Source organism: Podarcis bocagei (genome assembly GCF_964188305.1).
Source record: "Podarcis bocagei genome assembly, chromosome: 2".
In the NCBI taxonomy this organism is placed as follows: Eukaryota; Metazoa; Chordata; class Lepidosauria; order Squamata; family Lacertidae; genus Podarcis; species Podarcis bocagei.
Window position 1 is genome coordinate 66,500,739 of NC_138126.1, and position 72,089 is coordinate 66,572,827.

Here is a 72,089-nt window from a genome sequence, read left to right on the forward strand (position 1 = left end):
ACTAGCACAGCAGCCCCTCTGGAAGTTATAACAAAATTGGGGGGGGGGGACAATATCCCCTCCTGTTATTGCCTGTTTTGTGAGAAATGGCTAGTATTGCAAATACTCTAACCATGTAAGTCCCCTCACTCCATGTTTTGTGGCTATGAATTCATGCCTCTTTAGAAATTATGCTGCAACATGTATTGATTATCCCTCGTGGGCAGGTTTTAAAATAGCTTGCCACTCATAACTTTAAATACTTCAGCTTCTGTATCTGAGGCATGCTGCGTTCTTCCATAAATCCAGCCCTAGATGATATAATGGCAGCAGTTAGATGCTTAGCACCTTTCAAAATCTGACCTAAAATTTCAATGCCTGAGAGCAGAATCCTTTTGAATATTTAGTCTTTGATCTGTTTGGCCTAAGACAGACAACACAATCTGCCCCCTTTCCTAATCAAAAATATTAATGTAGAAGAAGTAGAACACAAACCTACATTTTGATGCCACTCATATATCGGGTTGCTTACATTTTAGCAGCCTAGCCTTTTATAGCAGCTTGGCATTAATCAAGTAGTCGAAGCTTTCCCCATAAGTTCACGCCAGGAAAAACTTCACATGCTAAATTTCTTTGGATTAGGCTACTAATTAAAAGCACAGGAACAGGGTTCTCTTTTTTTAAGATAGTCCGGACTGTTATCAAAAGGTATGATGTGATGAAGATGTAGGAAAAGTAGCATGAGACCACTGAATGAATTCTGAACATCCAGTACATTTAGCTCACATTTAAAGCCCATGGTTTCCACCAAAGATTCATGGGAACTGTACAGAGCTACTGCTCTCAGCATGCTTAATAAACTGAACTACCCAGGATTCTTTGATGGAAGTCATGGACTTTAAATGTATGTTCAGTATGTATGGGGTGGATGAATAAGTCAACAATTTCAAACTGTTTATAGTTGTGGTTGCCAACTTTTTTAATAGCTCAGGTTCTTGTACCTTTAACAGCAGCCTTTCAGGCAGGGTGTCCAGATGCAATACAGGACAGGGCTCCTGTACCTTTAATAATTTTGTTCTGAAGGCTAGAATTGCCTATTCTTACAATGCAGGTGAACAAGCCAGCTTTTTTTGCCTTCCAGGATATGTGTTTGTCAAGGCTGAGTAGGTGTATGATAAGTCTAGCCAGGATGGTTCTTTATTTTAGTTTGTGTTTATTCTAAACTGCTGGTTTATTTGATTAGTCAGTGTAGGGTATATTGCTTTTCTTATTCCAAATATATTTTTGCTGCTATAAAGGATTAGCACTGAGAGCCAGCGTGGTGTAGTGGTTAAGAGTGGTAGACTCGTAATCTGGGGAACCGGGTTCGCGTCTCCGCTCCTCCACATGCAGCTGCTGGGTGACCTTGGGCTAGTCACACTTCTCTGAAGTCTCTCAGCCTCACTCACCTCACAGAGTGTTTGTTGTGGGGGAGGAAGGGAAAGGAGAATGTTAGCCGCTTTGAGACTCCTTCGGGTAGTGAAAGGCGGGGTATCAAATCCAAACTCTTCTTCTTCTTCTTCTTCTTCTTCTTCTTCTTCTTCTTCTTCAGAAGGAACTCTGATTTCCAAGTCTAGTGCCCAGATTGCTGGTCATTGAGACTGTTGGGGAATGAGTTTTTTCCTTTCTCATGCTAGCTGCAGGCACAGAAATCTGTGCTTAGGCACGTGTGAACATCTGGGCTTTCTCAGGGAGCTACGATTCTGTTCTTTAATTCCCACTGGCTGGTAAAGGCAGTGGGTGGGGTGGGGTCCAGATGGCATTGCATCCAGGAAGGTCTTTAATTGATTTAGGGGCTCTCATCCTGTAACTTAGCATGGAGACAAAATGATGGGGGAAATATCTGCAGGTTAATTTCTGAGTATCCGGCTGCTGTCAAAAGCATAGCTTTGATAAAGGTACCATATTTCCATGCACAACTGGATGCAAATCAAAAGAAAGAAGAAAGCCTGCATCCATCTACATCAAAAGCAAAGAGCTCTGTTAAAGGGCACAGTGGGTTTTCTGCACCCCTGGTATGATAGCCATATGGAAATAAGGATACCACACAGATAAAAGAGCATCCCACAAGTGATTTCCATTTCACATCTTCATCCATGATCCAGATCGCCAGTAATAGAATAAAATTCACTGCAGGCTCCAATGCAAGTCTGGGTGGCAGCGAGGAATATGCTTTACTACACCATAAAATTTAAAAAATGTCATATCCAGTCAATTGGTTATGATTCCAACTTAAATGGCTTTAATATACGGTTCTTACAGGGCCCATCAGAGTCTAGGAAAAGTTGCCAGGAATTTATGCAAATCAGCCTCGTGTCAAAGAATGGAGGCCAAGCTGACAGGCTGCACTTTCCTTGAAATAAGCTCCATTAAACACAATTTACTTACTTCAGAGTAAACATGTATAAGATTCCATCATACAGATCCAGTTACAGACTAGCTTTTCCTTCTATGTGATGCTTGCTGTTGGCTGACACATCAAATACTGACCTGTTACTGACCTCTTGAGTTAAAAGATTGGTGTTTGTGCAAACTGAAGTCACTGGTTCCACTGAAGTGCTATAGAGACAATATCTAAAGAAAGTGAACCCAAAATGTTTCCCTCTCAATCTGCTGTTATCAGAAGCTGATAAAGTACCCCAGTTAAAAGCCTTCAGAGGCACTGAGCAACTGGTGCTTCAATAAGATCACAATTCTCAGATTAAGTTAGGGGTTTTGCCCCAACGTGTATCGTGTTGCATAAGCAATGTGTTCATAGTATGTGCCCAAGCTGTGTTGCAGCTTAATTTTGCAGGTGCTTTACATTTTAGGCCCCACCCATCCATGCAAGTTAAATGGTTCTTCTGTCAATTATCCAGGTGATGTCTCTTTCCCACCACTAGATTGGGGGGGGGGGTTGGGTCTTTCCATGAGATTTGTAGCAAGGTTTCATTGCCACAAGCACAATACAATTTGAGACATATTCTCTAGTGTGTATCAGTGGAGACAGGTGTTCTTTGGGAAATGGTAGCACAAATGGCATGGAGACCAACAGTAGGTTGGCCACAAACTTGACATGAGCCAACAGTGTGATGCGGCAGCTAAAAAAGCCAATGCAATTCTGGGCTGCATCAATAGGAGTATAGCATCTAGATCAAGGGAAGTAATAGTGCCACTGTATTCTGCTCTGGTCAGACCTCACCTGGAGTACTGTGTCCAGTTCTGGGCACCACAGTTCAAGAAGGACACTGACAAACTGGAATGTGTCCAGAGGAGGGCAACCAAAATGGTCAAAGGCCTGGAAACGATGCCTTATGAGGAACGGCTAAGGGAGCTGGGCATGTTGAGCCTGGAGAAGAGGAGGCTAAGGGGTGATATGATAGCCATGTTCAAATATATAAAAGGATGTCATATAGAGGAGGGAGAAAGGTTGTTTTCTGCGGACACGGAGCAATGGATCCAAACTACAAGAAAGAAGATTCCACCTAAACATTAGGAAGAACTTCCTGACAGTAAGATCTGTTCGACAGTGGAATTTGCTGCCAAGGAGTGTGGTGGAGTCTCCTTCTTTGGAGTTCTTTAAGCAGAGGCTTGACAACCATATGTCAGGAGTGCTCTGATGGTGTTTCCTGCTTGGCAGGGGGTTGGACTCGATGGCCCTTGTGGTCTCTTCCAACTCTATGATTCTATGATTCTAGGTGGCGCCAGAGCAAACAACTGTTAGAGCCAGAACCAACTCATTCTGGTTTTGTCCCCATTCTCCTCCCTGCTGAGTTCTTTGAGGGCAACACTGAGACTAAGGAGGAGGAGGCTGACAGCCAGTGCCACTTTAGTTGTAATAAGACAGACAAGTGGGGGGAGCTGTGAGCAGACTGAACTTTTGCCATAATTGAGCAGCCTCCACTGGCATGTATACATGTATTCAGTGTACTCTTCTGAATTGCAAACAATATCAACTTACAAAGTAACCTTCTCATTCCTACAGTTCAATCTATAGTTCTCACTCATGCAATCCTTTTTAGGCCTCTTCATTTCTTACAGAAAAGTTTTCTTCCTTGTAATGCAGGATACGTCAGCCATGAGAGCTGCTCTTCTATTCTAGGCATGTTCCAACGAAGACAGGGGACAAAAATTACTTCCCCTTCTTTGGAGGATAATTTAAACGACGTAACACAGCTAATTAAATGTCTGCTGCTGTTATCTTTATTCAGATCTTTTTGCAACATGGAAGGCTGAGAGATGGGTTTGTGGAAGCTTGTAGCTAGATTGCTTTCTTTGGTTCCCTGTGGCCTTTCAGCAGTGATGTTCATCTAATAACAACCACCTTTTGCACTGCTAGACTGCGGGCTGTTAATTTTGTGTCGGTAATGGTAAATCACTAACTAGATGGGCACCTTTCTGCTTGATGAAGTAATGGGGGGAGTAGAAACAATACTTCTCAATTAAGTTTGTCAAGAAAGTAATCCTGTCTTCGCTTACTTTGGAGTCCCATTCAACTCAGTGGGACTGATGGAAGGAAACATATATAGGATCAGGCTGGAAGTGCTTTAATCAATACATTTGCAATCTCATATATAGAACTTGAAAGCAGAAATGAATACCTAATCAATTCCTGCTGCATCAGAAGCAAACATGACAGAGATTTTCTTGGTCAGCAGACAAGCAAATGGCTTTGGCCCTGTATACATGAAAGAGAGTCTCCAGGCCCTTTGTTCAGCCCAGATACTGAGGTCCAGCTCCAAGGGCCTTTCTGGTGGTTCCCTCACCGTGAGGTGAAGTTACAGGGGTTGGCCCTCAAAAGCTAGTGACATGTAGGTGTAGTAATCTAGGGACGCAGGTGGTGCTGTGGTCTAAACCACTGAGCCTCTTGGGCTTGCCGATCTGAAGGTCAGCGGTTCAAATCCCCATGATGGGATGAGCTTCCGTTGCTCTGTCCCAGCTCCTGCCAACCTAGCAGTTCAACAGCATGCCAGTGCAAGTAGATGAACAGGTACCACTTCGGCAAGAAGGTAAATGGCGTTTCCCTGCATTCTGTTTTCCTTCACAGTGTTCCATTGTGCCAGAAACGGTTTACTCATGCTGGCCACATGACCTGGAAAACTGTCTGTGGACAAATGCCAGCAGAGGCGTAGGAAGGTACCCGGTGGTACCCGGTGAGGAAAATTTCTTGTCACACCCCCCCCCCACACACATTTATATTTATTTATTTATTTATTTGCCTGCAAAAATGGTTTTACATTATTTCATATTTTCTTACAAAGGAATGTGGATTCTGGGCCTTTGATAACAAGTAGGCGACTATGGACAGATACTTAAATCTACAGGATGGGTTGTGTTTTCGCTTGTGTTATTTTATTTATATTTATTGTTTATTTATTTAATAAAAATTATTTTAAAAAACCTGAAAAGTGATTTACCAAAACAAAAAAACACCACAGCAGTAAAATCAAGAAAAATTAACAAACCTACTTTAAAACATACAAAATCTAAAATATTAAGATTAAAATTACTTCAATTTCCTAAGCCTCTAGGTATGCTTGCCTAAAGAATGTTTTTAGCAGGTGCCCGATAAGAGTCTAGCAAAGGCATGTGCTTTGTTGCAATAGGCAGGGAGTTCCAAAATGCAGGTGCTGTCACAGTAAACAATGCAGTACAGATATTATGTGGAACCTGTAGTAGTGCTTGAAACTACTGAAGCGGAGGTTTTATTTATTGTGATTTCACCATGCTCTGTATTATCTAATCTACTCGGCCTAGTCTCATTTTCTTCACATAGGCTGACTTTCCAGGACCCAGGAAGCCCAGTGGAGAGTAGGGCAGTAGGGCGGTTCATAAAAAACTTTTCTTTTTAAAAAAATATGCCTGCTCGAAAGGTCTTATCTTACTAAACTGGGGATTACCGGTATATAGCTATAGCTGAAATTTCATGCGTATCAGTTAATATCTTGACCCTGCTCCACTGAATTGAAATTTCAGCCTTCACAACATATGAAAAGTGCCAAGTAAACAGCTATTTTTGTGGAGGAGGGTCACAGATATTAAGTGATATGCATGAAATTTCATATATAGCTATACTGTATAATCTCTAGTGTAGTAAGATAAGACCTTTATAGCAGGCATTTTCAAAAAAAAGTTTTTTTACGAACCGCCCTAGTAGGGCAGTAATTGTTCCTTGATAATTTGTCACCCCCATCCATGATGGCACCTGGAGTGTCCCACGTCCTGCCCCCCCCCCTTTCCTAAGCCCCTGAATGCCGCCTCCCTCGGCCTGAATGCGAGATGAGCACTGCAGCCCCATAGTTGTATTTGACTGGACTTAACCATCCAGGGGTCCTTTACCTTTACCTAGTTATCTATATCTATTCAATATGGTATTGCCATTTTCCTTGTATTTCCCCCCTCCTAAAATAGTTGATGGGCTAGAAGCAGGAATACACAAACAAAACCCATCAAAATTATTGGCTACTTTTGGCCTCTGACCACGCTAATATGCATTCATTATTCACAGGAAAGTTTTTCTCTGTTAGCTTTGGCATCTACTGCTAACCCGTCAAGTGGCAGCTGCAGGCAGGTGTTGTTCAAAATCCTCTGACACACTGATGTGCCAGGCTGCATTATTTCCCCCGACACACTTCAATGTGCTTGCGTTACATGTCAGTGGTCACCTTTGTTGTTCAATATTGATGTGTCTCTTTGAGGACATGTCGATGCATCTGTTGATACAAGTGGCTTAGCCATTTCACCTCCCAAAAGCCTCTCTGTATGATGAACGGTGACCTGAAACACTGAAAGAAAGGCTCAGGTTCTCCCCGCTTCCTGATCTACAGGAGGAGGAACAAAACAAATAGACAATTCAGGTAAATGTCACATTTCTGTCGCCGGCTGAATTGTTGCTGTCAGGGCACATCGTTCAGTAGTTAACAGATCTGATGATACCGGCCTGAAGTAAACTCTCCACTTCAGAATTGCTCAGCCGTGCTGAGCTTTCTACAGGAACTTAAAGGGGTTTTAAGAAATGGACAACAGGATTTGTAGCTGAAGTGTCATGACCTAATCTGGGACACACCATACAAACACAGATAACAACCCACAGAGATGCTATACCCCCAAGGGATTGTGGGCTTCCCTATACATGAGAGCCACTTTACACTTCAGACAGTGATGACAGTGTGTATTTTGCAGTAAATAGAGACATAGACCACACACACGATCTGCCTCTATAACAAAGTTTCCTCCACCAAACAGTTAGGGCTTCACAGGCATAATAGCCATGCATTCAAGCAGAATATCATATTTACACCTTTTGTGCATATTACGCACAAAACAGATATTTCACATTTCAGTATTAATCTCTTTTTAGGAGTTTATATCCTAAAGAAAGATGTAACCCTGAAGTGTGAAATGTCTGTTTCACATGAAATATTTCTTTAGAAGGAAAAACTGTTTAGCAAACCTTGATTAAAATTTATTAGGGACAGCGGGGATTAATGTTATTAAGGGATTTGTTGTTTGCCAATTGTATTATGACCTGACCTGCAACATACATTCTGGATTTGTAAAAATGTGGGTCAGAATGCAGTTGGATTCTGCACTTCTCAGAATTTTGTGATGGAGTTTGTGACTCCAAAATGTACAGAAATGCATGTGAGATGCATATTTTTAAATGAAGTATGTTTAGAAATACATACTTAAACTATATTTAGAAATGTGTATGTTATTAAAAAAAATAATTCAAAAATACATTGTTGTACAGTTTGGGGAAAGACCTGAAGACCTATGTTTTTAAATTGGCCTTCAGGTATGATGTTTATTAGCTGGGTGATGGTTTGGTTGAATTATGATTTTTTTCAGTTCTTTGTTTATTTTTAAGTGGAATTTTGTTGAGTTGTATATTTATTTTGGATTTTTTTGCATTACTCTTTTAATCTTTTGTTATTTTTATTGTACACCAATTTGGATGGGCAATTTGCCCAGAAAGGTGGCCCAAAATAATATTTTAAATATATATATATATATGAATGTTTTTTGTGGGGATATTTTTAAAAAGTGTAAATTAATACAGAAATGGAAGGGAGTAAACATGTTAATATGACTAGGTTTGCTGTTTGTTTTTCAGTGTTCACACTTGGTACATGAAAGAGCTGATGAATTGCCAAGATCCTATTGCAAGTTTCTGTTGGAGAAGTTGCAGCCACCTCTGGCTGATGAGATGCTGTGCATGCTATGGGAAGCTTCTGAATCCTTCGCTGATCTGCTAAAATAGGAGTGGGCAAATTTTAGGCTTAGCCTTGTGAAGTCTTCTTTATTCTTTCTAGAACCCTGACATCCACCTACTGGAATTAGGTGAAAAATAGTGTCTCAAGAAGACATGTTTTTCGAATGAGGAGCAGAATACTTTAGAGCACATGCTCAGCACAGTCAAAACAAACAAACAAAAGACCCCTTCTTGTTTTCTCCCAAGCATTCTTTGTTTCAGAAGCCTAATTTAGGATAGGGGAAAACTATTTTTAGATAGTACTTTGTTAGACAGTTGTGAGTCAGAAACCCCTGCTGACCTATTGCAAACCTCTCTGAGATTTAGTTAGTCAGTCAGTCAGTCAGTCAGTTAGTTAGTTAGTTAGTTAGTTAGTTAGTTAGTTTAACGCCCTTCATCTGTAGTTCTCAGAGTGTTTCGCAGTATAAAAATACAAAATAAAAACACAAAGTACATAATAAAAACAAGATCAAGAACATTACCAACCCATAAACCCCACCACACACTCATATGCATTAAAATGCATATATATATATATTAGAAAGGTGGGGTACACATTTTTATATAAATAAATGAATTGTGCTGTTCATACTAGTAAATCAGGAGTTGCAGCACTCAGCTGGAGACTGGGACTTGGCATAATCTCTGCAGTGTCAAAATGGACTTGGCTTAGAGGTTTCTCCAGCCTATGTGTTATGGGAAAGGACTGTTAACCATTTCAAAACATGGGCAGAACTGGTGGGTAAATCTGGCTAGCTAATCTACAACTGTCCACCACCTGCTTATCTGTTTTCCGATTGTTCTCTTCCTTTACCATTTCCCTCAAATAAAGGATCCAGGTCACTGAATCTGTTCTAAACTGTATAGTACTGTGCACTGTAGGTAGGAGATAATCACCTTCCAGAACATCCGGTTATCACTGCCTACCACTGAGGTTTCTGGGTGGAGACTTGTGCCAGTCTTGATAAGAGCCCAGTTCTTGTTGCTATCACAGTTATCAACAGAGGAGTTATGGAAGACACGACAAAAGAAAACAACTCCCAACAACTTTTCTGACTGTTGTGGCTGATGCTTCCTTTGCACTTAGCTGTCAGGGACTAAAGACATATTCTAGCGAGCTGCAGTTTACCTATGCAGAAGAGCTGTCACTGATAGCTCAGAGGGACTAATTATGAAAACATGGTTATAGTGGATTAGTCACTCTGTCAATCAGAGAGACATGCATCTGGTAACAAAAAGGCAACAGGTGAAAATGCCACAGGATTGGAGAATTAAGTGCTATGGGTTAAGTACCTTGCTTATCTACTGGGAAGGAAAGGCATGGTTGTTCAGGGGAGGATAAGGCAGCGTATATAATAAGGAACTAGTAATTGTCTCTGTCAGAGAAAGAGTGAAACATATTTCTCTATCTGCTTCTTATGAATACCATAAGCAGAGCTACACAGAATAAAGAAGGAAGCCAGGACAAGACTTGCACACTATTAGTACACCATCAGTCCAAATGGTAACTGCTAGGAGTGGGCACCAGTTCTCTGTGTACCCTAAATAATTAGGAGAATGTGGGTTGTTTGGGATAGTGTTTCATGTTACCAAGTTGAATCATGGCATTAACAAGGTGCATCTAGACAGATCAGGAAGTGCCAACCACCCATGTTGTGAGCCCCGTAGAAACCTCTTGGCAGGGCTGGTCACGGGGAGGAAATTTCAGGTGAGAATGTGGAGTTGGACCTTGCAGAAGGACCCTGTGGTTTGGGAAGCACTGATCTGGAGGCTGGAGAGGATCCAAGTGGGTTGTCAGGAGTCCTGCCTCAGTGTCACTGGATGACTTTAAGGTGGCGGTAGAGTTGTGTGGCGCAACTCCAAGACTGCCTCTCATCAGTGAAGTTATCCCCACCCCTGGGGAGGAACCTGAGACCAGATTAGATAATGAGCCAGCCATCTCATCTTCATTGCCAAGGACATGGCAATGACTGCACCAGCATGAAGAGTCAGCTACTCGCCAGACTGCTCACTTGCCATGCCTTGGGATTTCAACCATGTGAATAATTATGCCCAACCTGCTCTTCAAAAGGGGAGCTCAGGGTGCAATGTCTTAGCTTGTGCCTAGCCATGCACTTTAAAACTCTGCTATGAACTTCTGAACCATGTAACCTGTAACTGCATCTACGTTTGGGCATTGGAGTGAATTTTGAAATAAAGCCTTCGGCAGTGGCGGATCTTGGCATCTCAAATTTCAGTGGTGATCTGTGTGACGCCAAACTCTGCTGCCCCCCCATATCTTGCCTTCCATTGCATGTCATAGTTGTGGTGTCTGCTGCGGTGCCTCATAAGCTTCACACCTGCTGTGACTGCACTGGCCATGCTCCCATACACCTGCCTTTGTCTTTTGCAGTAGTTGAGCTGAAATTATAATACTGCATCCATGAGTGGGAGCCAGGACACGTGTTGCTCAGTTTTTCCATACAGTGAAATGTTGTTGTTTTCTTTCCCTTTTTTTGGAAAATGAAACCAAACTCACTAGGGTAGCACACAGAAGGAGGGCTGTAGAAGAAAGGGGGTTCTTTTGTTTTGACAGGTCCAGACTTAATCACAGTTTATTATTTCCCCAGTGCACTCTTGTCACAGTGATGTGGCGTATGGTGTGAAAAGGAGACACCACTTGCTATTTTCTTCTGAGTTTTGGCTGTGAACAGGGCATAAGCAGCATAGTTAGATTACTGGGGTGGCCTGCTTTTTTCTTGAAATGGAACCTAAAGAAAACTTGGAATGGAACATTTAACTCCATCCCTCGTATAAACAGCATTCACATTAGCAGCCTGGAGAGGAATTTGTAATTATGGCACACTTCCGTTATATGCTGAAAAGAAAGAAGAATGTTCAAGGACTTGTAATCATTGACTCTTCAATATTTGGCACTGCAGTAAGACTGCTGGCATGCAGAGAACCTTTGCTCGTGTGATACAGCATATTCATGTTGCCGGAAAGTAAAGATTTGTCAATACTTTAGGATTGATTTTATTTTTCAGTATTGCCAAATGGGCTACAAATGACTAAAATAGATTCAATAAAGTCATTTAGAATGAGATGACCAATGTGCTGAGTGCATCTGCAATTGTTGCTGATGAGCAGTTTAAATGACTGAATAAATCATTCATAAATGCAGCAGTGTTAAGTGTTGAGTAGCCTGTATTACATTGGCATTCATATACTGGAATGGAGAAAACATGGGTTGTTCCAAGATGAATTGGAGAAAGCACCTCATTCAGTCTAAAATCTTCTCCAGCACGTAATTAATAAGGAGCAGAAAGGTCTCACCATCATAGGCGCCGACTCCATGGGGCTTGAGGGGGCCCGAGCCCCCTCAAAAATTCGTTTGGGGGGGCTCAGCCCCCCCAATAATCTCGGGCGGCGGTGGGCGCGTCCGCGGCTTTTATAGGGCGCCCGGCGCACACCAGCTCGATAACGGGCACCGGCGCGGCGGGGGGCGCCGGGCCGGGGGAGGGGGGCGGCCGGCCTGTCTCCTTGGCAACCCCATTGAGCAGCGCCGGCTCCCCCGGGAGGGCCATCCCCCCGCGCCGCCGATCGCCAACACCGCCGACGCTGTGGCTGCCCGAGCCCGAGCCCGAGCCCGAGCCCGCCAGTCAGTCAGGCAGGAAGGAGAAATGGGGAGGGAGACGAGGGAGGAAAATTGCGCGCAGGGTGAAGAAAGGAGAAGGGCGAACGAGACGAGCTTCCAACCCCAAAAAGGGCTGGAAGACTGGGAGGATGCAGGATCGGGAAAGAAAGCGACGCCTTCCCCGCCCGCGACGTCGCCCGCTTGTCATTGGCAGCGCAGCGGGCGCCCAGAGGGGCTGGGCACCGGCGCAGGGCCGCTCCGCACCCGCGGAGGACAGCTGCGCGGCTAGCAAGGTGTGCCGCGTAGAGCGCGGCCCTTGTGTGGCCCGGTGGCCAGGCAAGCTCGGGCGGGGACCCCCATGCGAATCTAAGACGGGAGAAGAGGGCAGAGCAAAGGGGGTCCCTTCCCCAACCTCCGGCTCTGAGACTTCCCTGCGCCCCAGAAAAGCGAAAGGATTTTCTCTCTTTTTTATATATATAAATATTTTATTAAGTTTTCAAATACAAAGTTAGAAACATACACTGAAGAAAAAAGTAAAAGAACAAGAAAAAGAAAAAAAGAAAAAGAAGAAAAGAAAACCAACCATTCAACACATTTTTTATATAACTAACTGGACTTCCTCGCATCTCCCTTACCCTGCATTCTTTATAATAAAGATATCAGCAAATTATTACCTTGTTTCGTACCTTATTTTGTACTTTTCAAATACTATACCTCTAAATTTAACATACTTTTCATCAGTTACTTATATCTTAAATTAAACATAGTATTACCTTAGATTTTGACCTTTTCTTACTTAAAATATAATTTCCTGTTTCCCAAATCTAATTGCTGAAGCTATAGTTTCCGAATCGTGTAAATTTTTAACATTCATACAACTTATATTGTTTTTGTAAATAGTCCTTAATTTTTTTCCAGTCCTCTTCCGTTGTTTCTTCTCCCAAATCTCGGATTCTGCCAGTCATTTCAGCCAGTTCCATGTAGTCCATCAATTGCATCTGCCACTCTTCCAGTGTGGGCAAATCTTGTGTCTTCCAATATTTTGCGATAAGTATTCTTGCTGCTGTAGTTGCATACATAAAGAAAGTTCTATCCTTCTTTAACACTTTCTGGCCAACAATGCCCAAGAGGAAGGCCTCTGGTTTCTTGGGAAAGGTATACTTAAATACCTTTTTTAACTCATTATAGATCATTTCCCAGAAGGTCTTCACTTTTGGACAAGTCCACCAGAGGTGAAAGAATGTCCCTTCAGCCTCCTTACATTTCCAACATTTATTATCAGACAGGTGATATATTTTTGCAAGCTTGACTGGGGTCATGTACCACCTATAAATCATTTTCATAATATTTTCCTTCAAGGCATTACATGCCGTGAATTTCATTCCGGTGGTCCATAACCTTTCCCAGTCCTCAAACATGATGTTATACCCAATATCCTGAGCCCATTTTATCATGGCTGATTTGACTGTCTCATCCTGAGTGATTTTCTCTTCAACCTGCCCTCCATCCTCTTGCAGAAAACTCTTTGCCTGCCCTGCCCGTATCTCGTTTTTGCTTTTTAATTCCACACACGCACCCTTCGGACTTCGTGGCAATCGGGCGCGCGGGTGCGTTTCCTAAGAGAGTGAGGACCCCCGCCTCCTCCCCACCTGCTCCCTCGCCAGCCAGCCAGCCGCGCGCCCTAGCCGGAGAGCCCCGGCCGTCCCCGTCGCGCAATCGGCTGGATCTCCCTTCAGCAGGCCGTGCTCACAACTCGGCCCAGGGACCCCCAGCAGCGGATCTCCGGCTCAGCTGAAGAATCCGGCAACAAGCTCCCTCCTCCCCAATCGCTCCGCCGAAATACGCTCCAAAACCCCCCAGATAGGCCGCCGGCCGCCAAGTCTAGTGGCGCCCTGAGCGAGGGTCTCTCCCCAACACCGCCACCTCGAACTGCGTTCTCCCGGCTACCCGAGCGAACCAGCGGCAGGACCCCGGTATGGGCCCCCCCAATATTTTTTATAAGTCGGCGCCCCTGCTCACCATTCCAAATATTTTATATAACGACAGAAAGCTGTACCTTTGGTACAGTGCAATGGTACAGTGTGAAGGGTAGGGAGGACTGCAGCATCTGTCAAGTCCACTGTATAAGATAGTACCACTCTAGTGCACTATAAAGTACACTGTACTATGCTATGCTGTAGTTTTGTCTGTGGTCAACTAAGCAGCAGGCGGCAATGCATCATGGGATATGCAGTCAACAGTGCAGGCCTCTGTGGATAGTGTCATTATATAATTTAGTCACTAAGTGGTGCTGGACCTAATTGTATATTGGTGGAATTTAAAGTGCCCTGTTGCTATTCCATTGCTGTTTAAGAAAAACAATGAAGTTCTTGTTTAGCCTCCTGACTACAGATGCCAGCCTACTTATGCATCCTGATTCCATCTGAGAGTGCAATAACTCTTCTGTCTGTGGTACTTTTGGCACCCAGGCTCCCTCACGGTACACAAAAACGCTATACCAATTCATGCAAAGTAGCCCAGATAATCAGTAAAAAATCAAGAAACCATGAAGCAGTGTTGCTATTCATGCTGGTCCCCCAATAATTGGATTTAGTCATCGGATACTATTCAATAACTCTTATCACAGTTGTGAGCACACTTGGTTGGAAATATATCCCATTGATTCACATCATCAAAGGGCAATTTGTGGAGTTAGGATTGTCTTCTCTCACATCATACTTGAAGATCTGCTAAAGAAGCTTTGTTCATGCCCTCATTTTCAGGTGTCTGAATAGTTGTGGCAAGATCTAGGCACTTTTCAGTCTGGAACTCCCCTCCTAAGAAAATGTCTGTGACTGATTTCTTTCATTTTTTTTTTTTTTTTTTAATAAAATTTTTATTGGTTTTACGAAATTTTTAAAAAACAAACAAACACTTAAGAAAACAAACATACACGTATAATTTCATAACATATTTTCATAAACCTCTTTTCTAAGACTTCCCCATACCCCCCCTTTCTGCATCCCAATGTCCATAATTTTATAGCAACTCCCAATTGTTACTTTCCAACCTTAATCATCTTAGTCATCTCTATATTCTAACCTTATGTCACTGTATCCCTTTGTTCCTAAGAACCAAAACACTCTAACATTCATTAAGTTTATAATAGTCCTTAAGATATCTTTTGAATTTTCTCCATTCTTCTTCCGTTGTCTCTTTTCCTTGATCACGGATTCTGCCTGTCATCTCTGCCAATGTCATATAGTCCATCACTTTCATCTGCCATTCTTCCAGAGTGGGTAGATCTTGTGTCTTCCAATACTTTGCGATGAGTATTCTTGCTGCTGTTGTAGCGTACATGAAAAAAGCTCTGTCCTTCTTTGGCACCAATTGGCCGACAATGCCCAAGAGAAAGGCCTCTGGTTTTTTAGGAAAAGTACATTTAAGTACCTTTTTCATTTCATTATAAATCATTTCCCAGAAAGCCTTAATCTTCGGGCATGTCCACCAAAGGTGGTAGAAGGTACCTTCAGTCTCTTTGCATTTCCAACATTTGTTATCGGGCAAATGATAAATTTTTGCCAGCTTGACTGGGGTCATGTACCACCTGTATACCATTTTCATAATGTTTTCCTTTAAGGCATTACATGCCGTAAATTTGATACCGGTGTTCCATAACCATTCCCAGTCGTCTGACATAATGTTATGACCAACATCCTGTGCCCACTTAATCATGGCTGATTTGACTGTTTCCTCCTCTGTATTCCACTTCAGCAACAAGTTATACATTCTAGATAAATTCTTAGTGGTAGGTTCTAGCAATTCGGTTTCTAATTTTGATTTTTCCACCTGGAAGCCGACTTTCCTGTCCTGTTTAAAAAATTCCATTATTTGACGGTATTGAAACCAATTTTCCACTTTATGTTTCAATTTTTCCTGGCTTTGTAATTTAAACTTATCTCCATCCTGTTCTAAGATTTCCCAATACTTCGGCCATCCGACCTCCATATTGAGTTTTTTCACAGCATTAGCCTCCACTGGTGACACCCATCTAGGGGTTTTATTTTCCAATAGATCTTTATATCTTATCCAAACATTAAACAATGCTTTTCTAACAATGTGATTTTTGAAGGCACTGTTAACTTTATCATACCAAAGATATGCATGCCAACCAAAAGCATTGTTGAAACCTTCCAGATCCAAAATGTCTGTATTCTCGAGGAGCATCCATTCTTTGAGCCAGCAAAAAGCTGCTGCCTCATAGTACAATTTTAGGTCCGGCAGGGCAAAACCCCCTCTTTCTTTAGCATCTGTCAGTATTTTAAATTTAATTCGGGGCTTTTTGCCCTGCCAGACAAATTTCGAAATATCTTTATGCCACCTCTTAAAACATTCCATCTTGTCAATAATCTGCAAGGTCTGAAACAAAAATAGCATTCTAGGCAATACATTCATTTTAATTACTGCAATTCGGCCTAACATTGACAGTTTCAAATTTGACCATATTTCTAAGTCTTTTTTGATTTCTGACCAACATTTCTCATAGTTATCCTTATATAAATTCTGATTCTTGGATGTTAGATAAACCCCTAGATATTTGACCTTTTTGACCACAGTCAAACCTGTTTCCTCTTGAAATTTCTCCTTTTCCATATCTGTTAGGTTTTTCCCTAAAACTTTGGTTTTTAGCTTGTTCAACTTAAATCCAGCTACCTGGCCAAACTGTTGTATTATTTCTAATACCTTTTTCGTACTAGTGTTTGGCTCTTGCAAAGTCAATACTAAGTCATCCGCGAACGCTCTTAATTTGTAATGTTTAGCTCCGACCTGCACACCTTTAACCTGCTGGTCATTTCTTATCATATTCAGCAAGACCTCCAGAACTGTAATAAAGAGTAATGGGGAGATCGGGCACCCCTGTCGTGTTCCTTTTTCTATCTTAAGCTCCTCAGTCACCACATTATTTACAATCAGTTTGGCCTTTTGTTCAGAGTATATTGCAGCCATACCATTCTCAAAACCCGGACCTACCCCCATCCTATGCAGATTCTTCTTCATAAAACTCCAAGAAATATTGTCAAAGGCTTTCTCCGCGTCTACAAATATCAATACTGCTTTAGTGTTTATATTCACCTCTAGCTTTTCCAGAATGTCTATAACATTCCTTACATTGTCCGCCAGGTGTCTTTTAGGGAGAAAGCCTGCTTGGTCCTTATGAATCATCTCCATCAAAACTCTTTTAAGTCTTTTTGCCAAAATGTCTGCAAAAATTTTGTAATCCACATTGAGCAATGATATTGGGCGGTAGTTCTTGAGTTGGGTCTTTTCAGTCTCTGACTTTGGTATGAGTGAAATGTAAGCCTCTTTCCACGATTCAGGTGCCCTTTTTCCCTCAAGGATCTCATTGCAAACTTCTCTTAATGGTTGAATCAACCATTCCTTCAGCGATTTGTAGTATCTAGAAGTCAATCCATCTGGTCCCGGAGATTTGCCCAGTTGCATATTCTGAATGGCAGCCTCTATCTCTTGTTCTGAGATTCTCTGGTTCAAGTCCATCTTACTTTGCTGAGAGATGTTTTGTAATCCATATCTTCCAAGGAATTTGTCTATATCTTCTTCATTTTGCGGGCCTTGAGTATAGAGTTTTTTGAAATAACTTAAAAAGCAATTTCTAATTTCATTGGGTTTAGATATGTTCTTTCCATCCACCTCTAGGCTTGTAACTGTATTTAGTTTCTGCCTTTTCTTCAATTGCCAAGCCAAAAGTTTACCACATTTATTTGCTGATTCAAAAGTTTTTTGCTTCATTTGCTTTATCTTCCATTCAATCTCTTGGTTCATCAATTCCATATATTGGGTTTGATATAACTTGATCTCTCTTAAAATGTCCTGAGACTTTGGTTTTGTTCTTAATTTCCTCTCTCCTTCTTTTATCATTTCCAAGATCTTCTCTTTTTTCTCATTTTGTTTTTTCCTCTTTATTGAGTTTTGTTGAATCAAAAGTCCTCTCATAACCGCTTTACTTGCATCCCAGATCACTCTTTTCTCGACGTCGGTCCTCAAGTTTATTTCAAAATAGTCTTTTAGGGTCTTTTGGGCCTTCGTGAGAATCTCCTTATCTCGAAAGAGGGTGTCATTCATTCTCCATCTAAATTGACCAGTTATTGTGGGTTTCATCTCCATCTTCACGGCGTTATGGTCGGAGCAAGTTTTTGGGCAGATTTCCACTTTCTTAATCTTTGGAGCCAGTCCACTAGTGACCCAAATTTGGTCAATTCTGGTCCAGGTCATCATTGCTTGGGAGAAAAAGGTTCCCTCTCTCTCCAGAGGGTTCCTTGTTCTCCAAATGTCTATCAAGTCCATATTTTCTGTCATTTCGAAAAAAGTCTTAGGGAGTCTCCCTTCTTTAGTGACTGTTAATCTTTGTGCCTTGTCCATATTAGCGCTTAATGGCGGTCCTAGCTCCGAGCTCCGGAGAAGGACTGCTTCGCAAGTTCGGGTCTTACCCGCTACGGCAAGCGGGGGACCCCTAAAATCCCAGGCGCAGAAGCCTGAGAACAAGGAGACTCGGTGGGCACCTTTGCGCCCCCCGGTACCGTGAAAGAGCCTTTTTAAAGGCTACGGATCGACATCGGGAGTGAGCGCGGTGCTGAGAGTCGCTACCCAGCCTGCGAAGTGAAGCCGCGTCGCCATAAGCGGAGAGCGCCGATTCCTTCCTGAAAAGAAATTCGGACTGATTCCCCGTGAGTAAGAACTGAAAAATAACTGGGACTCTTTTATTTTTAAAAATTGGGCTAAAAACGGGGGAGATTTAAACAAAGGAAGTCTGCCTCCCCCCGACTGCATGAAAGCGAAAGCAACGGAACTTTAAACCTGCATCCGTTTAAATTTGTCCTTTGATCAGCTAAACCGGACATTTAAACCTTTGATCTCCCCTCTAGCAAGCAGGGCAGAGGGGAGGCGAATCTGACCATTAACTGCATGACTTATTTGGAGGAAAAAAACATCTGCTGTCTCATCTGTTTGATTTTACGAAACGGTCTGCCTTCTTAGTACACTGAACTGACTTTTCCCTGTGAAGTGATACTTTGATACAAAGTTTTTACACTGCCTGACTATTGTATATCACAAGAAGAAACAGTATAAACTGGGCAACTGTGGCAATTTGATTTAGTAACATTAGCTTGGACTGTGTTAATTTCCCCTTTTTCTCACTTTTTGGACTGTCTCCTTTGTTTTGGTACTTGGAAATTTTGTTCTATGGCCATTTTGATTTGCTCCCTCTAGAGGATAAAGTAAAGTTCGGCACGGCTTAAGACAGTGGAATTTTCCAAGGGAGAACAAATCCCGTGGGAATTGACCTTGACATGAGTGGCCCACAAGAAGAGATAGTGACAAGAGCCAAGATCAAGCAACAACAGCAACAACAACAGCTGCAGCTGCAACAGGCAAAGAAAAGAGGTTCAATTTCAGGCGCAACAGCCGGATCAGCAGGAACAACAGGTCAAGACAAAGGAGCAGCCGTCTCTATGGAAGCTGTGACAGAGGCCTTGCTTAAGATAAACCAAACCTTGGAGTCTTTGACAAAACAGACTTCAGAGAACACACAAAAATTAACAGAAATATCAGCAAGATTGAATCAGAATACAGAATCTATAAATAGATTGGTAGAGGAGAACGCCACCACGCGCCAAATTGCCGAGGAGGCCAAAGCCACTGCCGGAGAGACACAGGAGAAGCTAGAACCCCTTGCCAAGAAGGTCTATGAGCATGATGCAACATTGGCCTTGTGGGACTTACAGAGGAAAGAGAGAAATTTAAAATTAAGACTGATTCCGGAGAACGAAAGAGACAGCCTTGTGGAATACTTGACACGGGAGTTTGTGAATTGTTGGGACCTTGAGGAAGACGAATTTAAAATTACGACTGCCTTCAGATTGGGTAAAAAGCAAGATAGAAAGACACCGAGAGACTGTTTGATTACACTCAGATCCAAGGAGGAAAGAGACAAAATATTAGGATTACACTTCGAAAAGGCCCTGCAAATTGGAAACTCAGCTGTACAGATCTTTAAAGACATCCCAAAATACATTCTGGACTTAAGAAACTTTTACAAGGACCTGGTTCTCTTGCTAAAGAAGAACACTATTCGTTTTAGGTGGGAGTTCCCACAAGGACTGTCATTTGACTACAAGGCAAAGAAAGTGAAAATAAAGACAATTCAAGACAAAGACAAATTTTTGGCAAGATACCAGGAGGATTTACAGAAGGGGACTGTGGACGTACTTGCAGAACAGAGGAGAGCATTGGACATCTTGAATCTCTTGCCTGGACAAAAATCATTACCATCAGAAGAAGAGCAACAACTTGGAGCTGTTGGAGGAGTCTTAAGAAAATAACAAGATGGCTTTGCAATTCCTTAGTTGGAATTGTAATGGGCTCAATGGGCCTTTGAAGAGAAGACAAGTATTTCATATATTGAATAAAGAACAATTGGACTTGATATGCTTACAAGAAACTCACATAACCAGAGCCCATAGGAGATTACTTTCAAATAAAAGGCTAGGACAAGAATTTATCTCATCAGATAAAGTTAAGAAGAGAGGAGTTGTAATATATGTGAAGGAGAAATGGGCTCCAAAAATGATATTTAAAGATGAACAAGGGAGATATCTGGCTGTGGAGATACAAGTACATGGAGAAAAATTCTTAGTTGTTGGAATTTATGCACCAAATGAAGGCAAATCTGACTTCTTTAAGAGACTTCATGAAACCTTGACGGACTATTTGGATTACAATATGATAATCATGGGAGACGTGACTGATTTCTTTCAAGTCCTTATGTATCTCATAAAAAAGAAGCTATTTAGGACGGCCCTCGCTGCTTGGGCTGAATGCTGAGGGGGTTGGGGTTTTTTTTACACCTCTTGCTCTTATATCGTGTTGTATTTTAACAGCAGATTTTATTGTGAATTTGCTTGGATGCTATTATTATGGTGCACCGATTTCATGTGGTAAGCCATTTTAGGAGCTTGTTATAGGCTAGTCAATCAGGCTTTACATGGAATAAACCAAGGGAACCTAAGAAGAACCGTGGCCATGGATCAAGCCATCTGGCCATGTTCTCACGTTGACCAACTACATGCTTATGGGAAGTCCACAAACAGGACCCTAGTGCAACAACACTCTCCCCAGTTGTGCTCCCCACCAACTCGTATTCAAAGACATGCCACTTTGGATAACGGAATCTGAACACAGATCCAGCCTTGTAGCCAGGGTTGGGCAAATGTGTGTGTTGCTGCTGCTCCTGAGCTGTGTTTCATATGCGCACTCACATGATTTTTTAAAAAACAAATTCTCTTTTTAATTTGTTCATGACAGTTACAGCCCCCATTTAAAGACCACTTACTTGAAGAACAGAAGAAATGGGACCCTCTGAAAAATTCAGTGAATGAGGCAGGATGAGTGCACATCAAAAGTCTGCTCAGTCAAGACTTTCCCTGACTAAGGGCGGATTTTTGGCAGGTCACAATTATGCTATGATTACTTTAGTGAGTCTGAAAAAGGCAGCCTATATGATCCTTAAAGAATAAATATTATAACTTTGTATTGTGGGCTAGAGTTAGACTCCACCCCTTGGACTTTCCTTTGCTCTGCTTTTGAGCTTCAGTTGTATTCTCTACCAAGCCAGCAATAAAGAAGCATGTTTGTTTGCCTGCAGTGAGAAGTAAGAGTTTGTTTATTCTGCAATTATTGTGACGAGTAGCGCAGAATTGGGTGCTTATTGCTGAAGGGTGAGATAAAAACTGAAAGTGATTTGAAAAAATATATACCCTCGGTTATCCTTTACTCTTTTAAAGTACTCACTATACTGATTATCATCGTGGCTATTTTCCCTTCTTTTTCTTGGGTGCTTGATGGCAAAGGATGAAAACAGCCCTAGAGGAACAGAAACACTGCCATTTACACTACAGGTAGCTGACTGGCATCCGAGCTATAACCCAGGCCTAATTTCTGCTTATCCCAATGTGTGCTGCTCAGCATGATGTGTTTTCAGGGTTTCTGGGCAGAAAAACCAACCCAGCATTTTTATATTGCTCCCAGTAAACACACTTAGGGCTGACTCAAATATGCCCAAATTTCAACTGATGACATGAAGCTGAACATATTGACTGCTACTGTATTTATTTATAGGAAAAATTATATCTACTGCCTATGGAATATTCAAGGCAGTGTACAACAATTAAACCCAACCATAAAAAATACAATACAATTTTTAAAAAACCAGAAATCCAATGTAATAAAAACAGAGACAAGTGCAACGGATTAAAACAAAAGCATTGGATATAAACTTATATAGCCAATTAAACCAATATTTGACTAAACTAGAAAGATTTTGCCTTATGGTGAGCATGCCAACTCTGCTTACTGGTGCAGAGTCCCATAATTTTGGAGTGACTGGCCACAGAATATTGTCTGATATAGGGTTCCACCCCATTCTCAAAGTTTGCAATGGATGGTATTTGTCTTGCATGCATCTTAATGGTCCCCTGGAGCCACTATGAATGAAAGTAACAGGACAAGAAAAATCTGGTTAGCAGCTTCTGGTTAGCAGCTTGGCCACAGATTCAACAGACCCAGCTTCTAAAATAGATACCATTTATTCATTCTCTGTGTGCTATGAAGTTCTCTTCCATTAATAGCAATGCAGTAAAGTGTCGATGCCAGGTCTTCAAGAGGATTCCATTGCAGCAGGGATATGATTAGTATTAACGAAGACATTAAAGGTGTAATTACTTAAATGTTACTATGAAGAGCTAGTCTTAAAAATGCTTGATCATTTTACCTCTTGAAGAAAAATAACACACAGGGCTATAAAAAGACACTTTCATCACTGTAAATCAATTATAAAAGTGTTAATGAGGTTGTATGGGCTTTTTAAATGAATAAAATAGTTCCTGCAATCTTCTGTTTTCTCTATCTTCTCTTTTAAAGCAAGTATGATAGATTAAAACTTTCAGATAGGACTTGAACCAATGAATGGGTTGAAATAACAAAAAACAGTTACAGTGGTACCTTGGGTTACAGACACTTAAGGTTACAGATGCTTCAGGTTACAGACTCCGCTAACCCAGAAATAGTACCTCGGGTTAAGAACTTTGCTTCAGGATGAGAACAGAAATCGTGCTCCGATGGCACGGAGGCAGTGGGAGGCCCCATTAGCTAAAGTGGTGCTTCAGGTTAAGAACAGTTTCAGGTTAAGAACGGACCTCCAGAACGAATTAAGTTCTTAACCCAAGGTACCACTGTATTTTAAGAAAACATTAGGAAAAAAACTTCCTTGCAGTATGAGCAGTGGGAAACGCTTCATTGAAAGGTGATGGACTCTCCTTTGTCAGCAATTTTTCACAGCAGAGGCTGTGGGTTTCCTCCCCTGCAGGGGTTGGTCTAGAATGATACTGGAGCTGCAGACCTACCAAGGGTCCCTGTTTTCCAGGGACGTCCCTGATTTAGAGAAGCTGTCCTGCTTTCTTTATTGATAGCGGAATGTCCCACTTTTCCTTAGGATGCCCCTATTTTCATTGAAGAAATTTTGGAGGGTATGGGATTATCTGACCCCCCAAGCAGTGTGAAGGCAATCCTGTAGTTTTTTTAATGTTTTATTATGTTTTTATATATATTGGAAGCTGCCCAGAGTCGCTGGGGCAAGCCAGAAAGATGTGTGGGGTATAAATAGTAAAACTATCATTATGGAATGGGACATCCCTATTTTCGTCAGAGAAACATTGGAGGGTATAGAGCTGTTGTCCAATTCTGTGATTCCACGAACCTTCAGTTTGCACATTTTGTTGACACTTTCTGCTCATTCACCTTGTGTTGCATTGCTTGCTTTCCTATTCTTTACTGGTTCTGTGCACGTTTGCTTGTATTTCAATTTTGCCTTTCCATTATACATTTTTGCCTCATTTCTTCTCCCTTTTCTTTGCCCTTCCAACACTCAGTCCTAGCTGACCTCCTTTCTTCATCAGCTGAAATATTTTTTGATGAAGGCCAATGCCAATTAAGAGCTTCTGAAAAATCAGTTTACTATCTTCCTTGTGCAATCCAATGACTTACTGCTGCCTCCCGTTGATTTGCTCCACCAAACTGCTCCTGTGGACTACTTCTCTTCTACAATCCTACAAGCAAAGCTCCCAGAATCTTCTTAAATACAAAACAACACCATCTCAATTAACACTCCTTTCCTCCCTCCCTTCTGTCTTCCTCCTTTGCCTCTTAGCTCTTTCTCATTATGTACTGGCTTCCTATTTCTCCAGCTCCAATTCCACAACTTGCTCCTCAGCCCTTGCCTTCTGCCCCCTCCATCTCAGTTCTCTCCAGTTAACTTCAATGTCTTCCTCTGGCCTCTGGCTCCTTCTCATCTGCTTTCAAGCACTTGGAAATCTGTCCAAACCTTATTAAAAACCTTCTGTCCCCTCTGCTGCTTCAGGCTATGATCACATTTTCCTTCATCCCTTCGCTGCCGAACTACAGTGTGTGGCCTGTTCTGCCTCTTCCAATAATTTCCCCCAACTCTAGTTCCATCCCTGTTATATTCCATATCTTGTTGATTATGATTTGCAACTTTCAGGGAGAGGGGATAGGCCAAGAAGAGCTTGGATTGCATTATGTGTATTTTATGAATGACTTTATTGTCTTTTTTAAAAAAAAGATTCAACAAGCTGTTTCTGTGTAAAGATGTTGGGGGTAAATACCTTTCTTTTGTCCTCCATATGATCCAGTAAGTTGAAAGGTTCCCAATGTATCATCAGCATAAAAACTCTTCAGGATATGCATGAGCTGTTCAGAGCTTTGGTGAAAAAAGAAAAATACATTTCACTGGTAAGATTTCATATCCTGTTATGGTCCCCCCAAAATACATCTTTGTAAAATCCCACTTGCAGCTTTGAACATTTATATGCAATCTAAAGCAATGAGTAGGCCTAGCCTCAGACAGCTGGGTTTTTTTTTAATAATAATAAAAGCTTGATGCAAATTGATCTGAATAGGAAGATTATACCTTGAATCATAGCACTGTAAAAATAGCAGAAGCACAAAATGTTAAAAAGAATGTGGCTATGTTTGAAATGGGGTGGGGTTATAAATCTGTCACAGGAGAACTAGCTTGCCCTTTGAACTTTGCATTTTCAATCAGCACTTCTAAAATGTTTCTCATTTAAACACAAATCCTAGTACTCACACAATAGGGATGCGGGTGGCGCTGTGGGTTAAACCACAGAGCCTAGGACTTGCCAATCAGAAGGTTAGTGGTTCGAATCCCCACGACGGGGTGAGCTCCCGTTGCTCGGTCCCAGCTCCTGTCAACCTAGCAGTTCAAAAGCACATCAGAGTGCAAGTAGATAAATAGGTACCACTCCGGCAGGAAGGTAAACGGTGTTTCCGTGTGCTGCTCTGGTTCGCCAGAAGCAGCTTAGTCATGCTAGCCACATGACCCGGAAGCTGTACGCCGGCTCCCTCGGCCAATAAAGCGAGATGAGCGCCGCAACCCCAGAGTCAGTCATGACTGGACCTAAAGGTCAGGGGTCCCTTTACCTTTACCTAGTAATCACACACTGAAAAGCAATGCATCTTTCTGAAGGGTACATTTGAGGAGCTGTAAGGCAGGATGGGAAATTTTCCCAGCTGCTCTAGGTTGGGTTCCTGTTAGTTGTTTGGTGCTCTCAAGTTCTTCCCCAGCTTGGTTTCTTTATCTGAACCGGAGAGGAATTTCCCCCTTTCTGTTTTTCCCACCCATTTGGGTGGCACATTGCTTGTACTTGTGAAAAGCAACAAAAGGAAATGGAGAGGTCTTCTCACTCACACACTCTTTCCTGTGAGTGGTACACAGTGTTTCAGCCACAAATTGCCCCTGAGAAAGGTAGTTTCCCCAAAGGTTAGTGCATCATGTATCAGAATGAGGAATAAGCTGTCTTGCCACCACCTTTTCTCCTCACTTCCTGTTAGAGCTACCACTGTTTTCATCTCCCTCTCTCGTTTTCTCTCCATTGCTGCCCCAACAAATTGTTGCCCCTCTGCTGAAGTAGAGTGTTGTACTTGCCCAGTAAGTGGGATAGAACATGATGGCAGCAAATAAGCTGATGGGGGCTTTCCTCCCAAATTTAGATTGGGGGGGGGATAGCTTGGCTTTCTTTCCAATCTACTATTGGAGCTCATCCATCAGCATTCTAGGCTGCTGTTGCACTAACAAGTCAACATTTCCCCAGATCATCTGGTTCAATGTGGAAATGACTCCAGATCAGGGCAGATTCAAATTAGGGTATTTGGTTATGAGATGCTGCTTGCTTACTGAAGGCAGATTAAATTGCAAATGAGAACATATCTACCAGAAAAAAGAGCAAAAGGGTTTGGGGCACATTCAGTGATGCTGGTGATAGTAGTGCTGAAATTATGTTCCTGGATATTATGCACCAGTCATTGATGACCGCAAAAAGAATCTCTCTCAAACTCAGTTCTTATCCCCAGCAAGGTTAAAGTACAGGTTTAATGTATATTCCCCAGAGCAAACACGAATCAAGACTCCAAGAAGTCTAATGTTTTCAGTGGGCAGTGCAGGGCTAAAAGCCTAATAAAATCAGCTACAGAATCTCCTAGACTCTTACTATAAAACTTTGTCTACCTTGCTTTTCCCTATTGGGGCCACACATGTTCTGGATATCTTCTCGAGTACAAAGACTTAACCAGGTACAGTACTAACTATGTACATGATAGAGATCATAACTCCTAATTTCCACAGCTCCTTGGCTGGTACCATGCTCACCATCCACCTGCAAATAAAATGATGACTGTAAAATAATTGTTGGGAGCTCTTTGAACATGAAAAAGAAAGCAAAATAACAAGACTTCTTGCCATGTAGATCCAGGAGAATGATAGTTGAAAAATGAACAATTGTGCCCATTTACTATTGATGTGCACCCTCCCAAGCATCTCAAACGACATAGGCAATGTTGAATTATTCAAAGTAGCTTATAGGTATGTTGACACACTGACCAAGCTCATTAATATGGCAACTATTTCAGACGCTTCAGGTAAATAATCTCTTTGGAACACTGAAGAGGTGTTAACAATGGCATTAAAGGGGTGGGTGGGTTGTTTTATATACAAATGGTGGCTTATGAAGTCAACAACTCTATTTAAATACAGCACAGTTGCAGGATTTCTTCCAGGACCAAAATTGAAGGGCCACAAGATCAAACGCCCAAAATCTTTGCTGGAGAATAGATGTCAGGTGCAAAGCAATGCATGTATTGACTTCTTCTTCTTCTTCTTCTTAGGTAAGGTAAGGTAAAGGGTAAAAGGTAAAGGACCCCTCGATGGTTAAGTCCAGTCAAAGGCGACTATGGGGTTGCGGTGCTCATCTCGCTTTCAGGCCAAGGGAGCTGGTGTTTGTCCACAGACAATTTTCCAGGTCATGTGGCCAGCATGACTAAACCGCTACTGGCACAACAGAACACTGTGACGGAAACCAGAGCACACAGAATTACCATTTAGCTTCCCGCTGCAGCAGTACCTATTTATCTACATGCATTGGCATGCTTTCGAACTGCTAGGTTGGCAGAAGCTAGGACAGAGCAACGGGAGCTCACCCCGTCATGGGGATTCAAACCGCCAACCTTCTGATCAGCGAGCCCAAGAGGCTCAGTGGTTTAGACCACAGCACTACCAGCGTCCCCTTTATTATTATTATTCCCCATTCATCACCCTAAGGGAGGGTTACAACAATTAAAACAAAACACCACATTATCATCAAAACATGACACAATATTAAAATCAACTTTATTAGGTTTACATTTAATGATTATGTAAGATCCCTGCTTTTAAGAAAAGGATTCGCTCCTAAATACATTGTGCTTTATTCGCAAAGAGTACTTTTCAAAATTGGAATCATGCTTTATGTTAAAATAAGGAGGATTCTGGACACTGCAGTCCACAAAGTATTGGTCCTCAAACAACCTCCCTGCTACTGCCAGTTTGTTTAAAAATGGGGTTGGGGGAGCAAATGGTGAGGAAAGCTAGTTATTACATAAGAATACTACTACTACAGTAGTAGTATAAAGCTAATAGGCTCACAGCTGTTGTCCATCATTTTTAAGCCATCTCTTAGGATGCCCCCTTGTACGTTCTGGAAAGGCACTATTTTAATTCATATGGGAATATCCCATGTTTTTAACAGAATAGAGAATATATTTTAGATCCACCCTGTTTTCCCTCAGCATCGGCCAATAGCTAAGCTAGTATCAGCAGGGATAACACAAACTTTTTCATTTTAACATGAAATGGAATTCTAAATCATGCCCTCTGGGTTTTTCTATTGGATTAGGTTCTATTTTAGCAACAGCCAAGAGCATAGTGCCTAGGGCGCAGACGACAGAGGGCAAAGATGCTAGTTTAAGGTGCTCTGCAACTTCTGGCTGTGCATGTATTTCGAATGATTTACATCAAAATAAAGAATAGGAGAGCTAAAGCTGTTAAGAAGATCTAGCTGCTTTGCAGCAAGCAATAATAAAAAAAATTGCTGGAAAGACTTTGACTTTAATTTCCACAGGTACGATCAAGGCTTTTTGTCCTGTTTTGCCATGAATGCACCTGAACTGGGAATGAGCAAAGCTGGGAAAGGTCAAAGGCTACATTTAGACACTTGAATGCTCAGTAGGCAGATGGGACGAGAGAACAGACCCGGCTGCCATAACAACACACAGCTATCTCCTATGGGGGAGAAATTCAATTCAATTTGCATTTAAAGGAGAACTTGCCTAATTGGCACTTTCTAAAACAGTATGTAAACCAAAACACATCCAACGGTCCACATTTTCCCTTTGCCAACTTTTCCAGCCAAGCAATGTGTACAAAAATGTGTACACTAGAATGAAGTGTATATATAAATGCACGTGTAATTGAAAATATCATACAAAATGCATTGTCCTGGAGAAAACTGTCTCGAAAAAATGTGTATATTGTGTAAAGCATGCATTAAAAAATGTACAGGTTAGGAGATATTTTCACTAAAATGCTGAGGCTTTCTCATTAGAATTTTTAAAAAGGGAATCACAGGGTGATGCAGAAATGTTGGGAGCTGAATTTAAGATTGGGGGAAAATGAGAACTAAGAAGGTAAGAAGAGCCTGCTGAATCAGGCTTATGACTCATCTTGTCCAGCATCATGTTCTCACAGGGGCCAACAAGATGCCTGTGGGAAGCCGGCAAGCAGACCATGAAGAAGAAGAAGAAGAAGAAGAAGAAGAGGAGGAGGAGGAGGAGGAGGAGGAGGAGGAGGAGGAGGAGGAGGAGGAGGAGAAGTTTGGATTTGATATCCCGCTTTATCACTACCCGAAGGAGTCTCAAAGCGGCTGACAATCTCCTTTCCCTTCCTCCCCCACAACAAACGTTCTGTGAGGTGAGTGGGGCTGAGAGACTTCAGAGAAGTGTGACTGGCCCAAGGTCACCCAGCAGCTGCATGTGGAGGAGCGGAGACGCGAACCCGGTTCCCCAGATTATGAGTCCACCACTCTTAACCACTACACCACACTGGCTCCATGAGCACATGACCCTCTCTCCTCCTGTGCTTTCCAGCACTGTTGCTTCCAACTATGGAGGCAAAGCATAACCATCATGGCCAGTAGCCATGGATGACCTTCTTCTCCATGAATTTATCTGATTTTCTTTTAAAGCCATCTAGATTGATGACCATCACCGCTTCTTGTGGGAGAGAGTTCTACAATCCTACCCCATCTCCAGTCAGTTCTACTCACATTTCTGCCATTGATCTATATGAAAGGTCCATTAAAAAAATGGCTGTGATGTTTCCTCCATTACTTCCCTGGGACTGGAGGCTTTTGATCTCAAGCAGCCAAACATACAGAGCTAGTGGGGGAAGTGGAAGATAACCAGAAAAGTAACAGTTGGAGTAGGCTCTGTGCAAAAGTGTGAAATCCATGTCCCATAAAAACCTGGCATTGTTCCTGGAGCAGAACTGCATTCCAGCTGGTTTTCATCCAGCCTGACCAATTTTATTACCACTTGGCTTTCAGTGTGTCACACACACACACACACACATCAAAAACAAAACAAAACCCCTCAGTCTCAATACTATGCAACAGACAAATCAACACGTGCATTTAGCATCTGGATTATTACATGTGACTGAGCAACATCTGGGTATTTTTTAATGGGGTTCTGAGCTTCTGCTTCAGCACATCTTGAGTGCTTTGGTGCCTCTGGATTCATTTAACCAATGCAAGCCTCTGCTGGCCACAATGATGAAAGCTGTGCAGAGCAGAGAATAGGAGCCCAAGAGCCAGAAATAATTTGCCACCAAGGATCATCAGAACCACAGAGCCCCACTTCTTTCTGGAAACAGGTTCACGTTGCAATGCTGTGTGTAGGTTGAGATGGAGGGTCTGTGTGCCTTGAACATAAAAATTTAGATGTAAAGAAGAGGATCTAGTGAATTATATTTTATTCAATTAAACCCACTTTGGGGTTATAAAAGCCTTTATGGGCCAGGGCTAATGTACCATGTAGTACTCTGTGTGTATCTACTGATGTTCCAAAGTTAAAATTAATGTACTAGAACTCACTTGTTACTTGCTTTCTGAAAGTACTAGCTACTATCTCTTAACTGCCTCTTCATTTAATTAAACCAACTATGTCCCATATAGAGAGAGCCTTAGTGCTCACCTCCTGGGAAATACCAAGTCAACGACTGATTCAGAGCAGAAGAAAACTGTAGAAGATGGTGCTTCTCTGCTTTATGCTGCTGTACCAGAACAGCACATTTGTGCAGTTCCCCATCTGTTGGCCAGACCCACGAGCAAATTTAACAAATGCCTCCCATCTGGATGCCAGATGCATAGTATTTAGATCCTGTTACACATTACAAAAGGATAAGCCAAGTTCTGTAGGACCAGGAAGACCAGGATGCAGGGTTTGCAAACATGCAGAAACAAATAGACAAACAGTGCTGCCATGATTGTTTTTGTTCAGTCAACATCAATAATCACCAATGTCTCCAAGTTCTGTGAGTTTGTGGGGATGGAAAATCCCGCTCAACATCAAGAATCCCGCTCAACATCAAGAATCACCAACGTCTCCAAGTTCTGTGAGTTTGTGGGGATGGAAAATCCCGCTTTCTTTAGGCTGAGGACCCACTGTTATAGGGGACCTGCAGGCCATGGGAGGATGTGGTTGGCAAGCTTCAGTAATCTTTATCTGCCCCTCATTATTTAAGGGGACCGCCTGAAGGACAGGAAAATCTGGAGCTGAGAAATATCTTGCATTGGCTTTTGACTGCCATCTTTGTTTGCAGCACGGTTTGATATGTCTGCAAACATCTGTGAGATATGGTGTCACCATCACAACTGAAAACTAACCCATTTTGAGCCTAAAATGATTTCATTTGTTCCCATTCCCCCTGCTTCCTTGCCTATCACCCTTAGTTCAAGAGATATTTGTGCCCTTTATTACCCCATCCTTATTATTTAGTTGGCTTTAAGCAATTCTGAAAATTCTCCGGATTCACCTTGATAGTCTTCATGATGAGAAATAAGTGTTCTAAAAAATGCAAAGGAGGCTTATTTCAATGAAAGAACATAACTGGACATTTGAACAGCTTTCATGAGATGTTTTGAAGGACAAAAATCATCAAGCATTCAAGTCTTGCAAGGAACAGCCCATATCCTTGATTGTCGCACTTGACATAGGAACATGATGAATCATCATACATGAGCACTGGAAATAAAGGGCAGGTAACCAGAATAAAGGGCAGAGCAAGAAGTATGGAACAACACCTGGACCATCTTTCTGCCTCTGAGACTAGGCCAACTCATATAATCAAATTTACCTCTTAAATGTGTGAGCTTGAGTGGACCCATGCAAAATGGAATGGTCATGTCCAAGTTACAGATCAACACAGATGCATAGTGAAGCCTATTATGCACACCTGGGTAGGGATGTGATGCATGCAGACTCAGCTTTGGGACTGTGCACCATGCTCGCCACATCCTACAGTTGTACCAGTGGGTGTTTCTGTACTGAAAACGCAGCTGAGACCAGATCTAGACAGAACGTACTGTCCTGAGGCCACTGCTCTACTGCTTCCTCCTCCACACACCAGCTGTGGCAGAATGGACAGTTTCTGTTGGTGTAGCAGGACAGATGGCTGCTTCTCTGCCTGCAATGGAGAGGTCACCAGATCCCAACTGTGCCTTTGCACCTGTACACTAGATGAGCATACTTGATCATGCCAATGACCCATCCAGTCCTGTTCTCACAGTGGCCAACCAGATGCCTGTGGTTTGTCAAATTCGCCAGCCTATGAAAATTCCCTCCAATATAGTTATCTAGACATTCACATGAGAACATTGTGTTATATTACCACAGCAAAACAAAGGGGGTCTGAATCTTTGAGCACAAAGCAGCCGTAGAAACTGACAGATAAGAGAGACGCATCCAAAGACTAGCAGGGTTATAGCAGAACTTGAAGCTGAGATGTGGCGCAAAAGAGGTAGGATCTTTAAGGCCATCTTGTTAAAATAACTACAAAGAAAAACAAGACTTGATCTTGAAAGGAAAAATATCTGATAGAGATGGCGTATGTAGTCCACATCTCCAGGACAGAAATGAAGAAAGCTGTTTCCACCTTCAGTCTCATAGCATATTTCAAACTCAGGCTCTAATAATATTGTTCTGAGCACCGTTACCTTCCATAAGTTGTCATATTGCCCTGCTTGGTATTACCCTGTCCATGCCAAGGGATACAGGTGGGTTCCATCTTTTGCTGTAATGCTGACCTTTCACATATGAACTAGCTGAGGATTTTGCACTGGTGTCACAAGCTGCTGTTCACCTAATAGTTGTTACTACGTTGTCCCAAATCTTCTGCTGGGGGCTCACCTGCATATGTACAAAATCCCCAAGCGCTGAAGGTTTGTGGTGTAGACCCCTTCTTTCTAATTCTTCAGTAAAACTCATTTATGTGGTTGTCTGCACTCACCTCCTAGGCAAAATATCAGGTATTGTACACGGGAACATACGAAGCTGCCTTATGCTGAATTAGACCATTTTGTCTAACCAGGTCAATTTTGCCTACACAAACGGGCAATGACTCTCTAGGGGGCTCTACCAGTCCTACCTGGAATTAAACATGGGACGTCCTGTATGCAAAGCAGATATTATACTTGTGAGCTGTGGTCCTACCCCTAGGTAGCATTTTGGACTCTGGTCCCTAGCAGGAGATGTGTTAAAGTGCATAGCAACTGCTGTGCCCTAGTAGACATGGATAGGATTCAACTAAATAATGGCACTAGTAGGAGCCAGTGCAACAAGTGCCACTGAATGGGGCTTCCTTCCCTTCTCCCCCTCCCTCCCACCTCCCCAACAAGACAACCCCCAGAGCACACAGGGGGAGGGGATATAATTTCATCTGGCAAGCAGAAATATTTGTGCTGATGGAACAATTGCCTTAATGCAACATTGAATTTCACTCACTGTAAACAAGTACTTCTTAACTAGAGGCACTGGGGGGAAATGAGAGGAACCAAAATACACCGTCATAATAACCAGCAAACCACCTCATAACTACTGCTTTTTATTATTATGGGATTCTAAGGAGCTGCATTGTCGTATAACACAAATATATATGTGCATGTTTGTTTGTGTGTGTGTGTGTATCTCCACACCCACTTATGGACAACATGCTGCAGAAGTAGGATTGTAAAGTGGAAATTCTATAAACTGATCATACAGGAATAAATTACTTCTTCGTATAAGCTGTAGCTTGGATACGTCTTGCCATCCTAATAAAATATTGTTGTAATGAAGTGGGGTCTGCACCAGCTCATTTTTACAGCAAACCCCATTGAAATGCTGCTCTCTGAGCCACAGCTGCAGAAGAATGATGATGCAGCTATGACCTGAATTCTGGAGCTGGCAAGTTCTCTTTATCAGCAAGAACCACCATCGTATATCTCCTGGCATTGTGAGTCCCTCTGTGAGGCTCCTGCTGCCCCACTGTTTGGACTCCTACCTGTGTTCCCTGACCTTTTACAGTATAAAGTGTGTCAAAGCAAACAAACATCTCTCTTGGGGAGTGCTATTCACGGATAAAAATAGCATTCCGCACAATCTAGGCCACAGACTGTCCAATGATATTGATAGAAAGCTTATTGAGCTCTGAAATAGGAAAGCAGAACCATTGTGGTAACAGGGGTTATACACTTTTATACAAGAAATAACAGCCCAGATACTAACAGGAAAGAGAGAGCAATAGTTTCTCTCACACAACCTCTCCTCCCCTCCACACACGCACACTGCCCTGCCTAACAACACTTCCAGATTTGTGTAGAATGATTTGCCACCAAGTGTTTTTCAGTTGAAACAAGCACAGATAAATCCATCTTGGACTCTTGTGCTATACTTTGTCCTCACCCTAGAGATCTAGCTCTTTGTCAGCCACTAATTAAGTCTTTTCAAGTAATTAATGCAACTGAAGCATATTTGCATCCTTTCAGATGTATATTCAGCAGTATAGTGGAAGGGAATTAAGAGCAGAGAAATGAAGTTCTGGGAATCAGGACCACCCCCCTCCCCCAGCAGGTGTGCTAGTATCATCAGTTTGAGCTCCAGAGTAATTGATAGAACCTCCCTGCCCTGGCCAGGGAATGAGGTGGTAACGAGGCTTTCAAGCTTGATTGTGACAAATACCAAAGAAGATGTCAGAGAATAAGGAAATAACCAACACGAGGTTGGATATTTCTTTCTTTTTCTTTCATGGGCTTTCTCCCGGCACTTTAAATGGCAAAACTTCTTTGCAATACAGTTTGCATTTCTAATTAACAGCTAATGGCTAGCTGAAGGTCTTTTGTTAAAGCCTCACAAATTGTTCTACAAATTGAACCCATGCACCAGAGGTAAGTCCCACATAGTTCAATGGAGCTTAGTCCCAGGTAACTAAGTACAGTAGGATGGCACGCGTGCTGAACCTAATAAATGGGGTATGTGTAATTAAATAAAAGAGGTCAATACACCTGCCTGCATTTTTGGATTTTCCTTCAAAGTGTGGCTATTATGGCTGTCAACAGTGAACTCCTGCACGTCAAAATGTATCACTCTACCACTCTACACATCCACTTCTGGAGCCTACATGTGTTGCCCCCTGTGAAGAAGCTGTAGGACAAGTTATCTGAGTCAGAGAAGAGGAAATTAAATTAAAACTCCACAACTTCTCACTCCCCTTCTGACTCCTTTCTCTTTAATTAACCTCTTGCCCTGTCTTTTTTATACAGTATATAGTTCACTAACCACTCCTGTTTTCCAGCTCTCTTGCCTTGATCACATGTAGGGCATTGCCCATGAGCAGGTCTCTTGCAGGCTTCCGGAAGCATCTGGAAGGCCACTGCTTGAAAGAGACTGGCAGACTTGCCAGCTGTATCCTTTGTCTGATCCGATAGAACTACCTTGAAGTTAGCGTTGTGTGGGAAACAACTGCATGGAACAGAAAAGACACACCTGCCAGCACTATTTTTAATAAACAAGCAGAATGAAGGTGGAAGACCTTACTCCCTGTGGAAGCAAGGTAATCCTGCAAGTTTTGCTTTTAGATAATTGGTTTAACTCTGTTGGGCACATTTACGTTTCTGCCCAAACCGGCAGAAATCTTTGTGCTTTCCCCCCCAAAGTGCAGCCCTCAAGGGAAGCTTTGAAAAATCATGCGGAGTTTTCCTGGAGTGGCTGAGTGTGTATTCAGCTCAGAAATGGTCTTTATCCTAATTATCTAGGAACTCAAACATGGCTAAAGAAACCGTTGTTAGATCAAAAATGTTATTTAAAGGTTGGGGGGGGGACTTTTGAAAAGCCACAAATTATTTTTTGAAAAGGTAGGCTGCTCTTCCGGCCAAATGCTTCTCCATGCATGAACAATAAGTCCACATGCTTTCTCAAAATAGACTCATAGAATTGTAGCATTGGCACACCCAAATCTCATCTAGTCCAACCCCCCTTCAATGCAGGAATCACAGCTAAGAATCCCTCTCAGATGTTCATCCAACCTCTGTTTAAAAACCACAAATGAAGAAGAATCCACCACCAAACAGAACCCAGTTTACTTGCTGTCAAAGGCTGCATGCCCACTATCCTTTCACATATATGTGTGAAAACAGAACTCTCTCAGATGGCAATGGCCTTGTTTGCACATAACATGTAGCAATGCATTTGATACAAAGATTTCAGATTTGTCTTAAACCAAGCAATGATAAACCATGTTAAATGGCTTGTTGGGACTGAGGTGCATGCTGCTAAGTGGTCTTGCTCCTGGGAATAATCCTAAAGCTGAGCATGATGCCAGAGCCAACACAGGGTTGGGGGTGAGTAGGAGTGGGGGGAGAAATTTGGTTTGGTCCACACCGTAATGCAAATCTACCTAGATGGCTCTTCCATAAATAATACACCTAAACCATAGCTATCCTTTGAAATGCACACGTCTCCAAATTTTCTAATGCAGTTCTCCAGCTAAAACCTGTGTCTTAAAATGCATATATTGGGAGGTGGGATACACATTAAACATATGTATAAAAATGCATATTTTAGCGGAGAATTAAAAATGTGTTCTATTAGGTGGAATTGTTTGCAAAAATGTGTATACTGGGAGAAATGAGAAACTGAGAAAAACTGAAATTGACAGATTGGTCAGTCCCTAGCCGTCAATACAATTTTTACCTGGCTGTTAAGGACACCCAAAAATTATGGGCTCCTGATTTTCTTAACAGAAGAAAAGGGGCAATGAATTAGGAGAGCATGACCCAGTAAAGCAGAAGTAGAAGGAAAGAATACAATAATTGGGAATTGAGCAAAATAATAGGATTCCTCCTCAAGGCAGGTGCCACCATGGGCAATACCACTTTCAAGTGCAGCATAAATTCACACTATCAGTGTTGACAAACGTATCCATTTTTTTTCCAATCTATTGCCTATGCACCAGCCTGCCATGTGTATCTTACTCTAGAATTCTAATCATGATAACCAATATTCATCATAGAAAGCCACATTCTTCTATTCAAATGAGGTATGCATATTAATAAACGTGTTTTAATCTACATGTGCTTCTTTTGCGTAACTTATTCTGCTTCTGTGATCTCAAATTTGCAAAAGTTTACCTGGACTGCCAATCCATGGACTTCTAATCATGGTGTTTCAAAGCGGATGCTGTATCTTTGGTCATGTCACATAACCAGGTATGCTGTGGAAGGATAGAATAGCAATTCCAATAAAACAGATAAAAGATGCAGAAAATATGAGATGTACAATAGCTCCCTTTATATTTTTTGAAAGTGGGCTCATGCAAAGTTAAGAAGGAATGTCAGCACCAGAAACAGCGAAATAGTACAATGAACAAGCTATGTGTCATTCTAAGGTGATTAGCCATGCTTTATCTTGATCAAACTAATTTATTTTCTGTACTGCATGCCTGTGAAGAAAGGAAAGACTGTATTTGTCTCTAGATAGGTAATGCTCCCTTTCGATTCCTGGTCCTTGCTTTTCCCACTACAATTTTATCCTGGTTTTTTCCCTTTCCCCAGGTCCTGCAGCTTCACCTCTTCTGTGACCAGCTGCAAAGATTTGATGGACAGGAAATCTCATTATTTTGTAGTCACCCTCTAACTAGAAAGAGCTATGTCTGTCTCTCTCTCTGTACAGTATGTGTGTGTGCAGGTGTGTAGATTTGGGATGGTGTTAGGCACAGTCTTCTATGGTAATTAGTTAAGGAAACTGACTAGCTGTTCATGCAGAGCAGGAGGAAAATGTGACTAATGAGGAATGACTTTGCCCACATCAAAGAAGGTGAAGTTGTTGGTGTTTGGGGTTTTTTTTGTTAAAACCACCATAGGTTAGCAAAATCCACACTTATTATGTTGAAGAACATACCGTGTCCAATTCCAGGCACCACGAATTAATATTGATAAGCTGGAATGTGTGCAGAGGAGGGCAACTGAGATGATCAAGGGTCTGGAAACCAATCTTACGAGGATTGCAGGGATGAGCTGGGTATGTTTAGCCTGGAAAAGAGGAGACTAGGAGGAGATATTATAACCATCTTCAAATATCTCAAGGGCTGTCACATGGAGGATGGAGCAAGCTTGTTTTCTCCTGTTCCAGAGGGTGGGACTCAAACCAATGGCTTAAACTTACAAGAAAGGAGATTCCAACTAAACATCAGGAAGAACTTTCTGACAGTAGAACTGTTTGACAGTGGAATGGTCTCCCTCAGGAGGTTGTGGAATCTCCTTCATTGGAGGTTTTTAAGCAGAGGTTGGATGGCCATCTGTCATGAATGCTTTAGCTGAGATCTCTGCAATTCAGGGGGGTGGACTTCCAACTCCACAGTTCTATAATCTCTGAGTGTATTAAAGAAAGTGCCTTAACTTCATCCCCACTGTTGATCCACTGAAAAATGTCGTTGGGGTCTATTGATATCTTGACCACCCAAAACTTGCTTTGGGAAGGTGAGGTCTCCATTTACCCTTGAAATGGTCAAAGGACTATATTGCAAGAGTAAGAACATAAGCCCATACAAGGCCTTGTTAAAAGCATTCATGATGGAAACCTAGAGGCTTACATGGAAATTGTCTTCAGTCTTTAAACAGTCTTTTTGCCACAATTTGTCATCTCCTAAATCAGGGATGGGAAACCTGTGGCCAGCCAATTGTTGTCGGACTAGAATCATAGAATCATAGAGTTGGAATAGACCACAAGGGCCATCGAGTCCAACCCCCTGCCAAGCAGAAAACACCATCAGAGCACTCCTAACATATGGTTGTCAAGCCTCTGCTTAAAGACCTCCAAAAAAGGAGACTCCACCACACTCCTTGGCAGCAAATTCCACTGTCGAACAGCTCTTACTGTCAGGAAGTTCTTCCTAATGTTTAGGTGGAATCTTCTTTCTTGTAGTTTGGATCCATTGCTCCGTGTCCGCTTCTCTGGAGCAGCAGAAAACAACCTTTCTCCCTCCTCTATGTGACATCCTTTTATATATTTGAACATGGCTATCATATCACCCCTTAACCTCCTCTTCTCCAGGCTAAACATGCCCAGCTCCCTTAGCCGTTCCTCATAAGGCATCGTTTCCAGGCCTTTGACCATTTTGGTTGCCCTCCTCTGGACACGTTCCAGTTTGTCAGTATCCTTCTTGAACTGTGGTGCCCAGAACTGGACACAGTACTCCAGGTGAGGTCTGACCAGAGCAGAATACAGTGGCACTATTACTTCCCTTGATCTAGATGCTATACTCCTATTGATGCAGCCCAGAATTGCATTGGCTTTTTTAGCTGCCGCGTCACACTGTTGGCCCATGTCAAGTTTGTGGTCAACCAAGACTCCTAGAACCTTTTCACATGTACTGCTCTCAAGCCAGGTGTCACCCATCTTGTATTTGTGCCTCTCATTTTTTTTTGCCCAAGTGCAATACTTTACATTTCTCCCTGTTAAAGTTCATCTTGTTTGTTTTTGCCCAGTTCTCTAATCTGTCAAGGTTGTTTTGAAGTGTGATCCTGTCCTCTGGGGTGTTAGCCACCCCTCCCAGTTTGGTGTCATCTGCAAATTTGATCAGGATGCCCTTGAGTCCATCATCCAAGTCGTTGATAAAGATGTTGAATAAGACCGGGCCCAAGACAGAACCCTGTGGCACCCCACTAGTCACTCTTCTCCAGGATGAAGAGGAAACATTGATGAGCACCCTTTGGGTTCGGTCAGTCAGCCAGTTACAACTCCCATTAGCCTCAAACAACACAGGTGATGTGTAAGGATGGTATCTTAAAGGGTGCTATTTTAGCAGAGGCTTAAAGATGCTGTACTTGCATCCTGCACAGAGTTAGACTAGAGGACTTCCACAGTCACTGGAGGGATGACTTCTATGATCCTTTTATGAATGGAGCAGAAGAAAACTCAGGCCTTCAATCGGTTGTTTTCATGGTACAGCAGTGGACAAAACAGAAAAGTGAAAAGAGCATCATGGACAGTAACAGGGCGGAGCGGTGGTGGCACTTACCTGACCTCCAGAAGGGGGGTGGGGAGGGGCATGGCAGCAGTGAGGTCAGCACTGCTCAAATGCACCAGGAGAGCCCATATGGTGCAACAGTGACCAATCTGCTACCCTACCCCACCATTCACTAATGCAGTGTTTCCCAACCTTTTTTGGGCAAAGGCACACTTGTTTCATGAAAAAAATCTCGAGGCACACCACCATTACAGCCCCGTGACGTCAGCGCGCAGCGTCACGCCGGGAGGGACATGAATTGCTAGCAAATTACATAATCACCTCCTTGAGGGCTGGCTCATCTTCTCCGAAGGCAGAACCCCATTAATTAACAGCACAGACTCACACCATAGCCAAGACGAGGGGGGAAAACCTCAGTCATGCACAGTCATGCACATGTGGGGGCTAAATGAGGACGAAGACCGGGCAGAGAGCAGGGTTCAAATTACCCCACCTGGCCAGGACAATCCCTGGGTGCTCCCTTGGGCCACTCGCCTGACCCACCTCGCAGGGCTGTTGTTGCGAGGATAACACGGGGAGAACCACGCGTGCCCCCGGGAGCTCCTTGGAGGAGAAAGCGGGCGATGAATGCAATGCACGAAATATATGAGAGGCGACCAGGTTTTGCAGGTGAGGGGCCCCCACCAGCCTCCGCTTCCAACACCCGGCGCAACGACGCCAAAGTTTCCCCCCGGGCTCGGCTCGGGGAGCAGCGCTGCTCCCCCCCGGCTCCCCTTCGCCCTCCCGGCTCTCTCTGCCGCCCACTGGGGACCCCCCTCACCTGCCAAGTCCGGAGCGCCGGTGGAAGTTGCATGCATGCATGCAGGGCAACGCATTGCCATTGCATTGCACTGCACTCCATGCAACGCCTGCACGCATGCATTGCCTTGCACGCCCGCCAAGGGGTCTCCCCGCGGTCCGATGCGTCCCCTCCGGCGCGGATGCAGCATTGCAAAAATAAAACCCCCCGACGCAGCCCTACCTGGGGGGCAGCCTCCGCCGCTCCGCCTCCGCGGGGATCCCCGGGCTCCATCCTGCCGCCCGATCTCCGCGGGGGCGCAGGCAGGCTGCGCGGGGTCTGCGCGGAAGAGCCCCTGCCCGCCCGGCCGCCACCGCTGCGCTCATTCCATGGCCGGGAGAAGAGCTCTTCAAACAAAACGCCCGGCCCCCAGGCCACGCTGGGAAACGTAGTTCGCACACCCCGCGCGGGCGCGGAGCCCAAGGGCGAGGGGACTACGGATCCCGGCAGCCCCCGCGCCGGGGACGGAGGGGGAGAGGCCGGGTGCAGGGATGGAGGGACGGGTGGGCGAGCGAGTGAGTGAGTGGCAGCCGCCAAGCCTTGGCCGAGAGCCAGGAAGGGCCTCCCCGGAGGAGGAGGAGGAGGAGGAGGGAGGCGCAGAGCGGGAGGGAGGGAGGGAACCCCAGGGGTCATCTAGTGACGGCGCCCCAATCGAAAATTTGACTTAAAAAAAAATCTTTCGAATTTTTTAATTTTTCCCGCGGCACACCAGGCAACATCTCGCGGCACACTAGTGTGCCACGGAACAGTGGTTGGGAAACACTGCACTAATGGTCAGAGTCTTGTCCGGGGGGTGGGGGGGCAGGAGAGAACAATGTAACAGTCTTTGAGCAACCCCCACCCTGCTGCTTAGTAGCAAATCCTTCCTGTCACCTGAAACTATTTCACGGCCTGGACAAATTCACAGAAGCTACAAAACAATATTATTAAATATACATGTTTGTATATCAAAGTGGAAACACATGCATCAAGGAGATTATTGCATGACATCTTGTAACGTTGAATTGCAAACTGTGAAGACATCTAGCCAACTGGATTTATTTTTTCACAGGTACAAATCAACACTGGCAAGCAGATAGCTGATTTTAGCATCAAATAAAGCATGTATCGTTATTTTGACTTGCAAAACAAAAAAACGGAAAAAATATGCTAAGAAGCTGCAGTGGACCATCTGTGTTTTAATTTTAAAGCAAAGGCCACAAGGACTTCAGGAAATTTAGAAAATCTATCTGCCTAAATGAGCATTATTTTTAACTTATACCATTCCCTTTGACTTGATTTGCTTTTTGGGCGAATAACCAGCCTTTTCAGGCAATATATCATACACAACACTATTCCCCTTCATGCATTACTCCCACAAAGGAGTCTCTTCACACAATCATGCCACTGAAATTGTATGGCTTCGACCCCATCCCCTGACATCCATGCACTGAGCGTGGATATCTGCCAAAAGGCAGCCATCATGTGTGGAAAGCTATTGGGAAGTTGTATGTGAGAGCATCCTTCTTGCAGTCCTGACATTATGTTGAGACCCCTCCCTACAATTAATACAGAAGGGGAGGAGAGGGCATATCCCTCCTATCTACTCACTAAAGTTTGCTCATAGGCACCATGCACTTACTAAATTAGGAAGAACAAAAATGGGTGGAGAGTTGGAAAACTTTTTATTGCTGCTTAACATCAACTCTGGGCTCTTCCACACTTCTGTTTGTGCTGTACCTAGAAAGCACAGGTCCAAGCAGTTTTCCACTTGACCCACATGGGCATGGGTCTCAGCAGTTTTCCCCTTGCCCTGCTCCTTTCTGAGGGAAAATCCACTCTTTAGCGATACATCAGAACAAATGGCAATCCAGGGAAAACCTGAATTTCCATTTGCTCCGATTGAGTGCTAAAGAGTTATTTTCCCCTTAGGTAGGGGGAGCATGGGAACAAGTGTGGATAAACCCTTAATCTTAGTCCAGATATTCCACACTAATTACAGCAGTTCAAACTACTCTGCAGTTTAGAATCAGTACATAATTATTTTAGTAGCCCTCCAGCTGCTAAGCTGCCCCCACTGAAATGGAAAGGGGATACAAAGCTGGGGAGATGGAAGTTTGTAGCAGAAGGGGTTAGGGCCAAAGAAGTACTAGGGCCTTGGTGGTTTCCCAAAAACCTTATTTGGAGCACAAGACCTTGAGTTCGGATTGGGTTTAAGCTTAAAATGATCTGAGTATCCATCTGAATCAGGTGCAAATTAGTTCACTTTTGATCACTCCATTGCAAACTGACTAAGTGATGCTTAGCCTTCAATAGCAGGAGTTAGGTTGTGGCAAACCCCCATAGGAGGTCTTCCCATTAATTATTGGTGTTGTTGAGTATCCATATGTCAATGTGGGTGCCTCTGTTCATGCTGAATGCCTTCCTTGATTACCTATGAAGAGACAAGAGATATCTGGAGGTGGTGAGACATTAGAAAGTCTCTCTGTGTGTGTGTGGTGTGTGTGTGTGTGTGTGTGTGTGTGTGAGAGAGAGAGAGAGAGAGAGAGAGAGAGAGAGAGAGAGAGAGAGAAGGATGGAAGGAAGGAAGGAAAGGCAACATCAGTTCCCTGCTCCCTCCCCAGCTGAACTATCTCTCTCCTCCTACAGGACGATTCTCCAGCAAATGCCCTGTTGGCTGGGCACATGGGTAGGTGAACAGTGTTGCCACTTTGCTACACAGTGAAATGATAGGAGGACACCAGTGCTTTAGACCTGTGCCTCTGACAGGCCTCCCCATTGACTGGTTTCTGCTTCAGTTTCTTAAAGAAGAGGAGCTAAAGCCATCGCTGTCCCCCTGAGGCTGCAGTGTATGTGGAGATATTGGCTAAATTCAATTGTCCAGCTCAATACATAAGTTAGCATATAAAGATTCGGTAGACAAAGATTTTGACTATCATAGACCTGAATGATCAATTGGCTTCACTCCATTGAAACTTTCACTTCAATCCTACATCGATACTCAGAGGATTCTTCCTCAAGCATTCCATCAATGGGTCAATAAAGTGTTATTTCATGGGGGAGATGTTCTTTCCCATTAAATGTGGAAGGGAGAATGCCTAGATATAGATCTGTGGTTTGTTCTGCATTTGTTTTCATCAAATGCCATGCTTGCTGTTAACCACCACAGCAAACGTTAGCAGATGGCCATCTCAGGCCACTCCCAAATTGCTCAGCAACTGTTTGCAGAGTTTTCATTCTGTTAGATGAAGTCTCCAGTGATAGCAGGCTATTAAGAAATAGAGCGCAAACATGCACGATTGTAGCCAAATGTTTTCAGAGTTAACGTGTTGGCAGTCCCTGTGCAATGTTGTAAGCAATAACGGCAGCTTTCAAAATTTATAATAGTTTGTTGAAATAGGCCAGTGAGTGATTGGCATTCATCAGAGTCTGCACGAAATTTAACTGACCACTGGTATGCGTATAGTTGACTGAAGGGAGTAGAAGTCCATAGCAATGTAATGCTCACTCAATAAAATAGATCTGAAAGACTCATCAACTGAAGAGGGTCTTGAAAGAAGCTGCATCTCACAGTTCTCCAGGGGTCTTGTTCATATTACTAGAAAGGAAATCCAAATGGATTTACTTAGTCTTACTCTCAAATAAGTGTATATAGGATTGCAACCTTAGCATCTTTTCTGTGGGAATATGTGCAGAGGCAACACAAAAGTTCTCAAATTGCTTGGAAGGCTCAGTCCCATAAAATATGGCACAAACAGGGCCTGGCCAGCCGTATTCTAAGCCACACCGAGGCACTGGTCTCTGGTGGCAGATTGAAAGGGACCACGGAATACCCAAATTATTAAAGAAAGCGTATAATATATTGTCGGAATCGGAAACTAAAGATAAAGAAGTCAAGTCAGTAATGATTAAATGGGCACAGGACCTGGGTCATGATACACAATTTGAGGACTGGATAAGACTTTGGAAAGTGAATTTGAAAGTCATGGATTGCATATTGTTGAAAGAGAACTACATAAAAATGATGTATAGGTGGTACATTACACCAGTAAAACTGGCAAAAATGTATAAAACAGAACAAAAGAATTTTTGGAGGTGTAAAGAAGGGGAAGGTACATTTCATCATATGTGGTGGGATTGTAAGATCTTAAAAACTTTTGGGAAATGATAAATAATGATTTTTTTTAAAATGTTCAAAATAAAATTAGTCAAAAAACCAGAAGCATTTTTGTTAGGTATTTTAGGACAGGAGTTGCTGAAAGAAAAATGGACTATTTATGTATGCTACAACGGCAGCAAGAATTCTAATAGGTCAGAATTGGAAAAATACCATCCAAACCACAATGGCAAGAAAAGCTGATGAACTATGCAGAGCTAGCAAAGTTAACAGACAAACTATGGGAAAAGGACAACAGTGATTCTGAAAAAGAATGGGAACCCTTTACAACATATTTTCAGAAACAACAAAAGGAAATGGACTCACTGGAAGGATTTAAATGAACATTTACAACTTTATTCACAAAGAATAAGAAGTATAGCAATGGGATAACATAGTTTTATATACAAACAGCAGATTGTAACGTTTGATGTAACAAACCAGAAATGGAAGTTGAGGGAAGTCAACAGCTAGGGGAGAAATGGAAAATGAATATTTAGTAAAGATATTGGATGTTTGTAAGGTGCAAGATTGGTTTCATTATGCCCAAATTAATGAGGTTTTTAAGTTGGACAAAAAAACAGGATTCCAGGTGGAAAAATCGAAACTTGAGACAGAGCTGTTAGAACCAAAGACCAAGGTACTATCGAGAATGTATAACTTGCTGCTTAAATGGAACACTCAGGATGAGACAGTTAAATCAGCCATGATAAAGTGGGCTCAAGACATTGGGTACAATATTATGTTTGAAGACTGGGTTATGGACCACCGGTATGAAATTTACGGCATGTAATGCCTTGAAAGAAAACATTATGAAAATGATATACAGGTGGTACATGACCCCAGTCAAGCTTGCTAAGATATACCATTTGTCTGATAATAAATGTTAGAAGTGCAAGGAGGCTGAAGGGACATTCTTTCACCTTTGGTGGACTTGTCCAAAAGTGAAGGCCTTCTGGGAAATGATCTACAATGAGTTAAAAAAGGTGTTTAAGTACACCTTTCCTAAGAAACCGGAGGCCTTCCTCTTGGGCATTGTCGGCCAAAAGGTGTTAAAGAAGGATAGAACGTTTTTTATGTATGCTACTACAGCAGCAAGAATCCTTATCGCTAAATATTGGAAGATTCAAGATTTGCCCACACTGGAAGAGTGGCAGACGCAATTGATGGACTACATGGAGTTGGCCGAGATGACTGCCAGGATCCGAGACTTGGGAGAAGAAGCAATGGAGGAGGACTGGAAAAAATTTAAGGACTATTTGCAAAAATTTTATAAGTTATATGAACTATAGGATTTCGCATGACTTTGAATGTTAGCCCCAGCAACGAGAGTGGAATACATATGAAATTAGATAATATTAATGAAAGAATCAATGTTTAAATGGTCAAAAAGGATAATATGTTTGCTTATAGAGTAAATGGATAATAAGGGATTTAAACTTAAATTGCAATTGAAAGTACAAAAGAAACATATGAAACAAGGTTATAATTTGCTGATAAATTTATTGTCAGGATTGCACTGTGCGGGAGACGCGGGGAAGTCCGATGGAAAGTTGAAATAAGTTGTTGAAATGGTTTGTTTTCTTTCTTTTCTTTTCTTTTCTTTCTTTTTCTTTGTTTGTTCTATACTGTATATCTTTATCTGGAAAAAATGCAATAAAAATTATTATAAAAAAAAGATATTGGATGTTTGTTTTGAGAAAAGAAAACTAATAAAAATAATTATAAGAAAGAAAGAAAGAAAGAAAGAAAGAAAGAAAGAAAGAAAGAAACCACAGAATGAACACTTCCCAATGTATACTGAAACCTTTTAGAACTGTCTGAATGAGTGCATTCCTTGCCCGATTCAAGCCCCTGTTGCCAGCAGCTGAATAGCTGCTTGGACAAAGCCTCATGAGCTGGTCTTTGATTGCATGTGACTAGGCTTCTTGGTTCAAACCTTCATTTTCAGACTTGTAGAGCACTGTAAACTGAAGAAAAGAGAAGTGCTGGAGGGGACAGGGACATCTCAGCCCATGTTTGCTTGCATATGAGTAAAGCTAATGTCCCAATAGGGCTAGTGTGAATGTGCATTCCGTGAATGCACTTCTCCTTTTTATTTATTCATTAAATTTGTATACTACCCATCTGTAGATTTCAGGGTGGTTCTAAACGTAAAAGACATTTTTGTGTTGCCACTCTCTGGACCTCTCATGGGAGAGGCACATGAAGAAAGGTCTCAAATGGTGATCTTAGGGTGCAGAGAGGCAGTCCTTAAGATATTTAGGCAAGACAACAGTCCAGCACCTCCACTGCCACACCTGCCGATGTAAATGAGAAGTAGAGCTGTGTGCCATCAGCATATTGCTGACAACATACTCCAAACCTCTGGATAACCCCACTCACTCTAGACCTTGTTTTCTCAGCTGGGCAGCAAGAGAGAGATCTGAAAGTGGGGGATATTGACATCAGTCCCTTGTCATGGACAGATCACTTCCTGTTGAGATTTAGTCTTTCAGCACCTGTCCCCCTCTGCAGAGACAGAGGACTTATGAGGATGGTCCACCCTCAGAGGATGATGGATCCAGTGGGTTTCCAAACAGCTTTGGGGGATTTTCCAGCTGATATGACTGGTGCTCCTATCAAAGCCCTGGCTGACCGGGCATTATTTTCATAAAGAGCTGCTTGGCAGGGGGTTGGACTCGATGGCCCTTGTGGTCTCTTCCAACTCTATGATTCTATGATTCTATTCTATGATTCTATGACCTCTAGAACAGTCAAATGGCTCAGGCCGTTGACACAATCACCCTTGAGTGCTCTCTCCCACTTGCCTCCCTGGTATACTCCAGAGCTTAGGGCAAAGAAACAAACAAATTTTGCAATTTTTTCAGTATCAGGCAAAGACATTATTATTATTATTATTATTATTATTATTATTATTATTATTATTATTATCCCAGGAGTTTAATAAGTTTTGAGGTTTGGGCTTTTTGATGTTTGAAAAACCCATTTGTATTTAATTGCATTGCTTCATCTTTGCTATGCTATGTTTTATATCTGCATCTTATTGTTCTTGTTGTCTTTAATACTGTGACTTTTTTATTGTTATTTTTTTCTATAAGAAAGAATGTACACATTCCAAAGAACTGTAGTTATGAGGCAGCAGAGAAATGCTGAAAATAAATAAATACTGTAATTGATTTTAAGAATAATAATACTTGGTCTTATGTTTGGAACAGCTCTAATGATGAAGGCAAGGATCCAACCTGGTATATTTGGTAGACTCAGGGGTGAAGTTCAGCAATTTTATTTTTTGTGCATCTGAGGACAGATCCCAGGGCCATAGTTTCATTTAAAATATACATGACTGAGAGGGGGGAAAGGCCTTTTCCTTTGCATGGCCAATCTACAACCATTATGTTTTCCACCGGATTTTGCCTCCTTTTTCCAAGATGGTGGAAGCTGAACTTTTATATCCACAAAAATGCTAAAGAACAGACTTCAGAGAGCCGGTGTATTTCTTTCATATTTATTCAGCTAAATTTCCACTTAAATGGAATCTTGTGCACATTTGTGTCAAATAGGTGCTTTGGCCTTGTTAAAGAAAGTAAATGTTGTTTTGTTTACTTATTTATGAAAAACTTTGCATAATTTAAAGACATGAGTAAGTTGTCCATTTACTTCCCACAAGGTCCTCATATGCTTAAAATGTTAATGCCCAAAGCAGTGGGAGAGAGGGTGACATTAATTCATGTATATGTATTTTATACCCAGACATCTCTCAGAAACCAAGAAAATTCTTCTGTACAGAGTTCTAGGGAAACAACAGCTGCATAAAACATTCAGCATTCTCTAAGCACCCAGAAAGCCTTGTCATTTGCTGACTTACGGAACCTAAAGTAATGGAGCCTAGTGGAGTTATTGGGCATTATTTTCATAAAGAGCTGCTATTATAAGACAGAAAGCATGGGTAACTGTTGACTAAATAGGTAAATATGATCTACAGTGGTACCTCGGGTTACAGACGCTTCAGGTTACAGACGCTTCAGGTTACAGACTCCGCTAACCCAGAAATAGTACCTCAGGTTAAGAACTTTGCTCCAGGATGAGAACACAAATCGTGTGGCGGTGGCACGGCAGCAGCGGGAGGCCCCATGAGCTAAAGTGGTGCTTCAGGTTAAGAACAGTTTCAGGTTAAGAACGGACCTCCAGAACGAATTAAGTTCTTAACCTGAGGTACCACTGTGCTTGATTCTGATGTTTACCTTTCTGATGTATAACTTTTGCACTCACTTCTTCCAAATCCAGGAGTCCAAACCAACATAGGAATATAGTAAGCTGCCATAAACTGGCTCACAAGGAGAAGATGGCAGCCATTTTGCTCCTCCCTATGCTTTTTGGGTTAGTGTGGAACACCAGCTAAGTGGAGGTTTGGCTTTGTGTGCCATCTAAACCCAAGACCATGGTTAAGGTCTTTCCTCCTTAACCAGCACCTGTAACCATAGACTGCCATTTATGGTTAAGAAGGGAAGGCCTCCTTAGTTAATTATTTTTAAATATTTTCATTCATAGCTGATCCCTAAATATATATTAAAGTCCAAACTTCGAAAAGGTTGGTCGGCATGTGCAGTAGTAGAGTCAAATGCTCTCTATGCCATGGACAGCTGATGTGGTGCCCTCCAGATGATGATCGGCTGCAACTCCCATCAGCCTCCCATCAGTCTCGGGTGGTGATTGGCTGCAACTCCCATCAGTCTCAGCTAGCAAGGCCAATGGGCAACGCTGTACCATGAGGGCACCACAAGGGTTACTCCTACTCTACCCAAGCATATTCCAGCTCTGTTGTGCCCATAAATATGTGGAGATAATCCCATGATACGCATATAGACTACTCAGAAAAGGCCTCCTCCTTGTGAGCTTGGCAGGTGCAGCTCCAGAAAGTGCGTCAAGCCTTATTCATTGAAGGATTTACTTGTCAATGGATGATTTAAGGTTACTGACAGTTTTATCAAAGCCTTGCCTGCAGGCTAAAGGAATAACACATCTTTAAATTCTTCTAAACGCATGAAGGTCATCAAGATTTATGGTTTACCCATGTGTAAATACCATTATTTATAGCTGATCCCCTTGAGGATGTTCAGTAACCTTTCTGCTGTGGATGCAAGTGAAGTAATCAGCCACGTTAAGAAATCTCACACATTAATCGCTGAGAGCTGTGCCCAGAAATTGACAGCCACAATACCTCCCCCCCCTCCCATTATCCATGAGCTTGTTGTAATGAAGGTGCTTCATTCTCACAGCAGTCACTGAACTCTAAATGAACTTGAGAGGGATTTTTGTCAGCCAAGTACCACACCGAGCTGGTCTTGAGCACACAGCGGGGAAAGCAGTGTTTGTACATTGGGCTCTGTGGAATCTTCGCCAGAAAAGCTCTCTCAATGACGACCTATGGTAAGTAATAAATGTTACTTCTGAACTGGGATTGCGCCGGGGAAGGGGAGAGAAGATGCAAATAATGGTTTTGCTCTGGTTTTGTAGTGCAAGTAGTGATAGAATCAGTTCATTTCAAATTAGAGAAGCTGCTCACCTTCAGTCCCTTGAGGTTACATTTTTTTTAAAAAATGGGCTGGTCCACACTATTCATTTAAACCACACCCAATGCACATTTAAAGCACCTGACTCCCCCCAAAGAACCCTGGGAACTATAGTTTCCCTGTCACAGTGCTAACATTTCCAGCGCAGTGTTTATTGGGTTTTAAAAAATGTTCTTTTATTTTCGAGGAATATGTTTGCATCATTTTTACCAATAGAAATAAATAAAGCTTGTCAGAAGAGAATGATCTTTAAAAAAAAAAAAACTATTATCAAACTCGTGGTGAACCTTATTAATTAGGCCTGGCTATAGACAAACATTTTTGCCTGATGGCTAAAGATACATAATGGGATGCACAGGATCATATTCACAGCCAGGAGGTCCCTGCACAATCTGGGGTCTCATCTATGCACACAGAGCCAGCATGTGTATAGTTGTATGTACATTAAGCCTATTCACATACATTTTGCAAAGACTGAGGGTGGAACCAGTAGGTGTGATCTCACTCTTCTCACTCCCATTCAGTCAGCACAAATTAGAATAGCGGTATGATCTCTCTCGGTGTGTTTGTTGTCAGAATATGCCCCTAGGGGCCCACGCAGCCCCCGGGATGAGACAAACCTCTCTGAGCATGTTCCTGGTGTTGCGCAGCTCTGGGATGTTCATAAATCATCAGTCCTGGGGCGCTCCAGCAACACATAGCAGATGCCTATGTGCTTGCACACTCTGCAACAGGACAAAGCGATCATGGCATTCTCTCACCTCAGCGGCGAGAGAGAAAAAGAAGTGAAAAGTACAAAAACGCAACAGAGGGGAAGATATAAGGCTAGCTTCCATTCTCAGGCTTTCTAGCCTAGAAAGTAATCACAGACATGTGATGTCATGTAACAGTCACACATCAGCAACGGAGGGGTGAAATGCTAATGTGTGTGTGTGTGTGTGTGTGTGTGTGTGTGTGTGTGTGTGTGTTTACACACACACATGCACACAAACAGGGGCGCCGACTTATAAAAAATATTGGGGGGGCCCATACCGGGGTCCTGCCGCTGGTTCGCTCGGGTAGCCGGGAGAACGCAGTTCGAGGTGGCGGTGTTGGGGAGAGACCCTCGCTCAGGGCGCCACTAGACTTGGCGGCCGGCGGCCTATCTGGGGGGTTTTGGAGCGTATTTCGGCAGAGCGATTGGGGAGGAGGGGGCTTGTTGCCGGATTCTTCAGCTGAGCCGGAGATCCGCTGCTGGGGGTCCCTGGGCCGAGTTGTGAGCACGGCCTGCTGAAGGGAGATCCAGCCGATTGCGCGACAGGGACGGCCGGGGCTCTCCGGCTAGGGCGCGCGGCTGGCTGGCTGGCGAGGGAGCAGGTGGGGAGGAGGCGGGGGTCCTCACTCTCTTAGGAAACGCACCCGTGCGCCCGATTGCCACGAAGTCCAAAGGGTGCGTGTGTGGAATTAAAAAGCAAAAACGAGATACGGGCAGGGCAGGCAAAGAGTTTTCTGCAAGAGGATGGAGGGCAGGTTGGAGAGAAAATCACTCAGGATGAGACAGTCAAATCAGCCATGATAAAATGGGCTCAGGATATTGGGTATAACATCATGTTTGAGGACTGGGAAAGGTTATGGACCACCGGAATGAAATTCACGGCATGTAATGCCTTGAAGGAAAATATTATGAAAATGTTTTATAGGTGGTACATGACCCCAGTCAAGCTTGCAAAAATATATCACCTGTCTGATAATAAATGTTGGAAATGTAAGGAGGCTGAAGGGACATTCTTTTACCTCTGGTGGACTTGTCCAAAAGTGAAGGCCTTCTGGGAAATGATCTATAATGAATTAAAAAAGGTATTTAAGTATACCTTTCCCAAGAAACCAGAGGCCTTCCTCTTGGGCATTGTTGGCCAGAAAGTGTTAAAGAAGGATAGAACTTTCTTTATGTATGCAACTACAGCAGCAAGAATACTTATCGCAAAATATTGGAAGACACAAGATTTGCCCACACTGGAAGAGTGGCAGACGCAATTGATGGACTACATGGAACTGGCTGAAATGACTGGCAGAATCCGAGATTTGGGAGAAGAAACAACGGAAGACTGGAAAAAATTTAAGGACTATTTACAAAAACAATATAAGTTGTATGAATGTTAAAAATTTACACGATTCGGAAACTATAGCTTCAGCAATTAGATTTGGGAAACAGGAAATTATATTTAAAGTAAGAAAAGGTCAAAATCTAAGGTAATACTATGTTTAATTTAAGATATAAGTAACTGATGAAAAGTATGTTAAATTTAGAGGTATAGTATTTGAAAAGTACAAAATAAGGTACGAAACAAGGTAATAATTTGCTGATATCTTTATTATAAAGAATGCAGGGTAAGGGAGATGCGAGGAAGTCCAGTTAGTTATATAAAAAATGTGTTGAATGGTTGGTTTTCTTTTCTTCTTTTTCTTTTTTTCTTTTTCTTTTTCTTGTTCTTTTACTTTTTTCTTCAGTGTATGTTTCTAACTTTGTATTTGAAAACTTAATAAAATATTTATTAAAAAAAGAAGAGAAAATCCTTTCGCTTTTCTGGGGCGCAGGGAAGTCTCAGAGCCGGAGGTTGGGGAAGGGACCCCCTTTGCTCTGCCCTCTTCTCCCGTCTTAGATTCGCATGGGGGTCCCCGCCCGAGCTTGCCTGGCCACCGGGCCACACAAGGGCCGCGCTCTACGCGGCGCACCTTGCTAGCCGCGCAGCTGTCCTCCGCGGCTGTGGAGCGGCCCTGCGCCGGTGCCCAGCCCCTCTGGGCGCCCGCTGCGCTGCCAATGACAAGCGGGCGACGTCGCGGGCGGGGAAGGCGTCGCTTTCTTTCCCGATCCTGCATCCTCCCAGTCTTCCAGCCCTTTTTTGGGTTGGAAGCTCGTCTCGTTCGCCCTTCTCCTTTCTTCACCCTGCGCGCAATTTTCCTCCCTCGTCTCCCTCCCCATTTCTCCTTCCTTCCTTCCTTCCTTCCTTCCTTCCTGACGGGCTCGGGCTCGGGCTCGGGCTTCGGGTAGGGCTCGGGCTCGGGCTCGGGCAGCCACAGCGTCGGCGGTGTTGGCGATCGGCGGCGCGGGGGGATGGCCCTCCCGGGGGAGCCGGCGCTGCTCAATGGGGTTGCCAAGGAGACAGGCCGGCCGCCCCCTCCCCCGGCCCGGCGCCCCCCCGCCGCACCGGTGCCCGTTATTGAGCTGGTGCGCGCCGGGCGCCCTATAAAAGCCGCGGACGCGCCCACCGCCGCCCGAGATTATTGGGGGGGCTGAGCCCCCCCAAACGAATTTTTGAGGGGGCTCGGGCCCCCTCAAGCCCCATGGAGTCGGCGCCTATGCACACAAACATATACTAGGAGCTGTCACTCCTGCTTGCATTGTTCACCAACCCACCTGCTCTCATCCCTCAGCCAAACCCCAACCCCTTACACCTCACCCAAACCCCACAGCTCATTCCACCCCCCAGCCAAGTTTCACAAAGTGACACATGCTTAAGGATGAGAAGCTGGGAGTTGCCTAACTGAAGCTGAACCTCACTATGTCACAAGGATTGTCCTACTTGTAACCACATTGCACAGAGAAATCACATGTTCACAGTCCAATCAAAGTTCAGCACTTTTAAGTCCCATTGACCTCCGTGGAATAGTAAAGTAAAATAGTAAAATACTAAACCTTACCTGGGAGTAAGTCTGATTGAACTCCATTGGACTGTAAATAACCCCAACTTCAGCCAAAGAGGCTTAAAAGTCCTTATCTTAGATTGTGATAAGTAACCAATGTGTTATTTTGTACTATACTTTAGAAAATTACTTATGATGGCAATCTAAGATAAGTGCTTTTCAGATAAGCACTATTGTTACAGGGATATCAGATTTCCCAAACACTCAGAAGTGCAGTGGAAAATGTGATGACTCCGGCAAGTAAAGCGCTACTTGGAGAAAAGACGCATGAATTGTGTGAAATGAACGTGCATATTACACTTACACACACACACACTAACTTCGAGTGTGAAGTTGACTGTGACTGTGTCCATGTCAGCAACAACAAGATTATCCAGGCCTTGAGCAATTGTAAAATTCCTTTAAATTACCATAATACATGCCATTTGAGTATACCTCAAAAATGGAGTATCATTATCAGTTATTGTTAAGCTGAACCTGGAGAAGCAAGGAGATAAACACTACCCTTTATTAGCTGGGGGGGGGGATTAAGGGTTTCAAGTTGAGATGCAAATATAAAGTCCCCAGGTTGAAATTATTTCTGTCCAGGGTTATTGTGAAATTGTTGTTTTATATATGAGATTGCATAGTTCCCAAGGCAATCCCAAACAGCTTCCAAGCCAGAGGCAGTTCAGATCTAAAGCCCCTTTTGCAAAACATCTATGTCTTTCCATGAGATTAAATCCTGGCCAGGAGCCTCCATCTATGATTTCTTGCATCTGGGGATGCAAAAAGCAACAGCCAGGGGGAGGGAGATGAAACTGCAACACTACAGTGCACCCTAGGATCCATGGGGAGGGAGTGGCTGGATGGATTGGTGCTAGAATGGACACAGCAGCTCATGGAGGCAACAGATGAGGGTCAGGAGTGGGGGAATTAGCTGCTAGCCCAGCCAGGGAGGAGGTGGAAGATGTCCAGGAGCTCCCCTGCTGGACAGAGGACACACCTGGCCCAAAGAATTCCCTGGTTCTGTGATCATGGGTGGAGACCTAAACAGGGTGCTGGCCATGGGGGCAGCTCCGTCTTGCTGCCTTCCCATTCCCCCTCTCTGTTCCATGATCCAAGTGGTGCTGGTCATTGTGATGGGGGCAGGTAGCTCATGCTCATGCCACCAGTCCCACTGCTGAGGGAGAGGAGTGCCTGAAAGAAGCCTGTGCATGGGTTTCAGGATCCTGGTGGTCTCCATGTGCAATTATTTACATGGCTGTGCTGTGTTGCATGTGGCTGTGTGCTTGGTGAAGCGTGTGATGGGTGTGGCTGGGGTCCATGGCATGCTTGGCTGACACATGTTGCTGGGGACGCCACACACATCACTCCATGTGTTTATATGTCTGTGCTGGTGTTTTCCTGCTATGGCGCTTGTGCTATTTCTGCATGGCATTGCAGTGCATATACACCTGATTAGGGACTTGGGAACACTCTCCTATGTGTATCAATGGTTGGCTGCTGTTCCCATGCTGATACCTGCTGAGTGGCTGCTCTTTTGGTGTCCTGGGGTGTTAATCCTTGCTCCATCAAGCTAGAGCTGGCTCAGCTGGCATTTTCCGGTCCCTGGGGCTCATCATAGGGACATTCTAGAGATGTAGAATAGAATGTCCCTATTTTCTGAGGGATGTTGCAGGGTATGGATCTGGTGTAGGCCTCATTTACATGAGCTTGCTGTGTGCCAGTTCCTTGTGTGTAGGACTGTCCTCTTAATTGTACTTGTATAATGTCCCACAACACAAAGTTGTCTGGGTGGCTTAAAACAAACAAGTTCAATACAAGTTAAAACATAAAACCATAATGAAAAGCAACACAAATGCAACAAGAAAACAAAACTCAGCACAGCCCCTGAGCTGAAGCACAAACAGAAATGGCTTTCCCTTTCAGCTGAAATAAAACCCTGGACTGTTAATTCAAGAGAGGTTTGAATGCATGACAGGCAAAAGCCTCCTAAGCTTCTCCCCCTCCAAAAAAAACCCAAAACATTTAAAAGGTCAAAGATGCAGTTTACCCAAGTGTAAATACCAGCCACAGTAAGCAATGCTGCAAATGCTAGGGCTGCTTGACCTTTTGCCAAACATGGTGCAATAACTGCTGCCTAAAACAACAGAAAACGTCATGCAGAACATTATAATGCAGCAATTAAAAAAAGGCTGCCACTAATCTTCCTATGAATGTGTGCTCCTTTCCGGTACCCCTCTATGCCATGGAATTACAAGACTGGTTGGTGATTCTGGTGTGTTTTCCTCAAACCATTTCTGCTTCTCTTAAATGTCATTTTTCAAATGGGGAAATCCCACTTGCCTTATAATATTTGGTAAATGATGCCAGAGGAGATTCAAGTGCACAACAAAGGAGCTTAGCGCTGCTGGGCAAGACTTACCTCAACAGAGGGATGGTATGAAGACACATGAGGCCATTTCCTTCCAAAAGCTAAGCAGGTCTGAGCCAGGTTAGTACTTAGATGGGAGACTAACTAGAAACCACATTGCCATGGTTCCATGATGGAAGAAAGGTGGGTTATAGTTAAAGTAAGATGACTAGTCCATGTTTCCACATCCATCCAGCCAGAGGAGGGACAATACAAGCTAGCTGTTAATGAAAAACAGTAGAGCTGAGCTGTGTTTGGGGAGCTTTTTACATTTAAAGCATCAGAGCTGCCACTGTGGTCTGGAGAGACAGTGTGGAGTGGGGAAGTGGATTTGGTTGTCCATTGTACTGTTTAAGATGAGTTTTCCTGTGTATATTTTTAAAGAAACTCTAGAATTGGCCTCCACCCAAAGAAACCAAACCTAAGTAGGCACTGCACCCCTAGAATGTCATCCTCCCAGAAAAGAGGAGAGTGTAACAGAAGGCATGGGGAGAAATTTGATTCATTTCCCATTTATAGACAAACCTACCTGTAATGGTTCTAGGGGTTGCTCGTGCGTAAGCTTGTCCCAACCTCTGGCTGGGTTGCCTGAGTGAACCTTTCCTGTCCAGGCAGCCACTCGCCCATGACTGTCTCAATCGCTGGCAAAATCCATCAGTGGGTGTTTCTTAAACTTCTTCCAACAAAGAAGCTCTTTGACACCAAGTCTCCTCCTACTCTCCCTGCGCGGAAGCCTTCTGCGCAAGGAGGGCGTAGGCAGCGGAGGACCCTTCCTCTCCCCGCTGGTCCCCGGCAAAGAGTCATGGGACCGCCTCACCGACTCCCCCATCTGCCCCCCTTCTCCTCTGGAGCTATGCTGATTCTCTTCCCCAGAAGACGGGCTGCCTCTCCCACTCCCGGGACGCTCTCTGGGATCCCTTTGGAGCTTGCTCTCTCCCTCGGACACTGATGGCAGTTCCCTGACACTACCTTTTCACTTTCCAAAATGATACAATAACAAAACATAGCCATTGTTCAAAATGTGCACTTTCCTGAATTTTGTAATACAATTTTCCAGCCAAGTAATATGTACCAATGATATAGATATAGATATAGATATAGATATAGATATAGATATAGATATAGATGATATAGATATAGATGATATAGATATAGATGATATAGATATAGATGATATAGATATAGATGATATAGATATAGATACTGTGTAGTAAAATGTTTATAGCAATGCATATCTTGATGATGATAGCATGCAAAAAATGAATTACCGGTATTTTAGGAGAAATTTGCATTGAAAAGCTGAGGAATTTTCATGAGGACTTTAAAAAAAATGCAAACTGATATGGAAATGTGGAGAAATGAAATTGTTTTTATTTTAAAAAAAACAAGGCCGGCCTGATCTATTTAGATCTACCAATTGTTACAGATCTGAGGTAACAGAGTTTGAGCACACAAGGGCACCCATAACTGTTAGCGTTAGTAAATATTAGAAATTAATAAATAGTAGATTTAGATCATCTTTGGTGTATTGAAAGGAAGAAGCCAGACCCTCAACTGAGACAGAAGTCATTAAGAATGACAAAAGGTACTAGAAGCAAGTCATTAATCCATCATTGGGAACCATCAAACAGACAGGACACTCTGCTGGTGAGGGAGGAGGTTGCCAAAGTGATGGGGGCAGGCTGTGCCCACAGTATAAAAGTGTTGTTTTAAACAAGGCTTGGGTTCTTCTGGCAAGGGTCTTTGGGCAGGAGAAGGGTGGAGCCAGAATTCCAGGCAGAGGCCATGTGGGGCAGAACCACCTTGGCAAGCTGGGACAGAGGCATTGATGCTGCACTGCTGTGGGGAACAATATGTAATGCTCTGAACTCTTTCCAAAAGTAGATCTAGGTATAAATATGTGTACAATAAACCATATTTCTTAAAGACTCTAGTCTCTGCTGTGCCTTGATTTTACAACAGAAGCATGACCCTTGGTGAGTTCCTGGAACCCCTGGGAATCATGCTGCCACTAGGCAGATGGTACACAACAGTTGTAAGCCTATATTTGACCATGATAACTGGAAGAAGCAAATACACCCCCTCAAACTTGTGATCTCATTTGAATCTAGGCTACAAATTCCAAAGAAGTGGACTCGGGGAGGTGAAAAGGCAGCAAATTCCTGGGCTCACCATGTGCAGCACTCAGAGCCACAGGTGTGAGTCACCATAACCACCCATCCTTCATGCACAGTCAGTGGAGCTTCTAAGTATATCACAGTTTAGTCATCCAGATGGAAAATGAACCATAAAGGGTCAGAAGTATGGCAGTGAACTGGATGAGGACTGTGTGTGCTGTTGTGGGCATTAAGCTATCAGAACACAGCACCCAGCAGATGGCACTAAGTGGTAATTTATATGCCCAAGATGTCTTGCTCCTCTGAAACATAGAGCAGTGAGTACCAGGAAAGAGTCAATGCCCCAAAAAAACCAATTTCTTTCTTTTTTTAAAGAAAGAAAGAATACATTATACTGAGTGAACGGCTATGATAGGTCCTCTTTTATCCTGTCAGAACCAGAAGGTGAACTGACAGAACTGGATCATTGGTTCTTCCTAACAAAAGTGATTCAGTAATGGCAGCTTACTTTTACAATAAGGAATGTTCCAGCATTCCTTTCAAAAATGATACAGCGGCAGCTGGTACCCTTCAAAATATTTATTGGTTCTCTAATGCATATTATCTTATGCATAAGCACAATTAACCTACGCATAGACTTCACATAAAATGAGCATGTAGGGCTTCTGAAGAGATATGATGTAGGGTTGTTGAGACAACAGGTAAAAATCTAATATTTGACATGCACCCCTTATTTTTTATTAGGACATTAGGCACTCGTGTTTTATTCAGTGCTTTTTTTCTGGGGGTATTCAAGGCCACACCATACCAGCAGCTTCCCCCCGCCCCCATGTTAAACATGCAGTGGCGTAGCGTGGGGGGTGCAGGGGGGGCCGGCCGCACCGGGCGCAACATCTGGGGGTTAGGGTTAGGGGGCGCAAATCCACGGGTTAGGGGGCGCAAATCCATGGGTTAGGGGGTGCAAATTACTTGCCTTGCCCCGGGTGCTGACAACCCACGCTACGCCACTGTAAACATGTGACTCTGTAACAACTTCATGGTGAATACCAGCACCATTTTTGCTCTAAAAAAAAGCACTGGTTTTATTCATTATTTTGGCTTTCATCATACTGATGTTGCACATTTACTGAGATCTTAAGGCATTGGTTTTTTTAAAAAAAGGCTATAAGGAAAAAGTATGTTTTAAAATATATTTATTAAATATTCATCTTGCTTTTTAATAGCAGCTTCTCGTCCTTCTGCTGGCAGCAAGTAGCAGCTTCAGAGAAGCAATTTTCATTGGGAATATAGTGTAGGAAGCCCCAAGACTAAGGTCCCAACTGTGGCTGCCCAAGGCACACATTAAATGTATAGTGCATTTCATGTATCATGTCTTTTGGCCCAAAGTTTCCTGCTTTTATGGAGAGGCTCTTGTAGAAATCACCTCTCTTCAAACAGAGATTTTTATGGATTGCCATCCCCTTGGCCTCTTGCCACCAGCATCAGTAAGGAATGGCAACTTTAACTCTGGAGCTACAGTAATAGATATAATTTCTTTTTCAAAGGTCACAGTAGCATCAGCCCATTTCCTGCCCAGCCAGCTAGAGCAATGAGGATTTCCTGCATCTCATGTCCCCCCCCCCATCCTCCGCCCAGAAAGTAAAGGAGAAAGATTGCTAAGTTTGTCTTGAAAGATGAAAAGGCCAGCTAGACCTACAGCCATCCCAGTTTGAGGACTGCCAATGAAGAACTGCAGGCCCCATAGAATTAACTGGACTGCTGACCTTTTAGTTGATGCTGTAAATTATTTCAGTCTCTGGTGAATTTGTCTCTCAAGCAAGCCAGCATCTATGTTTGAAAGAAAATAAACCATGCTCTGAATTCTGTGCAATCCTTCCTCTCTTTGGCAAAATATTAAGCTAGAAGAAGAATATTCTCCAAAAGGGGCACACAACTTCATGCCTCCTAAATTACAAAATGGAGATTTAGGGATAAGGAACCTTCTTTCTCAATAAGCAAGTGTTATGTTTGATTGCTTGCATTTTTAATGTTTTTGCCAATAAGTCTGGAAAACCTTTGGTTTTGCTGTGAAGCGGCACCCTGAGAGCAGCACCTCACGTTCTATTGAAGTTAATTAATATGATTGGGCTAGCCTACGGGTTTAATGGCATATCAGACACAAACTATGGTGATCATGTGCACACCACCAGAAAAGAGGAGATGTATCATCCAAAAAGACATTTCTGGTTTTAGAATCAGTATCAGGTTTTGTTTTTTCTTTTGCTCTGGGTTTCAAATTCTCCAAGCTCTTTTATTAAGAGCACAGTTAAATTTTAGTACTGTGGACAACTGGGAGGGTTGCTGTCAATCCATGATACTTGCTGATTGTTTCTTGTGCTGCTCAGAACCTTCCTTGTACCAGGGGAAGTGGAGAGATGGCACCACCAATTGTTCTGACTCAAAACCTATTGAACCACCCTGATCTAGCTACTTAATGGTCTCAACTCACAGAGGGCTCTTGCCTGAAGTATCATCTATGAAGAGAGCCTGCATGAATCAATAATGCATGGGGTGGGGGACCCATGACAAGGAGAATGTGCTTTTGACTCAGTCATCTGGAGTCTCATGAGAGAATCCAGCCCATTCTCAAAAGCCAAGTGAGTTAAACCTTCTCTCAGAACTATAGGGCCTCCATGCAATTACTCTCCATTTAAATTGCAATCGTGGGATTTGTTTCCTTGGATGGATTTTTCTTGTTCTTCGTTTCCCAAGAGCAATGTAAAAGATATCAGATCAAGCCGCCACTTAGACACACTCATGTGCGGCAAAGAGCCAACTTGAGTATGGAACTGTGCAGGATAATCACCTGCCATTTCTTCCTCGTCAAAGGTAGGTTCCACATGGAAGACGGAGAGGTATTGTCCATTGGTTCACAGTCAAAATAGAAGGTACAGATAGATTGCTAAGTTCTACCACTTTCCAGGAGAGCAGAGGGTCTCAGGGTGTGAACTGAAGGCACATAACACCACCATCTTGTTGAAGCTAAGCATTGTATTGAGGAGCTGTGGGGGAAAGAGCTTGCAAAGGAGCACCCTGCACCCTGCAGGATCAAATCCTCCACTCAACAGCTGTTGACCCTGTTTGATTCTGAGGGGTGCTGCTTCAGGGGGTGGGCATTGGCCAGGAAGGAGAGGTAAGGTAGGAAAGATATTAAGAGCACCCAAGGGCATCTACATGCATCAACACACACACACACACACACACACACACACACACCGTGCTTGTCTTCCTTTTGGAAGAAGCAGGTAGCTCAGCAAGTACCTCTCCTTTCATTCTATGTCTTTTTGCTGCTGCTCCTACTTCCTGGACAACAGCTCCTTCTATTCTTCTGCAATGAAAGGAAATGTCACCTACTAGCAGTCAGTGGGTCAGGGAACGCGGAATGGCATTGCGTACCTGGCTTCTGGAAAGCAAGTGTCATTGCCATTTACTGAGAGGACAGGGGGATAGTGTAGGGAGCAAAGCCAATCTGATGCCCTGCTACTACACCTACACTGTGCCTCACCCCCTCCCTCTTGTTAAGTGGTAGTGACATCCATTGTCACTGGTGAAACTGTTGCTCCACTACAGAAGCCTATACAGATAATGTTCCCTTGTGTTCATGCCCCACCCCCTGACGTTAAGTTTCCAGTCCAATCTCTCAAAATAATTTTGAAGCAGAATGTAGAGATGTCCTCCATCGTTACCTGGGACATCTGGAAGTTTTCCATACCGCCTGCCTCCCAATATTTGTACCTGTATTTCCAGAATGGATTCTATTATTAAGACTGCAAAGCAGCAGAAGCCATGATATTTTCCAGAGAACAGCCATTGATTGAACAGTCTTTCTTCACCTATTTATCACCACAGTGCTGCTCAAATTACCCACCCCATCTCTTCATATCTTTGTCAGCTGCAGCTGAGTGATCTGCTAAAATTCCAGCAGTCAAAAGGTTAATAGCAATGGGACTATAATTCAGGCTTCTCTGACAGATGAAGTTTCAGAAGAGGGAAGAGAAGGAGAGAAGTTTCTGCTGTGAATAGTCATTCTATCTTCTCCTAAACTAATCACCTGAGAAGTGTGATTATCAAATCTGTTCTCCAGGAACACTATCACATACAAGAGCAAAGTGTGCTTATCAAATCTGTTTTCCAGCAGCACTATCATACACAAGTGCCAAAAGATCATCATACTGACTGAAATAATCAGAAAGAAGTACATTACCTAAGCCACAAAAGCCCAGAGAAAACCAGAAAAGGCAGTGTTCTCCAATATAAATAAATAAATTGTTTATCATTCAGCACATATTGTGAAAATGCATTTCAGGCACAGGGAACTATGTTGTTATAGCTGCAAGATAGTCTCCTTGCAATGTTATTCTGGGAAAATATTGCCTAAAATATTCAAAATATCTTCTTAATGTTACCACCAGGAAAGTTCTGCTATAATAGACCTCTAGAGCCATTCTAGTATGGAATTAATGGTTTAAAGGGAGCAATTCAAGTCAGTTGAGCATGACTCCTTCACTGGGACAAGGGGCCTACAAATCCCATTGCTAGCTGCTTAGGTTATATAGGATTTCCTTAGAATTAAATGCAGACGTTTAAAAAATGGATATTCTCTTGGAAAGTCGTGTCCTGAATGTAGCTAACCTAAATGTTGAAAATAAAGACTTGTCAAAAGCACAGGTGCTCCTTAAGCAAGTAAACTCTATATACTTTTATCTTTCAATTAATTTTGGTAATACAGTCATACCTCAGGATAAATGTGCTTCAAGTGAGGTATTTTCGGGTTGTGCTCCATGGCGACCCGGAAGTAACAGAGAATGTTATTTCCAGGTTTCGCAGCACACGCATGCGCAGACGGTCAAAATGACATCACGCGCATGTGTGGAAGTGGCAAAACGTGACCCGCGCATGCGCAGATGTGCGGGTGCACATTGCGTTCGCTTCTGGATGCAAACGGGGCTCCGGAATGGATCCCGTTCGCATCCCGAGGTACCAGTGTAATAATAACAATAATAATATGCAAACACTCCAGGTTGCATTGAACTAAGTCAGACTCACAATTGGCCCATTGAAAAAATGGACTTAGGTATCAAGTAAAAAATGGAGTTAGGTTGAGTTCAATGGGCCTACCCTGAGTGTGCCTTAGTTTGATATAACCCACAAATGAGAAAAAGCAAGACTGTCAGCTGTGCACAAGTAGTGAACTTGTGACCTTCCAGATGTTGTTGGACTAAAACTCCCAGTCAGCATGGCCAATAGTCAGGGATTCTGGTAGTTGCAGTCCAAGAACATCTGGAGGGCCACAGGTTCCCAGTACCTGCTACAGCTTATCAATTCTACATCTCAAATGCCAACTGAATATTCATTCAGTTGAGCTGTGACACTGTAAATGGTATTGTTACCAATACATCTAAGACAGTCAGACTGTATATTACTATTATAAAATAAAAAAGTAAAATTAATGTTTTAATGTGTGATCTGCTTCCATTTTCCTTATTTAGTACAGCAAATTGCACTTACCAATCCAGACCTATAATTCATCTCTATTCCATTTCATTAAGAGGGACATTAAACATGCGGCACCGTAAACAGCAAGTTTTAATAGCATTTCTTCTTGCACAGTGAATTAACAGGGATGGAAATGATCAAAAGGTAGAAGCCAATGAGCAACTTCTAATTAAGAAGGATTTGTAGTGTGAGCCATTGTTGGGAGGGGAGGCATACCAATAGGCCTTACCTGCCTGAGGAATCTCTTTTGCTTTCAGTCCCTCTTCCTCCCTCTAGATCTAGATCCAATAAATGTGTTAATATACGTGCAGAAATGTGTGTCAGTTTCCTTTGTGCCCTACAATTTCAGCCCAGCTTTGGGTCAGTTTGTGGCAACAGTATAAAGAGTTATTGGAAACTTAATTGATGTTTTGCAACATCTCAATATTTACCAATGTACAAGACTGAGCAAGTAGCAAACAAGGGGAGGCAGTGTCATAAGCAGCAGCTGAAGCCTGAAGCCCCAAGAACTTCTTTTTTCTGGCTAAATTAAAGAATGTCTCAAAAGTGTTATGGAAAAACATTTAACGCAAATGCTAGCAAACATCTTGCATATTGCAGGCAGGCTGTCTGGGGGATTTTAAACTTGCTGCAAGGAGAATGTGCTGCCTGCCTTCCAACCTTTTTGGTGCTTTCAGAAAATGTTTACTGAGAATTTGCATTAAATATTAGTTTACATTGTTGTTTTTAAGGATATTTATTAAGATTTTTTCACACATTGCAATAAAAATGGAAAAAGAAAAAGAAAAATGCAAAATAAAAACAGTTAAAAACACATTAATTTTCCGTTTCTTATTTTCCTTAAGCTTATTTCCCTGGACCTCCTCATACCTCCCTTTTTTGTATTCCACTTAAATGTATTAGTTCAGCAAATCCTTACCATTAAGCTTTTACCCATTTATAGACCTTTGTTTCATATTCTCTTAAAGCATTGCAGCTAGAAACCACTTAATTTATATCCAACATCATTCTAACATTCATTAATTTTACAATATTTCTGTAAGTAATCTTTAAATTTCTTCCAATCTTCTTCCACTGACTCTTCTTCCTGGTCCCGGATTCTGCCAGTCATTTATGCCAATTCCATATAGTCTATCACCTTCATCTGCCATTCTTCCAAAGTGGGTAGATCTTGTGTCTTCCAATACTTCGCAATGAGAATTCTTGCAGCTCTTGTAGCATACATAAAAAAAAGTTCTATCCTTCTTTGGCACCAATTGGCCGACTATGCCCAGGAGAAAGGCCTCTGGTTTCTTCAAGAAGGTATACTTAAATACCTTTTTCAATTCATTATATATAATTTCCCAGAAAGCCTTAATCCTTGGGCACGTCCACCAGAGGTGCAAGAATGTACCTTCAGTTTCTTTACATTTCCAACATTTATTGTCGGGCAAATGATAGATTTTTGCAAGCTTGACTGGGGTCATGTACCACCTGTATATCATTTTCATAATATTCTCTCTTAGGGCATTACATGCCGTAAATTTCATACCTGTGGTCCACAACTGTTCCCAGTCAGCAAACATAATATTATGTCCAACGTCTTGTGCCCAACATCTCTTGGAGTAAATATTAGTTTACATTGAATGCTTCCTAATGTTTTCCATTAAAGAGAAAGAAAGAACCTTCATCCATTTTCATTTCTGCAAGTTCAAACTGCACTAATTGCTCCTTTTCAGTCCTCTTCACCAAACTAGATTAGTGGCAAGGTGTATATGGTAAATTCAAGGAGCTGGAATAATTACCTCCCATCAAAATGTGTTACTGATCATCACCTTATCATTCACTATCAAGTACCAAGCTGCGCAAAACCTAGAGTGCCCATTTTATGTAATTGGAGAACAGGTCTGAACACTTCTTTACCTAGTATTCCTTGTAGTGAATCTGTCATAACAAATAACTGTGGCTACGACCCTATACTCAATTACCTGAATTCAAAGGGTCTTGCTCCTGAGTAACATGTACCGAATGCACCTGCCAAATTGGTAGCCAGGTCAAGTGGGTATGAAATCTTGGGTATATATTCAAAAACACTTTGCACCAATTATTGCTTTTCCCTTTACTCTATCCTGACTGTTCACAGGGACAGTGACAGGTCACCCTAATTGAGATTCCAGTTGTAAATCTTCTCTTCCCATCTGTTATCCAAATAGGCACACCAAATTCAGTCTATGTCCAAGAGATCTGTGGCCAAATGCGTTGTCACTGGCTCCAAGGCCCACATGGGTATTTATGATATTATGAAAAATCAAACCAGGAACATCTTTTCCAATAGGTATTCATGAATCTAGCAGGCAGCTCTCCCCTAGCTCTTTGTTTTCTTCTGGTCTTTTTTGCTCTCCGGAGATTGCATAGCTAGTGTGTTTCGGTCCTCGGAGCTTTATAATGGCTCAAGGGACTCTATGCTCCTGAGGCTGAGAGAAAACAAGAGAGAGCCTTTCTTTTTACTGGAACAGTCACTGCACTTGAATTTGTCACTATGGGCGAACTGAACAGTCACAAAAGACATGCCTGAAATGTACAACAAAAATTATTTGGGGTTTTCTAAAAATCTCTTGTTTTTGTAGTTAAAATGGTGCATTAATCTTTGCAGTCATAATCTGACTGTCTACTACACTGGCTCTCATAGATAGTCCCCAAAAATACCTTCCCTCCCCCCCCCCTCACCTTTTCCCTCTGTATGATTCCAATGCTTTTTAAATATTTGTAGCTGCTTGTTTGTTAATTTGGTGTTTTAGTGGTTGGATTATAGATGCTTTTATGTTTGTATTTTATTTGTAAACTGCTTTGGGCAGATGACTGGAAGGGGTAGCTAATGCCATAGAATAATAATAATAATAATAATAATAATAATAATAATAATAATAATAATAATAATTATAATTTTTTATTTATACCCCGCCCTCCCCAGCCAAGGCCGGGCTCAGAGCGGCTTACAAGCAATAATAAAAACAAGATCAATGATTACAACTTAAAAACAAAAATAAAATACAAAATTAAAATAATGGAACATTAAAATATTAAAATGTAGCCTCATCATAGGAGGAGATGGAAAAGAAAAAAGAAAGAGAGAGGGAGGGAGGGAGGGAATCAAATTGGCTCAAAGCCAAAGGCCAGGCGGAACAACTCTGTCTTACAGGCCCTGCAGAAAGAAATCAGATCCCGCAGGGCCCTGGTCTCATGAGACAGAGCGTTCCACCAGGCCGGAGCCAGAGTTGAAAAGGCCCTGGCTCTGGTTGAAGCCAATCTAACTTCCTTAGGGCCTGGGACCACTAGGGTGTTGTTATTTATGGACCTTGAGGCTCTCCTTGGGGCATACCAGGAGAGGCGGTCCCGTAGGTACGAGGGTCCTAGGCCGTGAAGGGCTTTAAAGGTCAAAAGCAGCACCTTAATTCTGACCCTGTACTCCACCGGGAGCCAGTGCAGCTTGAAAAGCACTGGGTGAATATGCTCCCATGGCAGAGACCCCGTGAGGAGCCTCGCTGCATCATTCTGTACCCGCTGGAGTTTCTGGGACAGCTTCAAGGGCAGCCCCGCGTAGAGCGAATTACAGTAGTCAAGCCTGGAGATGACCGTCGCATGGATCACTGTGGCCAGGTCGGGACGGGAAAGGTAAGGGACCAACTGCTTGATGCGGCGAAGGTGGAAAAATGTCGCCTTGGCTGTTGCTGTAACTTGCGCCTCCATGGAAAGGGAGGTGTCAAGGATTACACCCAAACTCTTAACGGAAGGCAATGGCACTAATTGGGCCCCCGCAAGAGAAGGGAGTTGGTCCCTCATCCCCATGCCATCCCGACCTAGCCATAGGACCTCTGTCTTAGAAGACAGAATCAAGGTTCAAAATGACCTTAACAGATTGGAGAACTGGGTCCAAACTAACAAAATGAATGTACTAGTACTGTAGTACACATGAAAAGGATCTAGTGTTCTTGGTGGACCACAAGCTTAACATGAGTCAACAGTATGATGTAGCAGCATCAACAGAAGTATAGTGTCCCGATCAAGGGAATTAATAGTGCCACTCTGTTCTGCATTGGGCAGACCACACCTGGAATAATATGTCCAGTTCTGGGTTAGGAGGATATTGACAAGCTGAAACATGTGTAGAGGGCAATCAAGATGCTAAAGGGTCTGGAAACCAAGCCTTATAAGGAATGGTTGAAGAGCTGGGTATGTTTAGCCTGGAAAAGAGAAGATATGAAAGCCATCTTCAAATATCTTAAGGGCTGTCACATGGAAGTTTTGAGCAAGTTTGGTTCCTCCTGCTCTGGGGGATAGGAGTTGAAGCAATGGCTTCAAGGTGCAAGAAAGGAGACTCCAAATAACATCAGGAAGAACTTTTCGGCAGTAAGAGTTATTTGACAGTGAGTGGAATGGACTCCTTCGGGAGGTTGTGGACTCTCCTTCATTGGTGGTTCTGAATCAGAGGTTGGATGGTCATCTGTCTTGGATGCTTTAGCTGAGATTCCTACACTGCAGGTGCTTGGAACAGATGACCATTGGAGTCCCTTCCAAATTATGATTTTATGATTCTGTGAAATATAGGCTTTGCCTTTCTTGCTATATGCTTCTCATGTAGATGGTTAACAAGCAACAAAAATTAGAACTCTGTTATTTAAATCTAACAGGCTTCAGAGGTAACTGAAAACTGATGACAGATTTCAGGCATGCACTATGTTTAGCTTTCATGGTGAGTATAGATTGGTAAAATCACCCTGGCCCGTTGTCAGGCCCTGCCCTCAGCCATTCAGGAAAGCCGTGATAGGAAGACACCATACGAGGAGAGGAAATGCCCATATGGTTCTGGGCAGCAGGAAACAACAGAACAGCCTTTTTTCATTGCCAGTACTATGTAGACATACGAGCCAGGTTTATCCTGCCTATCCTGCACAAATTCCCAGGATGTACAGAACAACTCAACATTTCCCTACCACTACAGGACGAAAACCCAGATGTTACATACTCAGTTGCTAGATTTTGCAGAAGGATGGTTTGTGCTACAAACCAGTCCTAAACAGAAGGCCTGTATTGCAATTCCTCTAAGCTCCACCCTCTATAGTTGTTTTAACTGCGTGTTTTCTAGTTCTTATCTGTTTTCATTATCAGTTCTTATTCATCAATTATCTGTCTTTAATCTCGTACTCTAATCATGTTTTAGCCTATGCTTGTTTCTTTGTTCTTATTTGCCTTAACAATTACCTGTTTAAATCCTAACTGCTATTTTATTCATTTGTTTCTCTTATGCTGGACTATTACTGTAATAAAGTTTATTCTTCTTCTTCTAAAAAAAGATTGGTAAAAAGTGCTAAAGGCATTAGGAATTCAAGCCAATGTCCACCTGACAATACTCTTTTATTAGTACAGTGGTACCTCAGGTTACATACGCTTCAGGTTACATACGCTTCAGGTTACAGACTCCGCTAACCCAGAAATAGCACCTCGGGTTAAGAACTTTGCTTCAGGATGAGAACAGAAATCATGCTCCAGTGGCGCAGTGGAAGCAGGAGGCCCCATTAGCTAAAGTGGTGCTTCAGGTTAAGAACAGTTTCAGGTTAAGAATGGACCTCCGGAACGAATTAAGTACTTAACCCGAGGTAATAATAATAATAATAATAATAATAATAATAATAATAATAATTTATTATTTATACCCCGCCCATCTGGCTGGGCTTCCCCAGCCACTCTGGGCGGCTTCCAAAAGAATATTAAAATACTATAATACATCAAACATTAAAAGCTTCTCGAAACAGGGCTGCCTTCAGATGTCTTCTAAAAGCCTGGTAGTTGTTGTTCTCTTTGACATCTGGTGGGAGGGCGTTCCACAGGGCAGGCACCACTACCGAGAAGGCCCTCTGCCTGGTTCCATGTAACTTGGCTTCTCGCAGTGAGGCAACCGCCAGAAGGCCTTCGGTGCTGGACCTCAGTGTCCGGGTAGAACGATGGGGGTGGAGACGCTCCTTCAGATATACTGGACCAAGGCCATTTAGGGCTTTAAAGGTCAGCACCAACACTTTGAATTGTGCTCGGAAACGTACTGGGAGCCAATGTAAGTCTTTCAAGACCGGTGTTATGTGGTCTCTGCGGCCGCTCCCAGTCACCAGTCTAGCTGCCGTGTTCTGGATTAGTTGTAGTTTCCGGGTCACCTTCAAAGGTAGCCCCACGTAGAGCGCATTGCAGTAATCCAAGCGGGAGATAACCAGAGCATGCACCACTCTGGCGAGGCAGTCTGCAGGCAGATAGGGTCTCAGCCTGCGTACCAGATGGAGCTGGTAAACAGCTGCCCTGGATACAGATTTGACCTGTGCCTCCATGGGCAGCTGTGAGTCCAAAATGACTCCCAGGCTGCGCACCTGGTCCTTCAGGGGCACAGTTACCCCATTCAGGACCAGGGAATCCTCCACACCTGCCCGCCTCCTGTCCCCCAAAAACAGTACTTCTGTCTTGTCAGGATTCAACCTCAATCTGTTAGCCGCCATCCAACCTCCAACCGCCTCCAGGCACTCACACACGACCTTCACTGCCTTCACTGGTTCTGATTTAAAAGAGAGGTAGAGCTGGGTATCATCCGCATACTGATGAACACCCAGCCCAAATCCCCTGATGATCTCTCCCAGCGGCTTCATGTAGATGTTGAAAAGCATGGGGGAGAGGACAGAACCCTGAGGCACCCCACAAGTGAGGGCCCAGGGGTCTGAACACTCATCCTCCACCACCACTTTCTAAACACGGCCCAGGAGGAAGGAGCGGAACCACTGTATAACAGTGCCCCCAGCTCCCAGCCCCCCAAGATGGTCCAGAAGGATGTTATGGTCGATGGTATCAAACGCCGCTGAGAGATCCAGCAGAACTAGGAAACAGCTCTCACCTTTGTCCCTAGCCCGCCGGAGATCATCAACCAGTGCGACCAAGACAGTTTCAGTCCCATGATGAGGCCTGAATCCTGACTGGAAGGGATCCAAATGGTCCGCTTCTTCCAGGCGTGCCTGGAGTTGTTCAGCAACCACTCGCTCAATCACCTTGCCCAAGAACGGAAGATTTGAGACTGGGCGATAGTTGACTATCATGGCCGCATCTAAAGATGGTTTTTTAAGAAGCGGTTTAATAACCGCCTCTTTCAGCGAGTCTGGGAAGGCTCCCTCACGGAGGGAAGCATTCACCACCCCACGAAGCCCATCGCCCAGTCCTTCCCGGCTAGCTTTTATAAGCCAGGATGGGCAAGGATCAAGGAGACAAGTGGTTGGTTTCACTCGTCCAAGCAGCCTGTCCACATCCTCGGGGGTAACAGATTGGAATTGATCCCACACAACTTGACTAGACAGGACTCTAGCACTCTCCCGCCCCGGTCCTGCTCCCACGGTGGAGTCTACCTCTTCTCGAATCTGAGCGACTTTATCTGCAAAAAACTTTGCAAAGTCATTGCAGGAGATCATGTTGCCCCTACTGGGCCCTGATGGAGCAGGTGGTTCCGCTAAATTGCGAACCACCTGAAAGAGTCTCCTGCTGCTGTTTTCCGCAGATGCAATAGAGGCAGTGAAGAAAGTCTTCTTCGCCGTCGCTATCGCCACTTGGGAGGCTCGACATTGAGCTCTAACCCGTGTCCGGTCAGATTCAGAATGGGTTATCCGCCACCGGCGCTCTAGCCGTCTCAACGATTGTTTCATTGCCCTCAGATCCGTGGAAAACCACGGGGCTGTCCGGGCTCCATGCAATCGGAGAGGGCGCTTCGGAGCCAAACAGTCAATAGCCCTGGTTAACTCCACATTCCAGCGGGCCACCAGGGAATCAGCTGAAAGGCCATCAACATGGGATAAAACATCCCCATCCGCTCTCTGGAAACCATTTGGATCCATTAAGTGGCGGGGGCGGACCATCCGAATCGGTCCCACCT